General features: G+C 48.9%; 1 protein-coding gene across 1 annotated transcript; it reads right to left on the bottom strand.

Annotated features, from left to right (window-relative positions):
* Window positions 1–41,532: 41,532 nt before the first annotated feature.
* Window positions 41,533–70,983, bottom strand: ASMT (acetylserotonin O-methyltransferase). Its single transcript, XM_053891378.1, has 9 exons — window positions 70,884–70,983; window positions 70,551–70,726; window positions 47,983–48,379; window positions 47,164–47,293; window positions 44,691–44,759; window positions 43,685–43,803; window positions 42,911–43,051; window positions 42,354–42,476; window positions 41,533–41,920 (listed from the first exon to the last, which is right to left on the bottom strand). Exons 1-9 carry the CDS (start codon window positions 70,981–70,983, stop codon window positions 41,688–41,690), a joined length of 1,488 nt encoding a protein of 495 aa, XP_053747353.1. The 3' UTR covers window positions 41,533–41,687.
* Window positions 70,984–71,753: the final 770 nt, after the last annotated feature.

The following is a 71,753-nucleotide window of genomic DNA, read 5'->3' as shown; positions in this document are numbered from 1 at the left end:
AGGAAAGAGCCTTCAGCACCAACACCGGGATGGGTCCCAAGATCTTGGGGCACAGTTCTCAGACAGGGACGATTCTGTCCTCATGTAAATCAGATGCCCGGTCAACCACACCTTTCAGTTTCAGTGGGGTCCCAACCAGGCCCAGCAGGCCCATCACAAACGACGGTGGAAAACACATCACAGCCGTCCACACGCCCTGTCGTGAAACAAACAGCAGAGTCCAGATCCTGCGGTCCCCAGACCCTGCACCAACGTAAAGTCAGGTGCCAGGTGAACCCATAAGGCTGCTTCACGGTGTTTTAAATTTCCAAGACAGGGGCGCCTGGGTAGCTCAGTCGGTTAAGCGTCTGACTTCAGCTCAGGTCATGATTTCACCGTCTGTGAGTCTGAGCCCCGCGTCGGGCTCTGTGCTGACAGCTCGGAGCCTGGAGCCTGCTTCCAATTCTGTGTCTCTCTCTCTCGCTGTCCCTCCCCTGCTCTCTCTCTGTCTCTCAAAAATAAGTAAGAGTGAAAAAAATTAATTAAAAAAATAAAAATGAAAAACTTTTAATTTCCGAGACAAACAGACCAAAATCTGTCAAGCACTCGTATGCCGTGTGGGACCTTTGAAACTCATAAACAGAAATTGGGGTGTTTCTCTTGGGCTCTGGAGGCCGTGGAAGAATGACCAAGGCAGAAAGGGTACCGTGAACCAAGGACTTCGGGAACCTCTGCCCTAATGTGCACACAAGACCGCCTGACTGAGATGTGGTCACGAACGCTAAGAGCCCGTCACAACCCAGAGAGCGACGTCTACAGAGAAACAAAAATGTGTCAAAACCTCCGCGGGGCTCCCGTAAACCTGGAAACATCTCTAGGTTTAAACGTATCAGCTGTAAAACACTCAAAGCCTTTTCCAAGCCCTGCGGGTGAAGTTAGTGGGTGCAATGAAACAATGTTACCTTACTCGGGAATGTTCTAAGGCCGTGGCTCATACCCGGGAGCTGCACCAGATTTCCAGGCAAGAGAGGGTTACTGCCTGGGCCCTGAGGCATCTGCTCTGTTTGATTCAGACAATCTGGTCTGAGTGTCGTAGCAGGCAGCTGGCTCCGGGGCCTTGCTACAGACCAGAACGTGTCAACGTTGGTGATTTTATTCCCTAAAGGACATTTGGTGATACCTGGAGACATTGATCCAACTGGGAACCAGGGTAAGGCAGGCTTCTGGCCTCTGGTGGGTGGAGACCAGAGATGCTTGTCATCACCCTACAGTGCACAGCACGCCCCAATCCCAGACGCCCATGGTTCCGAGGCTGAGAAACCCTGATACAGAAAACGTTTCCCTTTAAAACTGAGCAGCAAGCTATGCATCAGCCCCCACCCCCAGCCTTTCCTTCCTCTTTCTCTGCCCCTCCCCTGCTCGTGCAGTAGACCAGGGAAGCGACCGTGGCCTGAGGGATAAGAAATTCTTCCTCAAGGTTCAGGGAGCAGCAGGGAGGATGGGAAGATGGTTGGCGACCCCGAGAGATGGACCCACCCCAGCAGACGCCCGAAGCTGAGATTCATTCCCACTGCTGATTCCGCTCAGGGAAGGGCTTGGGGCTTGTATCAGTGTCCTGGAACAGCCATAGCAGTGACCGGGAATCGATGGCTTAGGCCAAAGGACATTATTCTCTCCCGGCTCTGGGGACCAGAAGTGTGAGGTCCAGGTGGGGCGTGTGTTATATTCTGCTGCTGCTGTAGCAAATGACCGTAACTGTATATAACATATACAGTAACATATACAGTATACAGTATAACATATATATACAGTATAACATATAACATATACAGTATAACATATACAGTAACAATAGAGCACTATATATAACATATTTAACTACAACTGTATATAACCATATACAACATATGTAACTATGTGTGGAACTATATATAACCATATAGAACTATATGTAGCTATATATATTGCTTTGTATATACCTAAGTATATCACTATATATATATATATATATATATATATATATATATAACTATATAACCCTATATAACTATATATAAATACGGGAGCGCCTGGGTGGCTCAGTCGGCCGAGAGCCCAACTTTGGCCCAGGTCATGATCTCACAGTTCGTGGGTTCAAGCCCCACATGGGGCTCTGTGCAGACAGCTCAGAGCCTGGAGCCTGCTTCCGATTCTGTGTCTCCCTCTCTGTCTGCCCCTCCCCGACTCATGCTCTGTCTCTCTCTCAAAAATAAATAAGCATTTAAGAAAATAAAAAAAAACTATATATAAATGCATAACTATATATAACCATCTAAGTATATACAGGTATATATATATATAACCATATAACATATATATATATATATAACTATGTAACTATATATAAATACATAATTATATATAACTATATAACATATATTTAACTGTAACTATATATAACCATATGTAATATATGTAACTAGATATATCTACACAACTATATATACAACTATATGTTGTATATGTACCTATAAAACTATAAAACTATATATACATACCTATATGTAGTATATGTGTGTATATAACTGTATATACTATAACTATATGTATTATATATTTATATATATCTATATATACTATATATATATACTATATATATACTATATATATACTATAACTATATATATAACTATGTATATACACATATATATACACTATATATATATATATACTATATATATAGTATATAACTATGTATATATATAACTCCATAGAGTATATGTATAGGTTCTCTTTCTCTGGTAAACCCCAGACTGATACAAATCCCAAAAAGAAAAATCCCCACAAGGCCTGTGGACAGCCTGAGTCAACCGTGCACAGCCTCACTCAGTTTCTGGCCCCCCACACAAGTGACATTTGGGACTGCCTCATTCTGCGCTCTACGGGCCATCTTGAACACTGTTTCCCATGGCGACTGACCCCCCCAACAAAGGGCTGTGCCTCACGGCCAGCTCAGTCCTCACGAGGCAGGTGGGGAATATCACTAGATAAGTTTGGTGTAAAAACCATGGAAATGCCTTTATCTTCCAAGAAGATGGAAGAAATTTCACACTTTCCTCTCTCGGTTTAAACCTCTGGGTCCTAAATGTCCCTGGAATCTGGGGCAGGGGGAAAGGAGCAGGGGGAGGTTTTCTGTTAAGTTTCTCAGGATCCACCTAAGAGTGAAAACATATGGTATCTGTCTTTCTCTGTATGGCTTATTTCACTTAGCATAACACTCTCCAGTTCCATTCATGTTGCTACCAAGGGCCATATTTCATTCTTTCTCATTGCCACGTAGTACTCCATTGTGTATATAAACCACAATTTCTTTATCCATTCATCAGTCGATGGACATTTAGGCTCTTTCCACAATTTGGCTATTGTTGAGAGTGCTGCTATAAACATTGGGGTACAAGTGCCCCTATGCATCAGTACTCCTGTACCCCTTGGGTGAATTCCTAGCAGTGCTACTGCTGGGTCATAGGGTAGGTCTATTTTTAATTTTTGGAGGAACCTCCACACGGCTTTCTGGGGCGGCTGCATAGTTTTTATCAAACTAGGCATAGAGAAAACTCGTTCGACCTCACAGAGAGCATCTGCAAAAACGGTCAGCTGTAATACTTAACGGGGGAAAGACTGGGCACGTTCCTCGTAGCAGCAGGATGCAGGAAAGAAAGCCCAGACGCTCATACCCATTTCTGCAACACGGGACAGGGCCGCCCAGCCACACGCTTAGCAGAGAAAATGGAAAAAAAATATATTTATATATTTTTTTTTCAAGGAGGGGAAACAGTCTGTATTTCTTTGTGTTTCTTTTTTTAATGTTTATTAATTGTTGAGAGAGAGAAGGAGTGTGAATGGGGGAGGGGCAGAGAGGGAGGGGAGACAGGAAAATTCCGAGCCGTCAGCACAGAGCCCACGAGCCGTGAGATCATGACCCGAGCCGAAACCAAGAGTCAGATGCTTAACCGACTGAGCCCCCCAGGCGCACAGCGGTAGACATCTGTGGTCCAAAGTCCCACAAACATGTCCCTAAAAAGGGCACTTTACTAACCTTCCATCAACCCAGCTTAAGAAAAAGTAGAAACCCAGAGACGACCCAGACAAGGGGACGTTTTCAGCACACAGACATTTTTGGGGAGTTGGGCGGCCAGCCGGCTGCGGGACCACCTGGCCGTGGCCACAGGAGGTGCAATTGTCTTGAACTCCCCGGGGCTTTTCCGAAGACGGAGTCCCAACGCGTCGCAAGCCAAATGCGCCAGGTGACTCCATGATTCACCCCCAAACTACGGCTAAAAGGGTCGAAATGTACCCGTGACCAACGTCTGTGGATGAAAAGGTTTCCAGAAGCAGCTTTGCAATGACACTAGGCGAGAAGAGTCATGCCTCCAAGCCAGAACCTTCCATACCTGGGCAAGAACCAGAATCATGCCCCCATGTGAATGAGTCAGGTGTGTACGACCGTAAAAGGGCTTTCACCCTACGTTTCCGTTTCTCGCCCAGGTAAACGTTGTAGCTGCAGCATCTGGGCCACTGGTGATGCTGTGGACGAGCCCCTCCGCGGGGAGTGTGTATGTGGATCACATATATTTAGAATTCTGAATCGACGTACGTGTTTATATATTACATGTATCCTTAAAATTCTGAACCCCCTATGCATTGATATATTATGTTAAATATATTATATATATTTAAAACTCTGAATCGACGTACATGTTTTTATATTATATGTATACTTGAAATTCTGAACCCCCATATGCATTTGTATATTATATGTATATTTAAAATTCTGAATCTACGTATGTATTTTTATATTATATGTATACTTAAAATTCTGAACCCCCATATACATTTATATATCATATATATTTACAATTCTGAATCTACATACGTATTTTTATATTATATGTGTGCTTAAAATTCTGAACCCCCATATGCATTTATATATTATATGTATATTTAAAATTCTGAATCTACGTACATATGTTTATATTATATGTATACTTGAAATTCTGAACTCCCATATACATTTATATATCATATATATTTACAATTCTGAATCTACATATGTATTTTTATATTATATGTATACCTGAAATTCTGAACCCCTATATGCATTTATATATCATATATATTTACAATTCTGAATCTACGTATGTATTTTTATATTATATGTATACCTGAAATTCTGAACCCCTATATGCATTTATATATCATATATATTTACAATTCTGAATCTACATATGTATTTTTATATGTATACTTGAAATTCTGAACCCCCATATGCATTTGTATATTATATGTATATTTAAAATTCTGGGGGCACCTGGGTGGCTCAGTCAGTTGGACGGCTGACTACAGCTCAGGTCATGATCCCGTGGTCTGTGAGTTCGAGCCCTGCATTGGGCTCTGTGCTGACAGCTCAGAGCCTGGAGTTGCTTCCGATTCTGTGTCTCTGTCTTTCTCTGCCCCTTCCCTGCTTGCGCTCTCTCTCTCTCTCTCTCTCAAAAATAATAAAACATTTTAAAAATTTTTTTAAATTCTGAACATGTGTATGCATTTATATATTATATATATTTAAAATTCTGAATCTACATGCGTATTTTTATTATATATATATAGACATATATATATACACTTAAAATTCTGAACCCCTATATGCATTTATATATTATATATATATATATATCTAAAATTCTGAATCTCTGTATGTATTGTATATTATTTATGTATTTCAAATTCTGAACCCATATATATTTATCTGCATAATATATATAACAGACATATATAGTGTTGTACTGTTTTCTTTTTTTACTGCTGCTTTTTATTTCTGTTGTTCTAAGTATGTTTCTTTATTTTGAAGGAGGCAGAGAGAGACAGCACAAGCAGGGGAGGGGCCGAGAGAAGGAGAGACAGAATCCCAAGCAGGCTGAACACCATCAGCATAGAGCCCGATGCGGGGCTTGAACTCACGAACTGTGAGATTGTGACCTGAGCTGGGATCAAGAGTCAGATGCCCAACCCAGATATGTTTCAAGAAAGGAAAAGGCAGGCAGGAGAGGGGCACGGCTGACCACCTATGTTCTATACGGACACATTGCCTATTGTATCCACACCGATGTTTTCTATTGCAAAGTGAGGAGGCCCGGCTTCCAGCGGGGACGATGTAGTCAGAGCCCACACTGGGTACAAGCCCAGTACACATAAGTTCCCAGGATTCCCAGACGTCGGAGACACTATCACTGTTTATGGGTATCCGTGCAAACGAGGAAATGCAGTCCTGTGGCTGCATTTTGCACATTGTCTAAGATACGGTTAGAGTCACAGGGGGAGCCCTTTGTCACTTGGGGACAACTCTCGTTTTGCTTAGAAAAAAGTATCGATGCTGAATAGACTAGAAGCAGAAATTTCCAGTTATTTCCGTGTCACTACAGGTGTGTGTCTATATAACCCTCCACACACACACGCACACACACACACACACACACACACACACACACCATCCACTGTGAGACCTCACATTCAGTTTAGAACACACATGGGAAGAAAAGCCATTCGTGCCCCTGAACGCAGACACCGAGAGACTCTTCCAGAAACAGTGTGGATGCTGGCGGAGGGAGCCCCAGACTCGGGTCAGGCCCTGGAGATTCAGACCCTCTGAAATGGGCAGCAGACGGGGTCCAGGCGCCCACCAATTCCGTTAGGAAGCCAGGGTTGCCCAGGTCAGCAAAGAAGCAAATCACCGTCCAGTCCTGGGGATGCCAAGGCCCCGGGGCCTCTGGCGCTGCGTGCAATTGAAGGGAAGCTCGCCCCAGAAGCGTTCTGTAACAGGGACGAGGTGCCAGCACCTCCCGCGAGATGGTGTCCAGCGACATGGGGCAGTCGGGAAAGGTCACATATTGTGTGATCGCATTTATAGAAAGTCTCCAGAATAAAATCTATAAAAATCTATGAAATCTGATAAAATCTAATAAAATCTATAAACTCTAATAAAATCGATAAAAATCTACAAAATGTAAAATAATGTACAAAATCTATAAAAGTCTATAAAATCTAATGAAATCTATAAAAATCTATACAATCTAATAAAATCTATAAAAAGCTACATAAAATCTAATAAAATGCATAAAAATCTGTAAAATATAATAAAATACAAAAATCTACTAAAATCTCTAAACTCTAATAAAATCTAAAAAAGTCTATAAAATCTTAAAAAATCTATAAAAATCTATAGAAAATCTAATAAATAATAAATCTGATAAATGCATAAAAATCTATAAAATATAAAAATATAAAAACCTGATAAAATCTTAAACACTAATAAAATCCATAAAAATCTATAAAATCTAACAAAATCTATAAAAATCTATAAAATCTATAAAAACCTATACAATCTAATGAAATCTAATAAAATCTATAAAAAGCTATATAAAGTCTAATAAAATCTATAAAACTAATAAAATTATAAAAATCTATAAAGTCTACTAAAATGTAATCCAATCTATAAACCCTAATAAAATATAAAAATAAAATGTATAAAAATGTATAAAATCTAATAAAATCTAGAAAAATGTATACAATCTAATAAAATGTATAAAAATCTACGTAACCTAATCGAGTCTATAAAAGTCTATAAAAACCTATAAAATGTAATAAAATCTAATTAAATCTGTAAAAAGCTATATAGAATCTAATAAAATCTGTAAAATCATAGAGACAGCACATTAGGGCTGACAGGGGCCGGCAGGGCAGAGAAGTGGAAATGATTGCTTAATGGGCAAGGGCTTTCCACCTGGGCTGATGGAAACATTTTTGCAAGTAGCTGCTGGTTCCACAGCATTGTGAATGTCCCAGATATCACCGAGTAAATGCTACGTTATGTGTATTTTACCATAATTTACAAATAAACCGAGCCCTAACCCCTTGAGTCAATGTGCCTCAAACTGAGCCACTGAGCATCAAACACCGGCGTCCCATTTAAGAATGCTGCTGCACACGTTGAGCGGGTTTCCAGGAACTTTCCATTCGGGAAATCATGCTCAGTTCTCAGCCCTAAGTACACCTGTTCCTGGCAGGTGAGCCCCAAAGGGCACAGGGCGCCTCCTGGTGCCAGGAGAGCGTAATGGCACGTACACGTACATACTTGTGTTCAGATCAGTACTCCGGGAGGACTGTGCACCCAGCACCCAGCCTTGTAAAATGAGGTCTCTGGTCTGTGCCGGCAGAATTGGGGCAGGAGGAGGGGGGAGCTTGGGAAGAGTGGAACTCCTTGAGCAATTGAAGACGCAGCAAAGCTTTAAACAGGGGTGCAGTTAGGTGTTTGATGCCCTGGCCACCTGAGACCACGGTTCAGGTTCCACTTTGGAAGCCCCCGGGTCTGCTTCGTCCGCTACAAGTGCAGGAAATAATGACATCAAGTCAGACTGCAGGACGTTCCCGCCAGGAATGAGAGGCCCTCGTTATGCATGCGCGCTACGGATCCAGGCTCTTAATCCCGGGCTATCCTCCGGGAGAAGCAGGAGATAAACTTTGCCTGTTTTCAACCAAACACCAAGGAAGAATGAAGACGTCAGGAATTTCAATAAGAACGGGCTGCCTCGCCAGCTCTATTTAAATGAGGATAATGAAGGGTATGATTGTGTTTCCAGAGCAAGAATAGAGTTCTTATCTTACAAAAACAGGTGTTTTCTGGGGGAGTTTTCATGTTAGTTTCTTTTTATAAGACCTCCCCCGCTTTTCTGTTTTCGGCTCTCAGGAAATAACCGAGGCACAGAAAACAGAAACACCTTCACAAAAGCTCCATGCAGATGGGCACCTGGGTGGCTGGGTCAGTCGACCATCAGACTCTTGATTTCTGCTCAGGTCATGATCCCAGGGTCGTGGGATGGAATCCCGGCACGGAGCCTGCTTCCGATTGTCTCTCTCTCTGTCTGCCTCTCTCCCCCCTAATCCCAGGCCCTCTCTGTCCCTCAAAAAAAAAAAAAAAAGAGGTCCCTGCAGAGATGTAGGAAACTTCTGCACACCCTGCTTCCTCTTTGCCCGCTGCAAACAATTATGACTAATTCAGATAAATGGTGGAGTTTGTTTTCAAGCCTCCTCATTATCTGAGATGGATTATGTAAAAGCCCTCCTCCCCCTCGGAATGGACTGAACCCCTAAGAGAAGGCACTTGAAGGCATTTGGAACCTTGGGAGGCATCGACCCACAAGGTGCGTCCGCGGACGTCCTGACTCATGTTGGTAACAGCGTGTCCAAATTGACGATGATGCTCGGCGGCATAAAGAATGCACAGTTAGCACCCCTTGGCGGAGGAAGAAGGGATCATTATCTGTTCCCACTGGACAGGTCAGACATCGAGGCTCAGAGAAAGGTAAGCGTTGACCCCAGGCTCTGATTCAACAGCAGGAAAATCAGAAGGCACCACGGCGCACCCGGCTGGGACCGCGCTTTTTCCGTGGTCCCTGAGCCCCGCGCTGCATGTAGCTTCGTCAGGCTCAGAACCAGGACGCCCTGCTGAAGTCCGCCCGCCTACCAGGTCTCCTGTGTCTCACTTCCTGTTTGGACCCCCCCACCGATGCCGCCCCAGGCAGAGCGCAGGGCAACATCCACACGCACACCACGTCTGTGTCTTGCAAAATTCTCTCTGCTGAAAAGCTCCTGGTGTCTCTGAGGGCCAGCGAAGCTCACAGGTGCTTACGCAGTGACCTTTCCGGGTGTTTACACATCCTTCCCTTCCAGCCGGGCTCTGCGGACCTGGCATTTCACGCGCCCACCTTGCAAGAGCGCCAGGACGGGGCCAGCTTCAGGACGCAGCCCGCGTCTGCGTCCCCTGACACACAATGCTTGGGTGCCATGGGATACGCGATGAGCGCCGTCGGGACACGCTCCCCAGCCCGCAGGCACTCAGATGCCCAGCGCTTCCCTGTGTTTCCTGCCTGAGCGGGAAACGATGCCCCTGGGTGCTCAGACCCCTGCTCCCCGTGTAGGCAGTGCCGCCTGTGTGAAAGCGTGGGCCCACCGATTCAGCAAGCGCCTCGGCATAAATGCAAAGCCGATGCCTGAAGCCTGCGGGTCTTATACAGGGCACCCAGCGTGGGACACCACGGGTATCAATGGTCCAGGGGGCGCCTGGGGGGCTCATTGGGTTAAGCGTCTGACTTCAGCTCAGGTCATGATCTCACAGTTCATGAGTTCGAGCCCCGCATCGGGTTCTGTGCTGACAGCTCGGAGCCTGGAGCCTGCTTCTGATTCTGTGTCTCCCTCTCTCTCTGCCCCTCCCCTGCTTGCACTCTGTCTCTGTCTCAAAATTATCAGATAAACATTTAAAAATGTATAATGAAATATTTCGGGGCTCCCGGGTGGCTCAGTTGGTTAAGCGACTTCGACTCAGGTCAGGATCTCTGAGTTCGTGACTTCAACCCCTGCATCAGGCTCTGCGCGGACAGCTCAGAGCCTGGAGCCTCCTTCCGATTCTGTTTCTCCCTCTTTCTCTGCCCCTCCTCTGCTCACACTCTCTGTCTCTGTGTGTCAAAAATAAACATTACAAAAACTTAAAAAAAAAAAAAGAGTCCAGGATTTCCTCGTCTCCCACAACACTCATGGGTGACTGAGGCTCCTCCTATCTGGGCAGGTGTCTCAAATGTGCCCACCATGGGGACCTCTTTGCACGTGTTTCCCCCACGGCTCCCTCCACAAAGCTGTGCAAAGCACGTGGCTCCCAACAGGACAAGAGATTGGCCCACGGCCCCGGGCACGCTGGATAAACTTGGAGCTGTGACGTCACAGGACCCAGCTCCCGGTCTGGACCCCACTGCCCAGGACGAGCCTGGGACACCCTGCTTCTAGGCATGAGCAGCCCTGAGGATTGTCCAGGCCATGTGGACTGCTGGGCCCTCTGAGGAATGGGCCACAATGAGAACCTCTAAGGCCACAGGTTGGATGTGACGCTGTCGTTCCTGGGGGACACCCCTGAGTGTATGCACAGCTTCTTCCCATCCCTCGGCACGTCTGCACCTCCCGGAGGCTTCCCCAGCCCAGCTGGCATCACCTCTGTCCTTCCTTCTTCCCGGAGCCAAGGCTCAAAGCCACACTCCATCCCTCAGCAGCCCCCTCCCTGCTCTCCCTGCCCCTGTCTTTGGCCTGAAGCCTGGAACCAATCAACAAACCAGCCGGAAGCAGCCTTTCCAAAACACCCATCAGATCACACACGTCTCACACCCACGTGAGAACCACGGCACGGTTCCTACAAAGTCCTACAGAGCACCCCAGGCCTCCTCCCTGCCGGGACCCCCACCACGGCCCCCTCATTCATGGTGCTATAGCCCTGCGGGTCTCCCAGCTCCTCTTCGTGCAGCCCAGATTCGCTCCTGATCTCTGGCCTGGCTGTGCCCGGTGCGTGCAAATCAGTTCCCCCGGGACACCTGCATGAAACCCACACCTCCCCCCTGTATTCCTTCAGGGTTTAAACGGGGCACTTTGAGCTCACTTGTATTGCAAACCGACTGGACCAAATACAAACAAGTAAATAAGGACGCTTGGGAATCTGACACGGGAGCCAGTCCTATCCCCCTAGACTGGGTCAAACAGTATCCCCCCACCCCACCCCCAATTCATCTCCAAAATCAGAATGGGATCTTGTTCGGAGACAGGGTCTTTGCAGATCTCATAAGTAAAGAATCTGAGATGAGCTTGTCCTGGATCAGGAGGGCCCTACAACCAATGGCAGGTGTCCTTGTTAGAGACAGAACAGGGGGGGACACACACAGAAGACAGAGACACAGATGGAAAGGATGTGGCCACCAGCCCAGGGACGCCCGCAGCCTCCAGAAGCTGAAGAGGCAGGAAGGACGCTCCCCGGGAGCCTCCATAGGGAGCACGCAGCCTAGCGTTTAGAAATCACTCTGAACCACAAATATGTTCCTTTGTCTCAGCCCTTAAAGAATTGCAGCCCTTGATCTTCTGGGGGCACAGTCATGTCTGCATTCTCGTTTTCTAACCTGCCTCAAGATCATGTTACCGCCCTGTGTTGGGGGGGCCCCCAAGACCACCCTCAGGCATGATGGGTCACCGGAAGGACCCCTAAGACCCAGAAGCTGTTGGACACGTGGCTGTGGCTTGTCCCAGAGGCAGGTGTGGGCCACGGATGCACGAATCACAACCACCCAAGACCTTGGTTTCCGGGATCCGGTCAAGGGCCAGTCGCGAGAACAGACGCCTCTTGGGAACGTGCAGGGTTCACGCAACACAAGCCTGCAGCCGTGACCCCTTCCCGCACGCATTCAATAAAGTATCACCCATGACGCTTCCCAGCAAACTCACTGTTCCCATCCGCTGGCAAAGTCGAGTCAAATATGCTCCGCTTTGCTTTTCCCTTACTTTTGTTATTCTGCAGTAATTTCGCAAACGAGGGAAGCCAAGCCCACGGATGTTCAATTGCATGAGACCGTTATGATATTGCCGGGGACATGAGCCGTCTCAGAGCTCGGGGTCAAGCAAGGAGACGGGACATGGATGATATGTGGGAAGCAGGAGAAAGTTGTCGTTAGGTCTACAGAGACCGAAATGCCCTCTTTCATCCAATGTCAACTCGGCCATCCCTTTCCTCAGACTGGACCGACGGCGGCCGCTGGTGAGTTCTCCTTTGCCCTACGGTTTATCATCCTCTGGATGGTCCTTGATGACTTCAGGGCTGCAAGTCTATTTAGAGACATGCTTGTCCAAGGATGTTCTGAGGCCGATTCCTCATGTCTCCTGGGTCACCAAACAGGCCAGGGTCCCATGACAGACGGGGCCATTGTAGGCACTCAAATATCAACATCCTAGTTCTAGAACACGGGTAGATTCTGTGGCTGTTGCTGATGTAACAAATGACCACAGACTAGGGGCTCCAAACCACAGGATTCATCCTCCCCCAGCTCTTGAGACCAGAGTCTGAGATCCAGGCAGGGCAGGACTGTGGAGATCCAGGCAGGGCAGGGCCGCTGAGATCCAGGCAGGGCAGGGCCGCTGAGATCCAGGCAGAGCAGGGCCACTGAGATCCAGGCAGGGCAGCACCACTGAGATCCAGGCAGGGCAGGACCACTGAGATCCAGGAGGGGCAGGGCCCCTGAGACCCAGGAGGGCAGGGCTGCTGAGATCCAGGAGGGGCAGGGCCGTTGAGATCCGGGCAGGGCAGGGCCACTGACATCCAGGAGGGGCAGGGCCCCTGAGATCCAGGCAGGGTAAGACCACTGAGATCCAGGAGGAGCAGGACCAGTGAGATCCAGGCAGGGCAGGGCCACTGAGATCCAGGAGGGGCAGGGCCCCTGAGACCCAGGAGGGCAGGGCTGCTGAGATCCAGGAGGGGCAGGGCCGTTGAGATCTGGGCAGGGCAGGGCCACTGACATCCAGGAGGGGCAGGGCCCCTGAGATCCAGGCAGAGTAAGACCACTGAGATCCAGGAGGAGCAGGACCAGTGAGATCCAGGCAGGGCAGGGCCACTGAGATCCAGGTAGGGCAGGGCTACTGAGATCCAGGAGGGCAGGGCCAGTGAGATCCAGGCAGGGCAGGGCCACTGAGATCCAGGCAGGGAAGGGTGACTGAGATCCAGGCAGGGAAGGACCACTGAGATCCAGGCAGGACAGGGCTGCGGAGATCCAGGCAAGGCAGGGCCGCTGAGATCCAGGAGGGGCAGGGCCGCTGAGATCCAGGCAGGGAAGGACCACTGAGATTCAGGCAGGGCAGGGCCACTGAGATCCAGGCAGGGGAGGACCACTGAGATCCAGGCAGGGCAGGGCTGTGGAGATCCAGGCAGGGCAGGATCACTGAGACCCAGGCAGGGCAGGGCCGCTGAGATCCAGGCAGGGCGGGGCTACTGAGATCCAGGCAGGGAAGGGCCACTGAGATCCAGGTGGGACAGGACACTGAAATCTAGCAGGGACAAGACAGCTGAGATCCAGTCAGGGCAGGGCCGCTGAGGTCCAGGCAGGGCAGGGTCACTGAGATGCAGGAGGGACAGGGCCACTGAGATCCAGGAGGGGCAGGACCTCTGAGACCCAGGCAGGGCAGGGCCACTGAGATCCAGGAGGGACAGGGCTGCTGAAATCCAGGCAGGGCTCTGCTCCCTCCAGAGGCTCCAGGGGACGGTCCTTCCTGCCTCTTTCAGCTTCTGAGATTCCAGGCGTCCTTGGGCTTGTGGCCGCGTCCCTCCCATCTCTGCCTCTGTCTTCATGTGGTTTCTGCTCTGTCTCTGTGTCTCCCCTTCTGTCTCACAAGGACACCTGTCATTGGATTCAGGGCCCCCCTCCTCCTGGATGGGCTCATCTCAGGTCCTTCACTTACCCACTTCTGCAAAGACCCTATGAGACCCCAGTCAGACATTCCAGGGGTGAGGAGGTGCACATATCTTTGGGGGGGGGGGGGACAGCACAGTTTCACCCACTACAATGCCCATCTGTGCTCTAGCTGCACGAAAGTTTGTAAAACTGACTTTTGCCACTTTCTGTCTCCATAGGGGAAGGTTCTCCACCTCGTGGGGAGGGTGTCCCCAAATAGAATGGGGTTCAGATAGATGCCGAGCGAAAATTTGGGTTCCCAAATTTCTGAACTACAGCACAGGCGGGTTCTTTCTCCTCCTTCAACGTCAGACACCCTCATGTGTTAAGTCTTGCCGTACACAGACTGACACAGAGCCGGTGGGTTCCTCAGGCGGTCGGCAGGAGGGGGCCCCAGGCCAGCAGACAGATCAGGAACCGTCAACAGAACAGGCAGGCGGCCATCTCCAGACATGCAGGGTCCCCTTTCTGCCCACCCTCCTCCTCCCGACAAGACCTAAGGTGGGGACAGGGGCCCTTGTGATGGGGCCCATGTTGTAGGGAAGGACCACCCCTCTGTCACGTTTCCTCGTGTGGCCACGGGCACCTCAGGGGTCCAGCTAAGGGAACATTTCATCTGCGAAAGACATTCAGAAGCACATCGGTAGATAAAACCAGTGAGAAATGACATATGTCCCTCGAGCATCGGGGACGTGCTTTCTTTCAACAAGTTGAGATTTATTAACCAAAGAGCCGACGGTAAATTCAGTGCATAAAAACAAAAGATGTGGGGACGCCTTGGTGGCTCAGTCGGTTAAGCCTCTGACTTTGGCTCACGTCATGATCTCAGGGTTCATGGGTTCGAGCCCCACGTCGGGCTCTGTGCTGACAGCTCGGAACCTGGAACCTGCTTCGGATTCTGTGTCTCCCTCTCTCTCTGCCCCTCCCCTGCTTGCGCTCTGTCTCTCTCAAAAATAAATAAACATTGCTGGGTCGTAGGGTAGATCTATTTTTAATGATTTGAGGAACCTCCACACTGTTTTCCAGAGCGGCTGCACCAGGTTGCATTCCCACCAACAGTGCAAGAGGGTTCCCGTTTCTCCACATCCTCATCAGCATCTAGAGTCTCCTGATTTGCTCATTTTGGCCACTCTGACCAGCGTGAGGTGATATCTCAGTGTGGTTTTGCTTTGTATTTCCCTGGTGAGGACTGACATTGAGCATCTTTTCATAAAATCAGGCCATTTGTAGCAACATGGCTAGAACTGGAGGGTATTATGCTGAGTGAAATAAGTCAGGCAGAGAAAAACACATACCATATGTTTTCACTCTTATGTGGATCCTGAAAAACTTAACAGAAGACCATGGGGGAGGGGAAGGAAAAAAAAAAGCTAGAGAGGGAAGGAGGCAAACCATAAGAGACTCTTCAAAACTGAGAACAAACTGAGGGTTGATGCGGGGTGGGAAGGAGAGGAGAGTGGGGGATGGGCATGGAGGAGGGCACCTGTTGGGACGAGCACTGGGTGTTGTATGGAAACCAATTTGACAATAAATTTCATATTAAAAAAATAAATAAAAATAAATAATCACTCAATAAATCAATCAATCAATAAACTGCTCCGATATCAATTAGCAAGTGGTATTAGAACTGCTCGCGTCGTCCCAGAAGGAATAATTCACTCAGGGGAGGGATCCTGTTTCAAACACGTCATTAGTAGGTCCTTGGATTGTCTGAGAATCTCGTAAATGAAAAATGAGTCGTAGGACTGCACAGGGGAAAGGCTGTCATTTCTCGCCCGTGTCACACAGACCAGCGCCGTCCGTGCAGATAACGCGAGATGTATGAGCTCCTGTCACACAGAGAATGTCGGGAACACGCCCGTTAATGGTGCCGTCAGCTCCAAGTGGATTGCGGTGAGTTAGCGCATGAAGACCAACACCCGCAAAATACTCCGAAATCTTGTGGTTCTTGTGTAAGAGAAAGAGGACAGAGATTTTCCCAACACTGAAAACAACCCTGGGACAGGTGTGTGACATTACGAAGAAGGCATTAGGACCCTCGAGGAAACACGCCCAAGCCTCAATAAAAAACAAGTGATCACCTGGGAGAGGAAAGATGGCATCGCCTTCCTAGCACCTGTGTAGACAAGATACCTGTGTAGATCAGACGCCTGTATAGATGGGACACTTGTGTAGACGAGACACCTGGGTAGATAAGAAGCCTGTATACATGAGACACGTAAGACTTGAGTAGATCAGACGCCCGTGTAGATGAGACCCCTGTATAGATCAGACGCCTGTATAGAAGGGACACTTGTGTAGACGAGACACCTGGCTAGATAAGAAACCTGTATACATGAGACACGTAAGACACTCGAGTAGATCAGACACCCGTGTAGATGAGACCCCTGTAGAGATCAGACGCCTGTATAGATGGGACACTTGTGTAGATGAGACACCTGGGTAGATAAGAAACCTATATACATGAGACACATAAGACACTCGAGTAGATCAGACGCCCATGTAGATGAGACCCCTGTATAGATGGGACACTTGTGTAGACGAGACACCTGGGTAGATAAGAAACCTGTATACATGAGACACGTAAGACACTCGAGTAGATCAGACGCCCGTGTAGACGAGACCCCTGTATAGATCAGACGCCTGTATAGATGGGACACTTGTGTAGACGAGACACCTGGGTAGATAAGAAACCTGTATACACGAGACACGTAAGACACTCGAGTAGATCAGACGCCTGTGTAGATGAGACACTTGTGTAGACGAGACACCTGGGTAGATAAGAAACCTGTATACATGAGACATGTAAGACACTTGAGTAGATCAGACGCCTGTGTAGACGAGACCCCTGTATAGATCAGACGCCTGTATAGATGGGACACTTACGTAGACGAGACACCTGGGTAGATAAGAAACCTGTATACATGAGACACATAAGACATTCGAGTAGATCAGACACCCGTGTAGATGAGACACTTGTGTAGATGAGACAAATACATGTTCACACGAAGACAAAATCAAAAAGCATAGATCATACAAATTCGCTTTCACGTCAAGGTCAGATCCAAGGGAAAATACAACAGCATCAGGCAGTTAATTAATAAACACGGCATCTTGCTGGATTCTGGGATGCAGGGCGTATTTGTCAGCTTTTGAAATTTGAACTTGGCCGTGCAACTATTCTAAAGAGAAGGAGACGACTTTCGTAAATGCGGATGCATAATTTCCGACTCTTTTTCTAAAAAGGTCCCCGAATGATAGAAGGACCTCACCCCTGAGACTGTTGAACGTGGCGTGAGTCCCGTGCTGGCAGTCACAGTGAAAGGTAGGACATTGTTTTTCAACCTTTCCCGGTTCTTGGCTCTGCACCAAGAATCCCCTTTCCCAAGTGACTCAGGTAGAGTTCGGGGATCGCTCAACTGTTTAGGACGAGGTGGGACCCCCGCCCCCGACCGTCCAGATTCCCATTTTTGGGTCTCATGGACGATGAACTGTATCGTGTTAGCTCGATTCTATTTCTGTTACTTGCCACAAAGAACCAGACCATTAATCGCCACCCTATAAACGCGACTGTGACGTGTTTCCCATGACCTGCAAATAAATACTTTTTCCAGTCGATTCCCCTGACGCATCTTTGTGTGGGTCCGCGTTGAACTACAGGCTAGGGTCCTAGAAAAGGATGTGTGCATGTTGCGTTTCATCGACACAGCGTGGGCTGGGTTTCTGCCGCTTAGTCCCTCTCACGGCACTGTCCCCAGAGCCCAACCCAGGTGCCGTCCCGAAACCTGTCACTGACTGTCCCCCGAGTCCACAACCCCATGAGCTGCTCGGGAGGGATACTGAGGCAGGACCAGTTCCCTGGGAGCAGCGGGACCTGTGACCTTCGGCCCTGGGACCCCCTGGCACGTTGGCTGCTTGTTCTCAGGACAGCAAACAGAGCCGACCTCCCTGCCTTGGCTCCAAGGTCACGATTTCTCATCCGGCCTTTTCTCTCTCAGTGAGACTCCCCGGGGCCAGCGCAGACCCGCATTTCGATGGCACGGCTCCCCCGGGCTCCCCGCTGGCCACTCACTGTCCCCGGAGATGCCCCCTCCCCCAGCACACCTGTGACAACGTTCATCCCAGCTCAGCGCCCGCTTCTAGGGGGGACCCAGACGAACACACTGATTTCTGAAAACGCCCTGGGGCCGATCGGTGCCGTAAACACGAAGTGTGCCAGCGGAACCTGGCCCCAAACCACCACTGTGCGTCCTGGTCCCAGACGCGGCAGCCGCAGCTTCCTCGTCCAGCTCACGCCGCTCCGGGAGCGTCAGGGTCTGCAGGGCGTTGCTGACGGGACCCCCACCGAGGACGTGAGGCCCACGGTGTGCTGGAGACTTCTGTATGTTTTCCAGGCTATTTCCACAAATAAGCTTCTGTGCTTTCAGGGCCGCAGAACTCTTCCTGCAGGTGTGGCCTCTGACAAATGGCGAAGGAGCTCTCTGTGCATCACCACCGACGGGTTACCACGGGTTCGCACGAAAGGAGACACAATGCCTCCAGCTGTGCCTTCTGTATCCGCACCCCCAGAAAGAGGACCTCTGACATCCGTGTTCTCCCGAGAAGAAGGGCCCCCAACCACCACCCTGAGACAGAGCCACTCAAGAGGACTCAGGGAAAAAACCAGATGAGCTGGTCCCACTGGCGGCAGATAAAAACAACAAAGGACCAAAGTTCATTCTCCGCCCCCCACACCCAACCCACTCCATTCACGGTGTCTGCCTTCTGAGATTCTATCTTCTCCCTTCGCACAATAGCATGGATCCCCAGGGCAGATACACACACACACAAACACACACACACACACGCACGCACACACACATGCACCTGGTTCTCGGGGTGGTACATTCTATATTCTTTTTTTAAGGTTTATTTCTAAAAGAGAGAGAGCATGAGCACGGGAGGGGCAGAGAGACGGGGAGAGAGAGAATCCCGAGCGGGCCCTGCCCTGTCAGCACGGAGCCTGACGCGGGGCTCAAACTCATGAACCAGATTGTTGTTTTTCTTTTTCCATTTTTTTTAAGTTTATTTACTTATTTTGAGAGAGACAGAGACAGCACACGTGGGGGAGGGGCAGAGAGAGGGGGGGAGGGACACCCAAGCAGGCTCCATTCTGTCAGCTGAGAGCCTGAAGCGGGGCTCGAACTCACCAAACGTGAGATCGTGACCTGAGCTGAAACCGAGAGTCGGACGCTCAACCGACTGGGTCTCCCCAGGCGCCCCCATTCTATATTCTCACGTACAATATGTTGACACAAGTTGGGGGATTGCCCCTCAAGAGACTGGTGCGGGAGAAGTCGCCCAGTATGGATGGAGTGGCTACACTTACACCTGTCACACGCTTGGACGCGTCGCTTCTTGCCCGAAAGTCGTAATTAAACCATGATCTAGGAGGAAACTGGAGATGTCCATATGTCGTGACCTGAAAATGTGGCCAAGCCCAAATGCTTCCTTCGCAGTGGTGAATTCACACGCGTCTGAAAGCCGGGTCCGTCCCTGACACGGGAAGGCAGCCCGTGTGCGGAAAGTAAGGGGGGCCGATTGCGCAGGGCCTGGCTCTCTGAGGCTTTCGGGAAGGGAGGCGAGGATGGGGCTCTGCCGGCATGACACGCAGCTTCCCCTGCCAGATGCGCTGAACCTCCCAATCTGACATTTGCAGGAGGCAAATAAACCCTCCCGAGCTGCGTGCGCTCCCCAGAGCAGCTCTGAAGGTCTGCGCTGCCTGCCCCGGAGCTGGTGGCTCAGGGCTCCCTCCCACACAACGTATTGCAAGGGCTGCAGAGACACAGCTAAGACGCTGACCCTTTAATGGGTGTTAAAGCCTTGGCCACACGCTGCCTTCATTGCCCCTGAAGACACGGGATCCGGATTCCCATGAAGCCCGGTTTAGGCTCTTCCTGCGGTCCCCGGGACGGCCCTGTGTTTCCTCGGGACGGACAGAGCCCCAGGTGGTGACAGCTCTCAGCCAGACAGACCAAAGGCAATTTGCAGCTGCGTTGTTAACTTCTTCAGGGGCGCACGGCGAGCGATGAGGCTCTCCAGGCCTGTTTGCGAGCTTGCGACTTCGGATCATAATGGCGTTACCGTTATGGGGAGGCTGTAAAATTAAACAAGGCGGTGCACCTAAATTAGACTCGGGAATGGCCCCTTGGGCACTGCAAGCGCTCGGTAAATGGCAACCACCGGGGTTACTGTTTTAGTTATTTATGAGGACCGGTGCTGCCTCCGGGTCCCCCTGCATCTGAGCTGAGCTCACCAGAAAGGCAACTGGCCCCTGACACTGATGCTTCACAGAACCGTGGGGGTGGACACCATCTGGGACTGTCCTTGCCTCACCCTGGTCTGTATGCCATGGCCTCCCTTTCCTCTGGTTCTAAAAACGTCAGTCCCTACCACCAGACCGGTCGCCATGGCGCCCGCCGACGCCTGCCCCCTGGTGGCCGTCGCTGGGAACTTCTCCCATTTGATCATCCTATCCACTCAGCCTTGCGTCAGAAAGTCTCCCCTACAGGGGCGCCTGGGTGGCTCAGTCGGTTACACCCCCGACTTGGGTTCAGCTCATGATCTCGTGGTCTGTGAGTTCGAGCCCTGTGTTGGACTCTTTGTTGAAGCTTGGAGCCTGGAGCCTGCTTTGGATCCTGTCTCCCTCTCTCTCTGCCCCTCCCCTGCTTGCTCTCTATCTCTCTCTCTCAAATATAAATAAATATTAAAAATTTAAGAAACAGAAAGTCTTGCCTACAAACAGGAGGCACAGAAGCATCTTAGAACGAACTGCTTAATCCACTCCCTCCAGAGGAGACGCATTTTAGCTCGTGGGGCAGGACCCTGGCTCCCTTTGTGGCATGTTTTCAAGCTGGAATCACTTGCGGGAGGGGGGGTGGGGGGATCCTCAAATCCTGGCGGTTTTTGGCTCTGGTTTCCCTCCCTCTTTGCTAGACTTAAAGGTGGTCACCTGCCTGCTGCACACCCAGGAAACACATCTTTGAGAACCGTCTCACTGGGACGTGGGCTTCGTTGCGTCCTTTCTGCTTGTAGACGCCCTGAGCAGAATGCTTGAGAAGCAGAGGGATGGGGAACTGTTGCATCGTTTGGTGAATTCCTCGCACGAATACCCTTGAGGCAAAGCAGCAAATGACTCAGCAAATGGAAGCATCCAAGGACCAACTGTACAAAGAACAATGAACCCTAAGGGTCTATATCCTGGGCTAGTATTTCTGCACAAAGGGGACGTTTCCATCCTGTAAAGAGACCGCTCAGCAAGGCGTCACGGGGCAGTGGGAAAGTGGAACCTTCCCCCGTCAGGACAGCAATACTTGTAAACGATTAAAGAAGGAAAAAGCCAAAAAAGGGGAGGGATACTCCACTACCCGCTGAATCCTACCAGCAGAAATAAAAGAGGGGGGGGGGGGTTCCTGGGGAGAATCCGGTAATACAAGAAAAATGCCACCCGAAAATAATGGGCTTTTGATCCACAACTTTCAAGGGCAGCTCTGTGCCAGCAGAGGACTATGAAAATTCAATCTCTAGCTTTTATGGGGTTTGGGGGAATAAAAACATTCCAGTCTCCATATGACATAAAATCATAGTCCCGTGGTAAAAACAACAACAAAAACCCCAGTAAAAGCTGAACTGAACAGATGTCAACAGTATAACGAAACACCCTTCCTCAAAATGCCAGGCCATTAAAAATTTTAATGCCCCATATTTTATTGTTCTTATACCAAAAATGTCAAGGGGATGTGAATTTTTAATTACAGCAGCCTCATAAAAATGTCTAGCACTATATATATATATATATATATATATATATCCCCAGTGGTGAAACGGATCCCAGAGCAGACACGTGTGGAAGAATGATGGCATTCGTTTAAAGGACAGCAGGTTCCCTGCAAATTAGCACAGCCCTTGTCTTCCTTGAAATAGAAATAGATAAGATTTGGGGTCCTGATTTCCACCTGCACCCCCAAAATCTCCAACTGAGAAGGAGCACAGGGCTGTCAAAAGCTGTATTACTTCAACACATTGGCCATAATAAGGCACCACAGATGGGGCGGTGTAAGCAGACGTTTATTCCCTGCTGACCCTGGAGGATGGAAGTCTGAGATCCAGGCAGGGCTGAGGCCAGGAGGCTGAGATCCAGGCAGGGCTGAGGCTGGGGGTCTGAGATCCAGGAGGGGCTGAGGCTGGGGGTCTGAGATCCAGGCAGGGCTGTGGCTGGGAGTCTGAGATTCAGGCAGGGCTGAGGATGGGAGTCTGACAACCAGGCAGGGCTGAGGCTGGGAGTCTGAGATCCAGGCAGGTCTGAGCCTGGGGGTCTGAGATGCAGGCAGGGCCGAGGGTGGGAGTCTGAGATCCATGCAGGGCTGAGGCTGAGGGTCTGAGATCCAGTCAGGGCTGAGGCTGGGGGTCGGAGATCCAGGTAGGACTGAGGCTGGGAATCTGAGATCCAGGCAGGGCCGAGGCTGGGGGTCGGAGGTCTAGGAGGGGCCAAGGCTGGGGGTCTGAGTTCCAGGCAGGGCCAAGGCTGGGGGTCTGAGATCCACGCAGGACTGAGGCTGAGAGTTGAGATCCAGGCAGGGCAGAGGCTGGGACTCTGAGGTCCAGGCAGGGCCGAGTCTGGGAGGCTGAGGTCCAGGCAGGGCGGAGGCTGGGAGTCTGAGGTCCAGGAGGGGCTGCAGCTGGGGTTCTGAGATCCAGGTAGGACTCTGGTTGCGAGTCCGAGGTCCAGAAAGAACCAAGGCTGGGAGTCTGAGATCCAGACAGGGCTGGAGGCTAAGAGTCTGAGATCCAGGCAGGGCCAAGGCTGGGGGTCTGAGGTCCAGGCAGGGCCGAGGCTGGGGGTCTGAGGTCCAGACAGGGCTGAGGCTGGGAGGTGAGTTCCAGGCAGGGCTGTGTCTGGAGGTCTGAAGTCCAGGCAGGGCTGAGGCTGGGGGTCTGAGGTTCAGACAGGGCTGAGGCTGGGGGTCTGAAATCCAGGCAGGGCTGAGGCTGGGGTCTGAGGTCCATGCAGGGCCGAGGCTGGGTTCAGGTCCATGCAGGGCTAAGGCTGGGGGTCTGAGGTCCAGGCAGGCCTGAGGTGGGGGTCTGAGGTCCAGGCAGTCCTGAAGTTGGGGTCTGAGATCCAGTCAGGGCCAAGGCCGGGAGGCTGGGATCCATACAGGGCTGAGGCTAGGGGTCTGAGATCCTGGAGGGGACAAGGCGGGGAGTCTCAGATCCAGGCAAGGCTGAGGCTGGGGGTTTGAGATCCATGCAGGGATACGACTGGGGGTGTGAGGTCCAGGAGGGGCCCAAGGATGGGAGTCTGCTATCCTCGCAGGGGTGAGACTAGGAGGCTGAGGTCCAGGCAGGGCTGAGTCTGGGGGTCTGAGATCTAGGCAGGTTGGACGCTGGGAGTCTGAGGTCCAGGCAGGGCTGGAGGCTGGGAGTCAGAGATCTAGGCAGGGCCAAGGCTGGGAATCTGAGATCCAGGCAGGGTGCAGGCCAGGAGGCTCGGATCTAGGCAGGGTGGAGGCTGTGTGTCTGAAGTCCAAGCAAGGCTGAGGCTGGGGGTCTGAGATTCAGGCAGGGCTGAGGTTGGGAGTCTGATATCCAGGAGGGGCTGAGGCTGGGGTTCTGAGATCCAGGCAGGGATGAGGCTGGGGGGTCTTAGATCCAGGCAGACCTGAGGCTGGGAGTCAGATCCAGGCAGGGCCGAGGCTGGGAGGCTGAGATCCAGGAAGTGCTGAAGCTGGGAGTCTGAGATCCAGGCAGGGCTGAAGCTGGGGGTCTGAGATCCAGGCAAGGCTGAGTCTGAGAGGCTGAGATCCAGGCAGGACCGAGGCTGGGAGGCTGAGATCCAGGAAGTGCTGAAGCTGGGAGTCTGAGATCCAGGCAGGGCTGAGTCTGAGAGGCTGAGATCCAGGCAGGACCGAGGCTGGGAGGCTGAGGTCCAGGCAGGGCTGAGGCCATGAGGCTTAGATATCACCCTGTGTGACTGTGTTATGTCTGTTCCTCGCGCGTTTCCAGCTCCGGCTGGCGGTGGTCAGTGCCCGTCCCCAGCCCGAGGTGTTTGGAGAGGTCCCGGGGTCCCCCTTGAGGCCGCCTCACCCCTGCCAGGTGACCTGTAGTTAAATAGGTTGCTGACATTCACAGGTGCCTTGCGTCTGATGCACAGACTCAGACCATGGTTCTGGGAAACTGTCCCCATTCCCGAGGGGTAGAGTCACTTCGGAGGACAGGGCAGGGAGGTCAGCCGCCGCGGGTGACCCCTGGGCTTCAGACGCTTTGATTCCTCCCGGTCCCCAGATCTCCGGATCCTGCAGCTGGGGCCCCTGTGCTGCCGCTCCCCTCTTTCCCAGCCCCATCGTCACTTTATGCACCTCCTTGGTCTGAAATAAGCTTCCAAATCCCAAACCTCTTGCGAGGCACTCGGCCTCCCTTCACGTTGGGTCATTTACCCAAATGGGCCCCCACACGTCTTAGGAAACTCTGCCAGACCCCTGAGGCCTTTGGGGGGGGGGTGGTGTGTGCTCGGGATCTCCTAAGAAGCAAAACAAACAGAAGGTTTGCAGGGAAAGAGAGGCATTGTGAGGAACCCATGTGATTCTGCAGACTGGAAGGCCCAATATTTGCAGGACAGGCCGGTGGAGGCCCGCGGAAAAGCACACGCTGCCATCTGAGTCCGGACCTTCTGCTGCCAGAATTCCCTCTTCATCCGGTGAGACCAGCCTTTTTCCCGTCTGCGACCTTCAACTGATTGGGTGAGGCCCACCCCCACCGATACCTCCTGCATATGCAATACATTGTATATATATAATATATACACATATATACACATATGTATTATATACACATATATGTGTATATATACTATGTATAATAATGCATAATGATATATAGTATATATAATATATAATATACATATAACTATATATAATATATGTAAATATATACAATGTATACATACAATCCCATACTGTATATATATAGTATGTATATTGTACATATATATATAATAGCACATAATGATATATATATTGTGTGTATATATAATAATAGATAATGATATATAGTATATATAATATATAATATATACAAATATATACAGTATATATACAATTATTGTGTATATACTACATATATAGTATATATAATAACATATATATTGTGTATATATATAATAATGCATAATGATATATAGTATATATAATATATACTATATACTAAATATATATAGTATATATACTATATATAATAACACATAATGATATATATTGTGTATATATATATATATGATAGTAGATAGTGGTACATATAATATATAATATATATACAATTGCATACTGTATATATATGTATATATACTATATGTAATAACAATGATATATATTGTGTGTATATATAATAATACATAATGATATATAGTATATATAATAGATAAATATATACAATGTATATACAATTACACAGTGTATATATGTATGTATACTATATATAATATAATAACATAATGATATATAGTGTGTATATAATATATGATGATATATAGTATATATAATAGATAAATATATACAATATATACATAATATATATACAGTAACAGTGTGTACATATATATTTATCTTGCACATATACCGTATATAATAACACATCATGGTATATGTCGTGTGTATATATAATATGTGTATAACTATATCTTCACTGAACTCAGGGGGGCGATACAGTTCCCATACTGTGACGTAAAGATCCTTCCTTCACTGAGCTGGTTCTGAAACAGCCAGCTTTTAGCTGCCGGTTGACCTTGACAACCGTTAATTAGCGGTAACCTTCATCTACGCACAGCAAACCAAATACTGTGGCAGAAAATACTGTCCCAATGACTCATTATCTCGAACAATAAAACTCCCGCCGCGTAAGCCGTGCCTGCAAAGACACCGTCCATCACAGGGATGAAGGGACAGAACCTTCCATGCCCAGCACTTAGGATTCTAGAAACTGTATAGAGACCTGTTTGAAGGTGTTGTTTCTACACATGGTAAAGCATTCAGATTTGCTCTCTGTCGTGTCTCAGCCGCCTTGGGGACGTGTGTTGTCCTGCTCTGTGAAATGTGAGGGCCCCGAACAGTGGAAAACGGAGACGGCAGACCTGGGTTCGAGGCGCACCTGTCCCTCAATCAACCTTTATCACACAGACCACCCTGGTCACAGGGGGACGGCCCCTGTGGGTGGCACGGGTGCGTAGGGTGCGGACGAAATGACCTGTGAGGTCACCGGGTCATGCACGGACACACGCAGGCTTCCAGACATATAAACGCCCACGGATATGCCTGCACCTGCTGGGCCACGGAGATACACACAGACTCCCAGAAATATAAACACACACAGAAGCATGGCACGCACACACACACACACACACACAAAGATATAAACACATACGGCTGTGTCACAGGAACCCGTCTGTCTTGTTTCCTCGAACCCAGCACGCCATTGAAGTCCTACCCTTGTACCTGTAAACAGGGCCTTATTTGGAAATAGGGTCTTTGTAGGATGTTGTTAAACCTAAGATGAGCCCATCCAGGAAAGACAGTTAGCTAACAGACACGTGACTCACTTACCAGCCCTACAAAGTAATTGCAGGGGAAAAACAAAAACAAAAATATTTCTTCTACCGTCTTATGTTCTGCACCCGAGGTGTGTGAATTAAAGTGAGAAAAAGATTACCCACAGAAAAGCTTCATACATCAGTTAATCAAGTGATGATACATTCGTGGAGGAGTGATGAGACAAAGGAAAAGGGGTTTAGGGGCTTCTAGGAGCATTCAATTATGGAAAGATACGTATTTCACACAGCAGGACAACACACGTCCGCGTGTATATATTACATGATACTATATATTGTATGCTATCTGTTATATATCAAATTGTATCATAATTATATTATATATGTGGTACAAAATATACCATATTATATATCATATTATGTTGTACAACACAGCGTATAATACAGCAATACCAGAATAGGATATAATGTGTATTTTGTATCTTTACTTTTATATAAATTACATGCACGTTATATATGATGCTATGCGTTTTATGTATTATGCACCTTATAATTAGCATATCACAAACCATACAAAGCCAGGAGGGGAACCATAATATTATTTGAGGCCTCTGATGCATATTTTAACCACTCTTACGGAGTTTCAGCAAGCCGTGTGACAGGACCCAAAACCCGGGCGCGAGGGAACAGCTGCCAGGTCCCTACAGAGCTTTCTGGTGCCATGTGTGACGCCTACAGGAAGACGGCCGTGTGTCTGAAGATTCCTGGGCGGGTCCAGGACAGCGGACGCCGGGTGTAACAGTCCAGGTGGCTGTGGATTCCGGGATCTGCGAGCAGACCCTGCAGGTTGGCGTTGGAAGCCGCACTCGCCTCTTCCTGTGCAGGGATCTGCTCCGGGACCCTCCCTTCCCCCTCCTCCTCCGTCCTGCCCACGCCCTGACCGCGGCCTCCTTCCTTCCTCCTACCGAGCCCACACCCCCCAGGCCCGAGTTGCCCTTGTCTTCTCATCCAGGAACCAGCTCCAGGACACCGAGGCTGATGCCCAGCCCTCCACACACACCCCTCTGTGTCCATCCCCCAACCGTATTCTCCAGCTGTATCAGTAGGATTCCCAGAGAAACAGAACCAGTGGGATACGTGGATGGATAGAGACAGATAGATAGATGACAGATGATAGACAGACACATAGAGACATAGATAGAGACATAGATACATAGATATGATAAATAGATGATGGATAGATACATAGATGATAGATAGATGATAGATAGATAGATAGATAGATGATAGATAGATAGATAGATAGATAGATATAGATAGATTATGGACAATAGATATATAGATAGATGATAGATATGTAGATAGATATGATGGATAGATAGACAGACATGATGGATGGATGGATGGGTAGAAGGATGGATGGATAGATAGATAGATAGATAATAGGTATATAGATGCACAGATATGATGGATGAATGATAGATAAATTGGTAGATAGATACAGGGATGGATAGATAGACAAAGGTATATAGATACAGATGATATAGATACACATATGTTCTCCATTCCTCCCCGGTTTTGTTCTATACAGATCTTCAACTGATTAGACAAGACCCACCCACATTGGCAAAGGCCATCTGCTTTACTCAGTGCACTGATTCAAATGCCGGCCTCATCCTACAAAACCCCCCAAACACACCCAGAAACCGTACTCAACCAGGATATTCAGGCACCACCCCACCCCCACATACATAAAATTAAGTTTCCATGGAAAATTAACCATCGCAAGGAGTGAGCGACAGGAACAGCAACATGGGCAGGGAAGCACCGAGTGGACACTCCCGTTGTCTCCCCAGGTGCAGCCCCACAGGACAGCTTGTGGCCCTGGTGCCTCGGAGGTTGTCCCCCAGGAAGCACCCGCGTCCACGGAGACGTCCACACGTGCCCGCACGCTCCTGTCTCCGTGGGATGGTGTCTGGAAACAGCCGACGCAGACACGCCACCACGGGAGCCCGGACCCACAGACGTCGCTGCCCTCCCTGTCCCGGCCACCTGTTCCCAATCCTCGTGTGGAAGAAATCGGAAGGACGGACGCCATTGCCTCTGAGCCCTTTGGAAAAGGCTGGACACGTCCACGTGCAAAATTCAAAAGGAAACATTCTCATCTCAATTCCAGACACACAGCTTGTGAAAACCAACACCCGTGCAGTCAAACCTGTGACTTACCCGCTGCACAAAAATCCTGCGAAATCGCTATAAGGCAGCCACGCAGGGTCTCCTTTGGCGGGTGAGTTAGGAATATGTTGTTTTTTAACATCTATTTATTTTTGAGAGACAGAGAGAGAGAGAGAGCAAGGGAGGGGCAGAGAGAGAGGGAGACACAGAGTCCAAAGCAGGCTCCAGGCTCCGAGCTGTGAGTGCAGAGCCTGATGCAGGGGTTGAAGTCATGAACCGTGAGATCATGTCCTGAGCCAAAGTCGGACGCTTAACCGACTGAGCCCCCCAGGCACCCCCACAGGTGTTTCTAACCTGCATCAAAGACTCAGGGACATTGTATCTCAGGTTTCCCGTCCTACGACCAAGAGACGTGTCTGCTGTTCTGTCTCTTACGAGGACCCCTGTCATTGGATTCAGGGCCACCCCGATCCAGGATGAGCTCACCCTAAGATCCTTCATGCACATCTGCAAAGACCTTTTTTTCCAAATAAAGTCCTGTTCCCAGATTCTGCGGGTTAGGATGTGAACACGTCTTTCTTTGGTGGGGGGCCGGGGGGTGTGGGCGGGAGACACCCTTGTACCGAGTAAACCCGCGCGTATGGCCATGTTTTAACCACAGAAGCAGCCGGTGAATCACAGGGTCCTCACACTGTGTGCACATGAGACGGGAACAGTTTCCCCCCGATGAGTCAGAACACAGACGGATCCCGGCGATGCAAACGCGTGGAAATATTCCTGGAATTCACACCTCACGATTTCACCGCACCTGGGTCTGTGCGCATTTCGGAAACCAGCACAGGTGCAGGAAGAGGCAGTGACCGCAGAATTAGAAGCCGGGGACCCCCTCCTGCACCCCTCAGAGCCTCCCTGACCTGGGGCCCGTCGTCTCGACTATCTGTGGTCCCCACGCCCCCCTCTACGCAAAGTGGGAATCGGGTGGGGGGCTTGGATCCCGCACCCCGAGTCCCCAAACCACCCCCAAGTGTGAAATGCATGTTCCCACACGCCAGCCTTGGGCCAACCTGATCTCACTGTTCCCAAGTTCGAGCCCCGCGCGGGGCTCCCTCTCTCTCTGCCCCTCCCCCGCTCATCCTCTGTTTCTCTCTCTGTCTTTCTCTGAGCTTTCTCTGTCTGTGCATTGGACGATTCATCGTTCGAAACTCTGCCAACCGGTTTCCTTTTTTAAAAACACTTTTTTTTAAGTTTATTTATTTATTTTGAGAGAGACCACGACCTGAGCCGAAGGCAGACGCCCAACCCACTGAGCCACCCAGGTGCCCTTAGCCAACCTGTTTTCTGAAACCGCTTACGTTAACTCTGTCCTGCATGTGTCTGGTCTATGTGAGAATGAATTCTCCACCCCCACCCGTCCGCACGTTGATTTTCAGGCACAGAAGCAGGGCTCAGAGGCAAGACGGTGTCTGTGGGTTAAACACCTCCCTCCCCGAGGGGCGGGCACTCATTCTGCCTCCTTCTGTTTGGGAATTCACAGGAAACCGCTGGCAAAGTGACTGCAGGCAGCCGGCCCTTGTGCTGCGTCCCCTGGGAAGCCAGTGGCCACATCCAGGACTACACTAATTTCCTGGGTCTCCCGTGACAAATGCATGGCACGGGGTGCCTTGGGCAACAGACATTCCTTCTCTTTGTCCTGGAGGCCGGGAGTCTGAGGTCCAGGCAGGGCGGGAACTGGGAGTCTGAGATCCAGGCAACGCTGAGGCTGGGAGTCTGAGATTCAGGCAGGGGTGAGGCTGGGAGTCTGAGATCCAGGCGGGGCTGAGGCTGGGAGTCTGAGATCCAGGCTGGGCCGAGGCGGGGAGGCTGAGAAGGGAGCCTGAGAAGGGAGCCTGAGATCCAGGCAGGGCTGAGGCTGGGGGTCTGAAATCCAGGCATGGCCAAGGCTGGGGGTCTGAAGTCCAGGCAGGGCTGAGGCTGGGGGTCTGAGATCCAGACATGGCCAAGGCTGGGGGTCTGAGTTCCAGGAGGGGTGAGGCTGGGGGTCTGAGGTCCAGGCAGGGTCGAGGCTAGGGGTGTGAGTTCCAGGCAGGGCTGAGGCGGGGAGGCTGAAGAGGGAGCCTGAGATCCAGGCAGGGCTGAGGCTGGGGGTCTGAGGTCCAGGCAGGGTGGAGGCTGGGGGTGTGCGTTCCAGGCAGGGCTGAGGCTGAGAGGCTGAGAGGCTGAGATCCAGGCAGGGCTGAGGCTGGGGGTCTGAGGTCCAGGCAGGGTTGAGGCTGAGGGTCTGAGGTCCAGGCAGGGCTGAGGCAGGGAGGCTGAGGAGGGAGCCTGAGATCCAGGCAGGGCCGAGGCTTGGGGTCTGAGATCCAGGCGGGGCTGAGGCGGGGAGCCTGAGATCCAGGCAGGGTGGAGGCTGTGGGTTTGAGGTCCAGGCAGGGTGGAGGCTGGGGGTGTGCGTTCCAGGCAGGGCTGAGGCTGAGAGGCTGAGAGGCTGAGATCCAGGCAGGGTGGAGGCTGGGGTCTGAGGTCCAGGCAGGGTCGAGGCTGGGGGTCTGAAGTCCAGGCAGGGCTGAGGCAGGGAGGCTGAGGAGGGAGCCTGAGATCCAGGCAGGGCCGAGGCTTGGGGTCTGAGATCCAGGCGGGGCTGAGGCGGGGAGACTGAGATCCAGGCAGGGTGGAGGCTGGGGGTTTGAGGTCCAGGAGGGGTGAGGCTGGGGGTCTGAGGTCCAGGCAGGGTCGAGGCTGGGGGTCTGAGGTCCAGGCAGGGCTGAGGCTGGGAGGCTGAGATCCAGGCAGGGCTGAGGATACGGGTCTGAGATCTGGGTGGGGCTGAGGCTGGGAGGCTGAGATCCAGGCAGGGCTGAGGCTGGGGGTCTGAGCTCCAGGCAGGGCTGTGGCTGGGAGTCTGAGATCCAGGCAGGGCTGAGGCTACAGGTCTGAGATCTGGGCGGGGCCGAGGCTGGGAGGCTGAGATCCAGGCAGGGCCGAGGCTGGGGGTCTGAGGTCCAGGCAGGGTGGAGGTTGGGGTCTGAGGTCCAGGCAGGGTGGAGGCTGGGGTCTGAGGTCCAGGCAGGGTGGAGGCTGGGGTCTGAGGTCCCGGCAGGGTCGAGGCTGGGGGTCTGAGGTCCAGGCAGGGTGGAGGCTGGGGTCTGAGGTCCAGGCAGGGTCGAGGCTGGGGGTCTGAGGTCCAGGCAGGCTGAGGCTGGTTCCTCCTAAGGCCTCTCTTTGGGTGTAGACACCGTCTTCTCCGTTTGTCCTCACCTGGTCGTCCCCCTGTGTCTGTGTCCCAACCTCATCTTCTTATCGGGACCCCAGTCCCATGGGATCAGGGCCACCCTCGTGACCTCATGTTACCTTACAAGACCCCTGCTCCAAATATCGCCCCGCGGTGACATCGTTTTCTTAGGACGTGTGCGTATGGTCTTTGGTGGGGACACATCTCAGCCCACGATCTAGTCCCCAACGTCCACAGCCCAGATTCCCGTCAAGGTTCCCGCCTCAGACCTTCCAGTGCTGGGTCTTGGCTGGCTCAGCGACCACGCTCATGCCCCCGGGGGGCTGCCCGTGCACTGTCAGGGAGACCTTGCAAGGGACACGTGTGCACAGGTGGGGACGTGAGGCGGTGAGAGCCTGGGGACCTGACGGGAGCCAAGATGTGGAAGAACCGAGTGTCCACAGATAGTTGGAAGGAGGAGCAGAGTGTGGGCCATGCCCACAGCGGACTATTAGGCAGCCTTGAAAATTAATAGATCAACATTAAAAAAAAAAGAAAAGACAATTCTGCTTCCGGTCAGAGTGTTGGGCAAGACGTCTCCAAAGCCCTCGACCTCGCACCGTGGGCCACAAACGCTCAGCCAACAGCGGGCAGATGCACAGCTTGGAAGACGGCGTGGCCCAGGGACAGGGTCAGGACACGCGTGGGGTCCCCACGAAGCAAGCGCGTGTTCCCTGCAGGGTCTCTAACGCACGCGTCCCAGAGCCCGGAGCCAGCCGGGCACGGAGCAGCCCGGGTGTCCCCCAGATTGCTCCGTCGCTCCCGCCTTCCCGCCCTGGGGATGTTACCCCTGCAAACCCTTCCGGCCGCCCAGCCGCTGTATCAGCCCGGTCAGCCTGATCCTGTGTCCCAACACCAGGCCCGAGGGCTCCGGGCACGTCTGTCCTGGGCTCAGATAGAGCGTAAAGGGAAGCATTTCCCAGCCGAGGACAGACGGGAAATTATTGGTTGTTTTTTTTCTTTTATAAAAAGAAAGAAACACAGCGTGGAAGCATAAAATAGTGATTTAAATATATCAAACGGGCAAATCCAGAGGGGGCACCGCCCCCCGCCATCAATTGCACACTGAGGGCTGAAAAAAAGAAAGAAAGAACGCACCAAAACTTACGTTTCTGATTCACTTCAGGGAACGGCGTTCTCAACCCAAGCGCGAAGGCAGAAAATAAAAGTGTGATGTCGCGTTTGCTCTGCAGGGAGAAGGGGGCCAGTTGCAAAGCAGATCACGTGCTGTGCCCACCTCGGAACCGGGTTTCCCCGGGTCAAACACAGCCTCCCAGACCATAGAGCAAACGTGCAGAACGGCTGATGGGTTTTCTTATTCTTTACTCGTCTCCATCGATGCGGACGCTGTCCAGCGGGAAGGCTGCTGGCTTCTGCCTTGCGGACCCACCTGTGTTGTGTGACCTCCAGAGTTCTTTGCTTTTTTTATTTTTTTAAGTGTATTTATCTATTTGAGACAGACGGAGACACAGCATGAGCAGGGGAGGGGCAGAGAGAGAGAGGGACACACAGAATCGGAAGCGGGCTCCAGGCTACGAGCTGTCAGCACGAGCCCCACGCGGGGCTGGAACTCACGGACCTCGACATCGTGACCTGAGCCGAAGTCGGACGCTCAACCGACTGAGCCCCCCGGGGCGCCCCAAAACCTACATTGTTCTGATCCGCCTCGGCCCAGATTCTGTTCAGAATTCCTTACCACTGACGGCTCCTAAAACCCGTTTGTTTTTTGTCCTGTCCGTTCTCCACAAACATATTGTCTCTCCTTCTCCAAGATGTATAAAAATGAATGAAAATTGCCTCCGTCGATCATGTCTTTGGGTCTCGATTTCATTATCGGGCTTCTGTGCACATGTAATAAAACTTTGCTTTTTCGGTTGTGTTCATCTCACTCGTATTAATTCCTAAACCAGCCCGGAGATCCCACCGGGGAAGGGGCAGGGCAGGGCATGGGGGAAGAAAATCTCTCTCTCTCCCCCCAACAACGGTCCCCGTGGGAGGGGCCACGGAAAGCCCCAACCCAGACGTGGACATGAGCAAGCCACACACGGGTCACAGAAGAGTCGCAGGAACCAGGCGCGTAAAAGCGTGAGAGGTGAGCGACCGTGCAAATTCTATTATCTGCAACAACACTTTCCAGTCTCCCAAATATATTCGAATGAAGACTCGCCGTCCCTTGTGGACAGAAAAGTGACGTCGGCTTTTATTTCCAAAAGCATAAACCAACGTCGAGCAGCAAAAGCCACAAGGCGTTGAACGCTGGGGGCCACGTGGGTCATTAGATGACACAGATTCACCGTGGGAAGCCAGAGCCAAGAGCGTGAGCTGGACGCTCGCCCGAAGACACTGATCACAGGACACAAACCACGGAATGGAGGGATGCAGGTGGACATCAGCGGGTCGTTTACATCAGCAAAGCGTCAGAAACCAGGCGAAGCCCCTACAAACGCAGAAACGACATATCTCTCCGCAGACACGAAACGTCACACGCGTAGGGCAATATTCACACAGCGGCGACAGCCTCCTGGGAAACAGCAGGTCAAGCAGGGGGGCACGGGCGAGCCCGTCTACACCCGGAATCCCTGGAGAAGCCAGCGTGTCCCCAGGTCCTTCCACGACCGTCTTTGTCCCATGACCGTGACAGGCTGACATTTTATTGCACCTGCTGGGGTGCTGGGGACACCCAGGTGATGAATGTCCCTCCTCACGGCTGTAGGTCCAGGATTGCGGTTCTGTCCTGGGTATGGGTTGCTCTGTGGCCCAAACGGCCCTGTCCCCACACCAGCTCTGCCAGCGGGGTCCTGGGTTTCGTGAAGCCCCACCTGCACGGTGAGTCCCGCCTCGAAGCCCCCGCCAGCACGTTGTGAACTCACCCCGTGTCCCCTGGTCACCCTGTGCCGACGGCCTGCACCTCACCCATCAACAGGCAATGTCGCCTTCTCAGGACCCCACGGGACATTGGGACCTAGACCTCCGGCAAACTCCCTAAAGTGAGCCAAGGACTCCCATTCCCGTCCTCCATGGGACCTCCCGTGTGGCGGCCCCGTGGGCCGCGACTCCACTCTGCCGTACGGATTTCTCTGGAAACCGTCAGGCTTGGAAATGCAGCACAAAAAGGAAGGTCTGTGATAAGGAGACAAAAGGCAGGGAGAGAAATACAGGTGTCCTCTGGGCTAATTGGGGCTGTGAATTCTTAGCACAGACACCTTACAGGGCGGGGAGGGAGGCGGGGAGGCCGCCACGGAGACAGGTCTCATTAAGGCAACATCTGTTTACAGACAGATAATGTACCATTGACTCCCCGGGATGAATTTCTACAGAGCCATCTGGTCGACCACCAGATGGAAAACCAATGAGGCGAGGGCGCCCCCTGCTGTGCACGGTGACACCTGGTCTTTCGCACCTGGTCCCCTGCCATGGACTTGACTTCCTGGAAATGTCCCCCAGCCCCGCCATCCCGCCTGCTGGGGTCTGAGGGGGGTTGGGGACCGGGTATCTGGCAAACGACTTTACTATAAATGACACATTTTTAAAAAGCAATTGGAGGGACGCCTGGGTGGCTCAGTCGGTTAAGTATCCAACCTGATCTCGGCTCAGGTCATCATCTCACAGTTCGCGGGTTCGAGTCCTGTGCTGGGCTCTGTGCTGACAGCCTGGATCCCAGTTGGGATCCTCTCTCTCTCTGCCCCTCCCCTGCTTGCTCTCTCTCACTCCCTCAAAATAAAATTAAAATCAACTTAAAAAAAAAAAAAAAAGCAATTCAAGTTTCTACTTTTCCAAACCTGGCTATTTTTGTAGGCATTTCAACCTACTAACATCTCTTGTTACTAAAAAAACAAAACGAAACAAACACACAAAAACCGAAAAACCTACCGTATGACTTCACGTTTGTTAAGCAATCACACCAGGAAATAAAAAAGAAACCACTTGGGGCTGGCTCCGTCTGTGGAGTGTGCCTCTCTTGATCTCTGGGTTGTGAGTTTGAGTGCCACGTTGGGTGTACGGACTGCTTAAAACCTGTAAAATTACATTACATTACATTACACTAAATTAAATTAAAAATAAAATAAAAACACATGACATTAAATTAAACGAAATTAAATTGAATTAAAAATAAAATAAAAACACATGGCATTAAATTAAACTAAATTTAATTTAATTAAAAATAAAATAAAAATAAAATGTCTAAAATAAAATGTCTAAAAATTAAAAAAAAAAAGAAAAGAAAAAGAAAAAGAAACTGCCAAGCTACGGTCCCGCTGCTGAAGCCAAGTTGTGCTAAGGAGAAAGTAATACCCGTTTGCACAGCTTTGCACTCAGACACCTATGGGATTCCGTTCCGCGTGGTCAATGTCTCAGAAATCTCAGATGAGACAGTCCAGCAAGGTGGGTTCTGTGAAAGGGGATCCCCGAGGGAGGGTGATGCACCCCGAGGCCTCACGCAGCAAAGGAGGGAGCAGGTCTAAGAGGGTCCGGTCAGGGACAAGAACCCAGACACCTGCGAATCCTGAGGAGCCAGCAGCAGGGAGGGGACAAGGAAGAAATCCTCCGGCTCCTCTCTCTGGTCCCGCCCCCTTCCCTCCTGCCGCTGCCTCCCATTGGCTGAGCCCACCCGGAAGTCATTGTGATGCCGGCTGTCAATCATCCAGGGCACAGAGCCGTGCAGCGATGGCTCAGGCAGAATCTGGAAGAAACCTAAGGCATCTCCGCACACGCGCGACCAGTATGTGCGTGAGATCCAGCGCGGGAAGGCTCTGCAAACACAGCAGTATGGTTGGCGCCCTCTACCGCTGCTTCCTTCAATAATGTACTTGTTTCTTCGTGGTGTTTCGTGCAGATTGACGGTTTTCCAGGAGGGGGGAGAGAAAAACAAGAAATGCAATTCATAGCAGAAATGAGCGTCAAGACACCATCGGTGTCCTGATGGGAGCTGGGGGCTGCACGCAACTGTCCCCTGCACGCAAAAGGGTTCTACTGTGTGTGGCACAGGGCCCCAAGGAGAGGCTCTCCAAGGAACATAAACACTTGCTCTGGAAAGTGTTCAGTTCAGCTGACCTTGTCCCATTGTGGAAGCTTCTACTGTCCCAGAATCACAGGGCACGGGGTTCCCGTTTTCTGGGGCAACCTTTTGAAACTCAGTGTTTTTCTTTTAACCCCAAAGCGGCCATGCCCGGCTGTGTTTTTGTGTGACCTTTCTTCTGAACAAGTCTCCAAACAGTACAATCGATCCTTAAGAAATCTATCCTCCGTGAAGTAGCCTAAGGAATACAACCCATCAGGCATTTTTAACAATGTTTTAATTTTTTTTCTTTTAATGTTTTTTCAGGGGCACCTGCGTGGCTCAGTCGGTTGAGCGTCTGACTTTGGCTCACGTCATGATCTCACAGTTTGTGGGTTCGAACCCCAGGTCGGACTCTGCTGACGGCTTGGAGCCTGGAGCTTGCTTCGGATTCTGTGTCTCCCTCTCTCTCTGCCCCTCCCCTGCTCCACTCTGTCTCTCTCTCTCTCTCAATTTCAAAAATAAATAACGAAAAAAATTTTTTAATTAAAAAAATGTTTTTTCAGGCGTTTGGCATTACTATCTTTATATATTTTATTTCCGTCATCCTCTCGTCTTAGGTTGGGTTTAAGACGTATGGCTTCCGTGGCTAGAATTTCTTTTTTTAAGTTTATTTATTTACTTTGTGAGAGAGAGAAAAGATCTCAAGCAGGCTCCAAGCTGTCAGCACAGAGCCTGACACGGGGCTCGAACCCACAAACCGGGAGATCGTGACCTCTGCCAAAATCAAGAGGCAGACACTTAACCAACTCAGCCACCGGGGCGCTCCCTTCTCTGACTAGAATTTAAATAAAAATTTGGAAGGGGGGGAAAAAAAACGACATGGCTTCGCTAAAATCATGATTTCCGGAAACTCCTGGTAAAACCCAAATTGCTTTGAAGCGAATCTGGCTCGCGTTAAACCTGGCGTCCGTGCAAACGAAAAGCAAACGACCTCTCGCAACATGAGGTCATGTTTGGAAGGAACGAAGAAGGGAAGGAAAGAAGGAAGGAAGGAAGGAAGGAAGGAAGGAAGGAAGGAAGGAAGGGAGAGTAAGACCTGGAAGAAATGATGGAAATGGGTTTATTATTCTTGTAGTTTAAGAAACTGACAAATTTTTTTTTTATTTTTTTCACATGTATTTATTATTTCTGAGAGACAGAGCGTGAGCAGGGGAGGGGCAGAGAGAGAGGGAGACACAGAATCCGAAGCAGGCTCCAGGCTCTGAGCTGTCAGCGCAGAGCCTGATGCAGGGGTTCAAGTCACGAACCGTGAGATCATGACTGGAGCCGAAGTCGGACGCTCAACCGACTGACCCCCCAGGTGCCCTGCATCATTTTTTATTTCCTTATGAAGTGTCTCTGAGCGTCCAATTGTCTCGCACAAACCGGGGCAGCTCTCAGTTTGCAAGCACAGCATGAAGGGGTTCTGTGTGGCTGACCAGCTCCCCCTGCCACCCGATGTCACGTTGGCTGCGCCTTGTTCTGTGTCTCCAGCTCCCACATCCCAGCATCAGGGACGCTGCTCGGGAACACGTATGTGCAAAAAGAAACATAGTGAGGGGAGCCCGGGTGGCTCAGTTGGTTGAGCGTCCGACTTTGGCTCAGGTCAGGATCTCACAGTCTGTGAGTTCAACCCCTGCATCAGGCTCTGTGCTGATGGCTCGGAGCCTGGAGCCTGCTTCGGATTCTGTGTCTCCCTCTCTCTCTGCCCCTCCCCTGCTCACGCTCTGTCTCTTTATGGGTCAAAAATAAATAAACACTTAAAAACATTTAAAAAAAAAAAAAAAAGAAACACAGTGAGAAAGTCTCGTTCTGCCGTCTTTGCCCCGGTGGCTCTTTGAAACCCAGATGGGGTCCGAGGGGCGCATCCCAGCCTCCGGTCAAGTGTGCTGGGCATGAGGCAGGGAAGCTGGGCTCAGACAGACACAGCACGCACAGGACGCAGAAAAGGAGATGCGACCCCTGAGCCGCGCGCGTCCCCGCGGGGACTGAGCCGGTCGGCAGCCTCTGGGGCTCAGGTCCCCTGACGAGGACCTGGGAGAAAAGTGTAAGGGAGTAAAGGGGTCACCGCCGCCTTATTTGGGACCTTTGCAGGATGCGCGAACCAGGCCCATCAGCTGCCCCGCAGCGCCACCTGCTGCCGGACGCGCAGGTGGGTCCCGAGAGGTCCGCGCGTCGCCGTGGCAACAGGAGGATGTCCCCCACACGCGCCCCCTCCCTCCCGCGCAGGCTGTCCTGACATGAAACAGGAAAAAGCCCGGGCAAGTGCTTCCTGGCGCCCTGGAGGGTCCCTCCGGCCAAGCCCACCCCCAACCTCCTGCTGGGAGGTCTGCCTGACCCTAAAAGCCAACCTTGTCGCCGTAGCCAAGAGCACCGATGAAGCTCCCATGCGCCCTGTTAACCGAGCATCTCGCGGCCTCGGGGCTGTGGACGTGTGGGGCTGGGGCCCCGTGTGCTGGGGTGTCCCGGGCACGGAGCCGTGTCTGTGGTCTCCACCCACCGTCGACCCCGTCCTCAGAGTGACAGCCCAAGATGCCATTGCCTTGTGTCCCCCCAGGAGGACACAATCACCCCCGTCGAGAACCACTGCTTTGGGAGGTTTAAGATACTCCGGGCATCACGGGTTGTGCAGTCTCTGTCTTCGGTGTGCAGGCTGTGGTCCATCAAGGCAGCTGTCCTGCCCGAGTGCTGAGTGGCCGCGGATGCTGGGATTGGGGGCCCCAGCGCCAGGCTGTCCCCCCACAGCTCACGTCCCCAGGCATGGCCTCCCCCAGGAACAATGTCGGCTTTAACCAGACCGGCTGGACCCCCTCTCCAGCATGGTGCACTTTAATGGGCCACCTTGAAGTCACGGGTCCCCAGGCTTAATTCCCTAAGTCCCAGAGCACTTGCCAGTTTGTGGGCCGGGAATTACTTTGTCTGGGCCACTCAACGCGTAGATTCAAGGCAGAAAACCCTGCACCTGGTCCTGAAGAGGTTACGATTTTGGGGAAACACACACAGAGATACATGCCCATTATTAAAGTGGTGCAGTTTAATCTAGATCAGCCAACTTCATAGATACAGAACGTAAGGTGGCGGGTGGGGGCTGGAGGGACCAGGGACTGGGGACGTGGACGGAGAGTTGGTGTTTCACGGGGACAGAGCTTCAACCTGACGATGAGAAAGTTCTGGACACAAACGGTGGGTCTGCCTGCACGACCAGGCGAATGTCCTCAATGCCAGCTTGCTGTGCACCACAGGAGGCTTAAAATGGCGAATTTCGTGCTCTAGCTTGCCACACGGAGAGAAAAGTTAACATAAATTGCCATGAGGACGCTGAGGGAAGTAACTCCGACAGAGGAAGGCAAACACCATATGGCCTCACTTGGTGGAATCCAGAAGAAAACACAGCAACGACCAAGGTCATGGATGCAGAGGACAGAGCTGTGGTGTGCAGGCGTGGGGGTGGGGTGGGGGAGACGGTGGTCAACGGGCCACAAACTTCCAGGCGTGAGCGGACTGAGTCCTGGGGCTTCGTGTTCAGCGTGGCGATTATGGCGAACGGCACTGTGTCGTATAGTTGAAAGTGGCTAAGACATCAGATCTGAAATGTTCCCAACGACACCAACAAAAAGTAACCGGGGCGAGGCCGGGGTGTGTGTGTGTGTGTGTGTGTGTGTGTGTGAATTAGCTCAGTTCGGTTGTCACTGCACAATGTGTGTGTACATCAAATTAGCACGTTGTACAGCTTAAACGTGTATAATTTTGTCAATTATAGTGTCAGAAAGCTGGAAATGAAATAGAATAGAATAGAATAGAATAGAATAGAAGAGTAGAATTGGATATAACAGAAGAGAGAATAAAATAGAATAGAATAGAATAGAGAACACAATAGAATGAGGTATAACAGAATAGAGAATAGAACAGAACAGAATAGAACAGAATACAGGATATGATAGGATTGAATAGAAAGAACAGAATAGAATAGAATAGAAGAGAGTAGACTTGTATATAACAGAATAGAGACTAGAATAGAACAGAATAGAATAGAATAGAACAGAACAGAATACAGGATAGGATAAGATAGGATAGGACAGAATAGAATTGTATATAACAGAATAGAGACGAGACTAGACTAGACTAGACTAGAATAAAACAGAATCGAACAGAATACAGGATAGGATAGGACAGAATAGAACAACACACAACAAGGCAAAATCCACAGAGCGATGCATATCCCACAACCGTGAGCAGAGACCCCCAGTCCCTTGTCAAGCCCCCCAAACGAGGAAGCCCACGGAGGTCGCCCTTTTCGGGGGTGCTCAGGTCGGGCTGCTAGCTGCAGCCGGCAGGGAGCCCCATCCTGCCTAGAACGGCATCGTACAGGCCCCCGGTCCTCCTGTACTGCACGTCCCGGAAGCCGGCAGGGCCCAGGAGCGCGAGGTACTGGGCAGGGGTCCTCTCCCGGCCCTCTGTCTGCACGAGCATGTTCAGCGAGTACAGCTGTGTGGTCAGAGGGCCCCGGCCGTCCGCGTCCAGGAGGCTTTCAATCACCAGGACAGCGCCCCCTGTCACGGGGACAGGCGGCCGTGAGCAAGGGACAGGGACCGGCCGGCCTGAGGACCGCCCCCCTCCTCCCCGGCTCCTGTCCAAGCCCCCAGCCCTTCTGAGTCCCCTGCCGCCCTGGGTGCCTTATGTCCTCATCGGGGCCCGCACCCGACGCCCCCCGACCGACCCCCCCGGGCACCAGCCAGGTCTCCACCAGGCAGGAGAAGAGCGTGTGCACAAAGTGACCCCCGCCCGGCCACACGGGGGTCCAACCAGGAGAGAGCTGTGCACCACGAGAGCCTTCGACTTCCCGCGGGTTGAGGTGCGATGCGTTACAGGACGGGTATGCACGCCGCGGGGGTTCAATGAGTGGCCTGACCCAAACCAGACCGCGGCAACACGGCTCCTGAACGGGGTCCCCACTCTGTGCGGACACGTGGCCCCACGAGCTACCTGGTTTGCAGGCCCGACGGATCCTTGCCAGCAAACGGGCACATCGCCCGTCACTCCAGTCGTGCAGGACCCTCGCCAGGATGTAGAGCTCTGCCTCCGGAAGGGGGTCTTCGAAGAAATCTCCTGCGGCACGGGCAGGTGGCCTGGGGTCAGCACACGACAGCCCCACCGGACGAAAACAACACCCAGCATGGCAAGGTCACCTGGGCCGTGGCACACGGTCCCCAGGGGTTCCCAGCTGCGACCCCAAAACCCAGCCCTGGTGCAGAAAAGTCGGCAGGGTGTTTGGGGCCCCTCTCTGTCCCTTCGTCCTTCGGACGCGGGACACGGTTTTCATTTCCATCTTCTTTGCGAAGGTCACGAGCACACAGGTCCCTAAGCACGGATTTCAGGACGCCCCAGCCAACCGGTCGGAGACTCCCATCGCGGATGCCCTGGGCCGTAGAGGGTCGACCGCACGGCCGGATCGCGTCCCAAGCCTAAGATTCACAGGTCCCGGGCGGCCTGGGGGCGCGTCTCCGGGTCCCCGTGCACACGCACAGCACAGGCGAACCCACCTTCCCAGAAGCGGATGCGGTCGTCCTCCAGGAATGGGAAGTGCTCCTTGGCCGCGCGTACGACATCGGGGGTGTCGAAGACGGTGACCCGACACCCAGGGTACAGGGCCGTGCACTCCTTGGCCAGAGCCCCGGAGCAGCCTGCAGGTGACCGGAAACAGACGACGGGCCCCTCGATGCATCCGGGACCACACCCCAGGCAGCTCGGCCCAAACTGGCGAGCCTCCAACCTGCCCCCAGAACCTGCGTCTCCCGGGGGGCTGGTGCGCAGTGACGCGGGCTCGGACGCGAACGCAGCGCGCCACGGTGAGGGCAAGAGCGTTTGCTCAAAAGGCACAGAGGGTCGGCAGACCCTCGCTGCTAACGCCTGGACCTCACCTGAGCCCCACCTCCGCACCCTGTGTGGACAGGACAGCCCCCCGGCCAGGCCCCGGACCGTGTTCTGCGTGCACCTGCAGGCACCTGGGAAGCTCGCCCCCTCCACTTTCCGGCAGCCGAGCGCCGGCCGCACCCGCGCCCCGCTGAGCCAGGCAGCGTCTGCACCTGCGTGGCCCGTGCACGGGCGGGATCGGCGTCTCTGGGAGCACAGATTGTGGGTCCCGCCCGCAGGCCCCGGGTCAGAGCCACAGAGGGCAGGTTGTGCTCGGGGAGGAGCTGACGTCCCCACAGGTGCACGTGAACGGGACGCTTCTGCCCCAACCCTCAGTGGGACTCCCACCGTATTGCCTCGCGGGCTCGCAGGGCCCCAGTCCCGCGCGTGGCGCCCCCGCTCACCGCCGACGTCGCAGATGAGCCGGAACGGAGACAGGTCGAAGGCCTGCAGCACCGCTCTCCCGCTGACGCTCCAGACGTCCTGCAGACCGCGCATGAACTGCACACGCTCGCCCTCCGACCTGCACGCAAAACCGGCTGGTCAAGGCCACGCCACAGCCCGTGCGCCCATCGCGGACAAGGCAGGGCTCCGAGCAACCAGCCGTGTGCCACAGGCGGGTCGGGAAGGCGCGCGTGCGGGCATCGACGTGTGCGCCTCCCGGACAGCGCGTGCTGTCGGGAGCCTCTGCTCGGCCGCCCAGCAAACCCACCTGAGGTCACCTGCTGTGGGGCTGAATGTCATGGTCCTTGGTCTCTGGAAGCCACTATGGGGACCCATTGCCACCAGAATCGGGGTTCTTCTGGTTTGAATTCGGGGAGCTCAGGAAGGTGTCCCACACCCCATGTGAGAGGTCATCGGGTCCACACACCCTCGGGCAGTGGCCCAAACAGTGAGAGTCGGGGGACATGGGGACAAGGGTGGCCAAAGAAGCAGGAGTCTTGGAAGGACAGGAGGGGAGCGGAGGCACAGCCCAGAGGACTTCCCAGCCCCTGCCTGTCCTTCTTTCCCAGCCGTTAGCCACCCGGGAACCCTGGAAACAGCCACTGGGGCATCAGCAGCTCAGAACTTCAACACCAGACCCCACGTCCACACCACACCCGTGTCCAGACTGGAGTGAACCCACTACCTGCGTAAGTCTGCCCCAAGTAAAAAGTGTGCCTCAGTTTTGCACATCACTGATGCTGGGCATCGAGCCCTGTGCAGGGACAGACAGATTCCCACCTGCTCAGGAAAGTCACCAGCACAGACATCACAGCAGCAAAGTCGGCTGCTTTTTTTTGCTTTGTTTTGTTTTGTTTTAATTTAAGTATGAACTTGCTTCTGTTTTGCTCTGTTGGAACATGGATTCAACCCCGTGAGGATGTGTGACGTAAACGTCATCCTGTAAGCGGCCACGTGGGGCCTTACCTGTAGATGGCCGTGAAGAGCTCATCGGAGGGAACCCCAAACGCCTCCTGGTACCGGTTCTTGCCGTCCCTGCAAACAGGCAGGACGCGGTCACCCAGGGCCTGACACAGTCGGGGAAACCAGCAGGCACACACAAGGGGTCGAACTTCCCACCTCCCGTCACAGACAGAACGCACAGGGGACAGAACTCAGTGACCAAACGTGGGCACGGACCCCCTTCGGGTGCAGAACACACATATGTCCAGGGCCACAGGCCACACGTGTAGCCTGGCTTTGCCGTGTGAGCGAGGAAGGACAGGATCTAACGACCGCGTAAAGGGAGTAGGAAGTGATGTGCGATTGGGCGATGCTGAGGCCAGAGGACTTGTCGGCCGCCATCTGGGGACAAAGGGCCAATGCTATGCTATTACCAATGCCTATCAGTATCTGTCACATACCTATACCTATTCATCAATATCTGTCTATTAATATCTATCAATATCTATCTACTATTGATCTACCTCCCTATCCATGCATCCATCCATCATATGTATGTATCTATGTATGTATGTATGTGTCTATCATCTATCCATCCATCCATCTACCCATCCATCCATCATGTCTGTCTATCTATCTATCTATCTATCATCTATCTATCTATCGATCTATCCATCCATCCATCTACCCATACATCATATCTATCTATCTATCTATCTATCTATCTATCTATCTATCTATCCATCCATCCATGTATCCATCCATCCATCATGTCTGTCTGTCTATTTATCTACCCATCTATCCATGATGTCTGTCTATCTATCTATCCATCCATCCATCCACCCATATATCATATCTATGTATCTATGTATCTATCTATCTATCCATCCATCCATCCTTCTACCCATCCATCCATCATGTCTATCTATCTATCTATCTATCTATCTATCTATCTATCTATCATCTGTCTATCTATCTATCTATCTATCTATCTATCCATCCATCCATCCACCTATCCATCCATCCATTCACCCATCCATTATATCTATCTATCTATCTATCTATCTATCTATCTATCTATCATCTATCCATCCATCCATCTACCCATCCATCCATCACATCTATCTATCTATCTATCTATCTATCTATCTATCTATCTATCCATCCATCCTTCTACCCATCCATCCATCATGTCTGTCTATCTATCTATCTATCTATCTATCTATCTACCTATCTATCTATCTATCTATCTATCTATCTATCTATCTATCCATCCATCCATGTACCCATCCATCCATCATGTCTCTCTGTCTATCTATCTATCTATCTATCTATCTATCTATCTATCCATCCATCCATGTACCCATTCATCCATCATGTCTGTCTGTCTATCTATCCATCCATCCATCCATCCACCCATACATCATATCTATCTATGTATCTATGTATCTATGTATCTATCTATCTATCTATCTATCTATCTATCTATCCATCCATCCATCCATCCATCCATCCTTCTACCCATCCATCCATCATGTCTGTCTGTCTATCTATCTATCTATCATCTATCTATCTATCTATCTATCTATCTATCTATCTATCCATCATCCATCCATCTACCCATACATCATATCTATCTATCTATCTATCTATCTATCTATCTATCTATCTACCTACCTATCCATCTATCCATCCATCCATCCATCCATCCATCCATCCATCCATCCATTATATCTATCTATCTATCTATCTATCTATCTATCTATCTATCTATCCATCCATCCATCCATTATATCTATCTATCTATCTATCTATCTATCTATCTATCTATCCATCCATCCTTCTACCCATCCATCCATCATGTCTATCTATCTATCTATCTATCTATCTATCTATCTATCCCTATATCTATCCATGATCCATCATATCGATGTATCTAGCTATCCATCCACCCATCTATGTATCTATTATCTACCCACCTACCCACCCATCTGTCTATTTCAGCAGTTTCCACTTGCAGGTGATTCTGTCCCCAAGAGGCACTTGAAATGTCGGGACATTTTTTTTATTATCATAATTGGAATGATTGTACCAACACATGGTGGGAGAAGACCAGGGACGCTGCTCAACTCCCTGCACAGCCCAGGACGCCCCACCTCAGACTCTGGTCCAGCCACAGACGCCCCCAGTGCCAACCCCAAGAATAGTTGTGGGAGCAGTATCTTATTGTACACCCCCTTCCCCACTTTGCTTCCTCAGCCCAAGGCCCTTTCCCTGGGCACCACTGAAAGTCAAGGACTTGTCATCAGGACAGATTAGCACTACGTGAATTACGTCGGTTAGGACCAGGGGGTTTCTCACACCTGCTCTGGACCCCAGACCCAGCAGGGTTGCATTTGATTCTAAGGGAAACCTGGCAGTTCAACTGCACAGATGCCCTGAAACCAGCCTGCAGGGAACCCTGGGGCCCCGTCCATGCCGCCGACCCCTCACTCACCTCACGGCCTGGGCCAGGTGGCCCCAGCACAGGTACGTCGTCCTGGCCAGGTACAGAAGCATGTTGCCCTGGTACTTGGGACTGGCCCTGACCAGGTAGGTGCTGGAGAGCTCTGTGTTTTGATATAAAGCTGCAAAGAAACACAAAGAATAGGTTGGATTCTAAGTCAATGTCATGTGCCCAGAGGCCACCGTGCAGCCTTGAGACAAGTCCCGGCTGCGAGCTACCCCCTCCCTGCACGTCTGTAAAGTGCCAATCCCTGAGCGTGCGTCCTTGTCTCCTGTCCTGGGAACCAGGGTTCACGAATCTAGCATCCTAAAAATGGACAGAACGAGCAACATACAGCTAAAATCTTGAATTTTGCCAAGTAAGGACATTAAAAGCAAAACAGAACCCACCATCACCACATCTCATAAGAGAGAAGCCATCTCAACACCAAAATAAGGATATAATGTCAGATCGAATGGCAACTCTTTAACGGGATAGATATAGTTCGATTGAGAATTACTCCCTTGTGGGCGATTTCCCCCCATTTTTCACTTGCTCACTGGATAACTCGTGAGGGTAGCAATGCATGCACCAGCCCTTGGAGACCCCTAGAATGCGGTCAGCAAAGTACAGCCTGGGCAGTAAATGTGGCCCACTGCTTGTGTGTGTAAATAAAGTTTTATTGAAACCCAGGCACGCCCACTCATTTACATAAAGCCTCCTTGAGCCCAAAGCTGCTTCAACATGTCCTACACGGCTGGAAATACTTATTCTCTGGTTCCTCACGGGAAAACTGTGCCACGTACGTATTGAAATGCCAAGCCGGCTTACCTTTTCCTCTGCTCGTCTCCACCTGAAGCAGCTTCAGGGACACACAGGTGTCCAGCAGGAGCTGTGTCCCATGGGAGCTGGTGCCCAGACGCACAGCCACTGCCGCTGAGCCCAGGGGCTCCAGGGCCTCGGAGAGGAGGTCAAACACACCCAGCTCACAGGCGGCAAACAGAACCTCGGAAACAAGGGGCCAGCGGTGAGCGAGCGTCCTGGGGACCACACTCACAGAAGCGCGGGGAGGCAGGGATGTGATTTCAGAGGACACAGTGCTGCCATGGAAAACGCTATGGCCGTTCCTTAAAAACTCAGACACAATGGTTGTGGAAACCAGGAGTTCTGCTTCTGCGTGTGGACTCCAAGGAATTGTAAGTGGACCTTGGAAAAGGCACTTGTGGATCTGTGCTCACCGGAGCGTTATCCACGGGAGCCAAGATGTGGAAGAACCAAGTGTCCACGGATGGATGGAAGGATGAGCAGACTGTGGTCCATGCAGCCTTGAAAAGGAAGGACGTTCTGCAACAACGTGCATGGACCTTGGGGACGTGATGCTCAGTGACACAAGCCAGACACAGAAGGACAGGTCCTGTGTGATCCCACATATATGGCGTCTCTAAACAAGACACATCCACAGAGACAGAGAGTAGATGGTGGAGACAGGGGCTGGGACGGGGACGGGGAGTCAGTGGTTCATGGGGACACAGCTTCAGTTTGGAAGATGGAAAGTTCTGGAGATGATGGTGATGATAAGTGCAAAACAGTGAATGGGCTCAGAGCCACTGATCTGTGCATGCAAAACAATTAAAACAGTGAACTTTGTGGTATTTCTATTTTAAAACAATAACATTTTCAAAAAAATTAAAAATTAAAAAAAATTTTTTAAATAAAAACAATAACATTGTCAAATTAAATTTTAAATCGAAACCTCCAGTTAATTTTTTAAATTGAAAACAAAAAAGTGTTTAAACAGAACTTAAACAAATGTTTGAATATGTTAAATTAATATTTTAAATACTAAGGTATTTAAATATTTGAGTAGAGTACATAAAACAAATAAAATAAATAAAATTTGAATAAATAAGTATTTTAAACAGAACAGAATCTAGTACGTGAAACAAATAAATAAAATAAAAAATTACACTCAGGCTTTGTCTCCCTCTGTCTCAAAAATAAATAAACGTTAAAAATTTTTTTAGGGGCGCCTGGGTGGCTTGGTCGGTTAAGCATCCGACTTCGGCTCAGGTCATGATCTCGCGGTCCGTGAGTTCAAGCCCCGCGTCGGGCTCTGTGCTGACAGCTCAGAGCCTGGAGCCTGTTTCAGATTCTGTGTCTCCCTCTCTCTCTGCTCCTCCCCTGTTCATGCTCTCTCTCTCTCTGTGTCAAAAATAAATAAACGTTAAAAAAAAAATTAAAAAAAAATTTTTTTTAATTAAAAAAAAAGGGGCGCCTGGGTGGCTCAGTCGGTTAAGCGTCCAACTTTGGCTCAGGTCACAATCTCGCGTTTCGTGAGTTCAAGCCCCGCGTCGGGCTCTGTGCTGACAGCTCAGAGCTTGGAACCTGCTTCAGATTCTGTGTCTCCCTGTCTCTCTGCCCCTCCCTGACTCGCACTGTGTCTCAAAAACAAATAAACATTAAAAAAAATTAAAAATAAATAAATAAAACTCATTAAAATATAAAATAAAGTAAGATGAAATAAGGAAAAGAAAAAATTAAGTTAAATTTAAATACAAAGTAAGGAACAGGAAAAATAAATTAGAATAAAATAAAATAAATAAATAAAATAAAATAAAATAAAATAAAATGAACTAAAGTGTAATAAAATAAAATAAATAAAATAAAACATAAGAAAACAAAATAAAATAAAATGGAACGAAATAAAACAAAACAAAACAAAATAAAGTAAAATAGAATAGAATAAAATGAAATAAAATAAAATGAAATGTAATGAAATAAAATAAAACAAAGCAAAACAAAACAAAATAAAATATAATGAAAGGAAATATAATAAAATAAATAAAATAAAATAAAACATAACAAAACAAAACAAAATAACATAAAATATAATGAAATGAAATATAATAAAATAATATAAATGAAATAAAATAAAACAAAACAAAATACAAGGAAATGAAATAAAGTAAAATGAAATGAAATGAAATAAACAAAACAAAATGAAACAAAATAACATAAACTAAAATGTAATGAAATGAAAAGAAATAAAATAAAATAAATAAAACAAAATAAAACATAGCAAAACGAAACAAAATAAAATAAAACAAAATAAAATAAAACAAAACAAAAGAAAATAAAACAAAAAATAAAACAAAAGAAAATAAAACAAAACAAAACGAAATAAAACAAAAAATAATATAAAACAAAAGGAAATAAAACAATATAAAACAAAAGATAAAACAAAATAAAACAAAAAATAAAGTAAAATAAAACAAAAAATAAAATAAAATAAAATAAAAAAGTAAAATAAAATAGAATAAAACAAGATAAAACAAAAAACGAAACCAAACCAAACCAAATACGAATACGCTTCCACTGTGCACTTGGGGAGCACCTGTTCGTGCCGCTGGTTGGGGCGGGGGGGGGGGGCGCTGTGGGGTCGACCAGCCGTCCAGGGTGTCGCCATCCAGCGGACAGGCTGGTCCTCAGGGCGGGTGAGGGCCAGGGCTGGGCGGAGGGCGGCCCGGAGCAAGCAGGGCGCGACGAGCCCCTCCAGCGGCTGGGCAGCCCGCAAGGGGGCGCCCGAGCGGCTCTGGGGTACCGCCTCCCGCCGTCCCCCCCCCCCCCCCCCCACCCCGTCTGGCTCCACAAGATGCTCAGTAAACCGCCCCCCGCCTGCCCCGCCGTCGGGCCCGGAACAGCATCGCCCCGCAAAGAAACAGCCTGGGACCCGTCCTGGCAAAGACACAGCGTCAGAAGGAAGCTTCACCCTTTGCGTCCCGACTCTCAGCAGCGACCTTCCCTGCAAGGGGGCCTCAGGGCCGCGACGCCTGTCGCTTGTGTTGTGCCCACGGCTCCGTCTGGGGACCTTCACAGCTCGTGCCTGCAAGTGATGCGCAAAGTCTTCCAGGAACCGGCAAATCATCACCGCGTTGTGCTTTCCCTCTTGCACAGTGTTTCGCATGGGTGCAGGGCCGGGGCGACCTCGCTGACAGTGGCCACTCACGTCCCACGTGGGCAGATGGCCCTTGGAGACAGGCGCGACCCACAGCATGGTCACCGCACACGGATGACGAGCGCCGGCTCCACACGTGCCAGGACGCGAATAGCGGTAGGTCCGCCTGCGTCCAACTCGAGCGTCGAGGCTACAGTTTCCTCCCGCACTGAGCTCACTGCACAGCCCCAAAGAGGCCCGCGGCCGAGGGGACCGGGGGCCTGTCGTCATGCTGTGTTACCTCGTACCCTGTGATGAGGGTCCTACCAAGTGTTGTGCGTGAAGCCAGGGCTTCCGGACCTCAGCACGGCGGACATCGGGGGCCGAAGACCCTCTGGGACCGGGCGTGCTGTGCACCGTAGGGCGATGAGCAACGTCTCTGGTCTCCACCTGCCACAGGCCAGGGGCGCCCCCATCCCGGCTGTGACAATCAAAAACGTGCCCAGACACTGCCAAGAGGCTCCTGGGGGTAAAGTTCTATCCATTTATCGACAAGCTCTATCTATAAAATCCCGTTAAAATCATACTAAATCTGCACGAGTTTGTACGGTTAGTGCTCTGTTATAGTCACACCGCCTCTTATTTAAGATTGTATCACCTGTTGTCACCCTTTCATTACTTGGTATTCTACTAAGGTTGTGTTAACTAGTCCTGTACGAAGGTTGTCTTAACTCCCCCTGTACTAAGGTTGTTGTGGTAACTCTCCCTGTACGAACGTTGTGCTAACACTCCATGTACTAAAGTTGTGTTAATTCTCCCTGTACTAAAATTGTGTACTAAAATTGTACAAAGGTTGTGGTAACTCTCCCTGTACAAAGGTTGTTGTATTAACTCTCCCTGTACTCAGGTTGTGTGAACTCTCTGTACTAAGGTTGTGTTAACTCTCCCGGTACGAAGGTTGTGTTAACACTCCCTGTACTAAAATTGTGTTAACTCTCCCTATACTAAGGTTATGTTAACTCTCCTTGTACTAAGGTTGTTGTGTTAACTCTCCCTGTATGAACCTTATTGTCTTTAACTCTCCCTGTACGAAGGTTGTGCTAGCTCCTTCTGTACTAAACTTGTTGTGTTAACTCTCCATGTACTAGATTGTGTTAACTATCCCTGTACAAATGTGTTAACTCTCCCTGTGCTAAGGTTGTGTTAACTCTCCCTGTACTAAGATTGTTGTGTGAAGTCTACCTATACAAATGTTTTGTTAACTCTCTCATTGCTTAGGTTGTATTAAATCTCTCTGTGCTAAGTTTGTGTTAAATCTCTGTGTGCTAAGGTTGTTTTAACTCTCCCTGTACTAAGTTTGTTGTGTTAACTCACACTGTACTAAGGTGGTATTAACGCTCCCTGTAAGAAGGTTGTTGTGTTAACTCTCCCTGTACGAAGGTTGTGCTAACACTCCATGTACTAAAGTTGTGTTAATTCTCCCTGTACTAAAATTGTGTACTAAAATTGTACAAAGGTTGTGGTAACTCTCCCTGTACAAAGGTTGTTGTATTAACTCTCCCTGTACTAAGGTTGTGTGAACTCTCTGTACTAAGGTTGTGTTAACTCTCCCTATACTAAGGTTATCTTAACTCTCCTTGTACTAAAATTGTGTTAACTCTCCCTATACTAAGGTTATGTTAACTCTTCCTGTAAGAAGGTTGTTGTGTTAACTCTCCCTGTACGAAGGTTGTGTTAACACTCCATGTACTAAGGTTGTGTTAATTCTCCCTGTACTAAAATTGTGTACTAAAATTGTACAAAGGTTGTGGTAACTCTCCCTGTACAAAGGTTGTTGTGTTAACTCTCTGTACTAAGGTTGTGTTAACTCTCCCCCTACAAGATTGTGTTAACTCTCCCTGCACTAACATTGTGTTAACCCTCCCTGTACTAAGATTATGTTAACTCTCCCTGTACGAAGGATGTATTAACACTCCCTGTACTAAAATTGTGTTAACTCTCCCTATACTAAGGTTATGTTAACTCTCCTTCTACTAAGGTTGTTGTGTTAACTCTCCCTGTATGAACCTTACTGTCTTAACTCTCCCTGTACGAAGGCTGTGTTAGCTCTTGCTGTACTAAGGTTGTTGTGTTAGCTCTCCATGTACAAAGGTTGTGTTGAATCACCCTGTATGAAGCTTGTTGTCTTACCTCTCCCTGTACGAAGGTTGTGTTAACTCTCCCTGTACGAAGGTTGCCATGTTAAGTCTCCACATACAAAGCTTGTCTTAACTCTCTCTGAGCTAAGGTTGTGTTAATTCTCTTTGTGCTAAGGTTGTGTTAACTCTCCCTGAACTAATGTTGTCGTGTTAACTCTCCCTGTACTAAAGTGATGTTAACTCTTCCTGTTTGAAGGTTGTTGTGTTAAGTCTCCCTCTACGAAGGTTGCTGTGTTAACTCTCCCTGTAAAATGGTTGTGTTAACTCTCCCTGTAAAATGGTTGTGTTAACTCTCCCTGTAAAAAGGTTGTTGTGTTAACTCTCCCTGTATGAGATTGTGTTAACTCTCCCTTTACTAAGATTGCTGTGTTAACTCTCACTGTACTAAGGTGCTGTTAACTCTCCCTGGACTAACGTTGTGTTAACTCTCCCTATATGAATCTTGTTGTCTTAACTCTCCCTATAAAAAGGATGTGTTAAGTCTCCCTGTACGAATGTTGTTGTGTTAACTCCCCCTGTACTAAGATTTTGTTAACTCTCCCTGTACAAAGATTGTTGTGCTAACTCTCCCTGTACAAAGGTGGTTGTATTAACTCTCCCTGTATGAAGGTTGTTGTGCTAACTCTCCCTGTACTAAGGTTGCGTTAACTCTCCCTGTACGAAGGTTGTTGTGTTAAGTCTCCCTGTACAAATGTGTTAACTCTCTCATTGCTTAGGTTGTGTTAACTCCCTCTGTGCTAGGTTTGTTTTAACTCTCCCTGTGCTAGGGTTGTTTTAACTCTCCCCGTACTACAGTTGTTGTGTTAACTCTCCCTGTACTAAGGTTGTGTAAAATCTCCCTGTACTAATCTTGTGTTAATACTCCCTATATGAAGGATGTTGTGTTAAGTCTCCCTGTACTAAGGTTGTGTTATTTCCCCCTGTACTAAGGTGGCCTTAACTCTCCCTGTACTAAGGTTGTTGTGTTAACTCTCCCTGTACTAAGATTTTGTTAACTCCTTCTACTAAGGTTGTGTTAACTATCCCTGTGCTAAGGTTGTTGCGTTAAATCTCGCTGTACTAAGGTTGTGTTAACTCTCCCTGTACTAAGGTTGTTGTGTTAACTCTCCCTGGACTAGATTGTGTTAACTATCCCTGTACAAATGTTGTGTTAACTCTCCCTGTGCTAAGGTTGTGTTAACTCTCCCTGTACTAAGATTGTTGTGTTAAGTCTACCTATACAAATGTTGTGTTAACTCTCTCATTGCTTAGGTTGTATTAAATCTCTCTGTGCTAAGTTTGTGTTAACTCTCCCTGTGCTAAGGTTGTGTTAACTCTCTCTGTGCTAAGATTGTGTGAATTCTCCCTGAAATAAGGTTGTTGTGTTAACTCTCCCTGTACTAAGGTTCTATTAACTCTCCCGGTACTAAGGTGCTGTTAACTCTCCCTGTATTAAGGTTGTGTTAACTCTCCCCATCTAATGTTCTATTAACTCTCCCTGTATGAAGCTTGATGCCTTAACTCTCCCTATACGAAGGTTGTTGTGTAAAGTCTCCAGATACAAAGGTTGTGTTAACTATCCCTGTACTAAGATTGTTGTGTTAATTCTCCCTTTACTAAGGTTGGTGTGTTAACTCGCCCTGTACTAAGTTTGTTGTGTTAACTCACACTGTACTAAGGTGGTGTTAATGCTCCCTGTATGAAGGTTGTGTTAACTCTCCCTGTACTAAGATTGTGTTAATTCTCCCTGTACTTATGTTAACTCTCCCTGTACTAAAGTTGTTAACTCCCTGTACGAAAGTTGTGTTAACTCTCCCTGTATGAAGGTTGTTGTGTTAAGTCTACCTGTACAAAGGTTATGTTAACTCTTCCTGTACCAAGGTTGTGTTAACTCTCCCTGTCTAGGGTTGTGTTAACTCACCCTGTACGAAGGTGTTGTGTTAACTCTCACTGTACTAAGCTTGTTGTGTTAATTCTCCCTGTATGAAGAATGTTGTGTTAAGTCTCCCTGTACAAAGATTGTGTTAACTCTCCCTGTACTAAGGTTGTGTTAAATCACCCTGTATGAAGCTTGTTGTCTTAACTCTCCCTGTATGAAGGTTGTGTTAACTCTCCCTGTATGAAGGTTGTTGTGTTAAGTCCCAGTACAAAGGTTGTGTTAACTCTCTCTGTGCTAAGATTGTGTGAATTCTCCCTGAAATAAGGTTGTTGTGTTAACTCTCCCTGTATTAAGGTTGTTTTATTAAGTCTCCCTGTAAGAGTGTTGCTGTGTTAACTCTCCCTGTAAAAAGGTTGTGTTAACTCTCCCCATAAAATGGTTGTTTTTTTAACTCCACCTGTACTAAGGTTGTGTTAAATCTCCCTGTACTAAGGTTGCATTAACTCTCCCTATACTAAGGTTGCTGTGTTAACTCTCCCCATACTAAGGTTCTGTTAACTCTCCCGGTACTAATTTTCTGTTAACTCTCCCTGTACTAATGTTGTATTAACTCTCCCCATCTAATGTTCTGTTAACTCTTCCTGTATGAAGCTTGATCCCTTAACTCTCCCTGTATGAAGGTTGTGCTAACACTCCATGTACTAAAGTTGTGTTAATTCTCCCTGTACTAAAATTGTGTGCTAAAATTGTACAAAGGTTGTGGTAATTCTCCCTGTACAAAGGTTGTTGTATTAACTCTCCCTGTACTCAGGTTGTGTGAACTCTCTGTACTAAGGTTGTGTTAACTCTCCCGGTACGAAGGTTGTGTTAACACTCCCTGTACTAAAATTGTGTTAACTCTCCCTATACTAAGGTTATGTTAACTCTCCTTGTACTAAGGTTGTTGTGTTAACTCTCCCTGTATGAACCTTATTGTCTTTAACTCTCCCTGTACGAAGGTTGTGTTAGCTCTTTCTGTACTAAAGTTGTTGTGTTAGCTCTCCATGTACTAGATTGTGTTAACTATCCCTGTACAAATGTTGTGTTAACTCTCCCTGTGCTAAGGTTGTGTTAACTCTCCCTGTACTAAGATTGTTGTGTTAACTCTACCTATACAAATGTTTTGTTAACTCTCTCATTGCTTAGGTTGTATTAAATCTCTCTGTGCTAAGTTTGTGTTAAATCTCTGTGTGCTAAGGTTGTTTTAACTCTCCCTGTACTAAGATTGTTGTGTTAATTCTCCGTTTACTAAGGTTGGTGTGTTAACTCTCCCTGTACTAAGTTTGTTGTGTTAACTCACACTGTACTAAGGTGGTGTTAACGCTCCCTGTAAGAAGGTTGTTGTGTTAACTCTCCCTGTACTAAGATTGTGTTAATTCTCCCTGTACTTATGTTAACTCTCCCTGTACTAAGGTTGTTGTGTTAACTCCCTGTATGAAAGTTGTGTTAACTCTCCCTGTACGAAGGTTGTTGTGTTAAGTCTACCTGTACAAAGGTTATGTTAACTCTTCCTGTACCAAGGTTGTGTTAACTCCCCGTCTAGGGTTGTGTTAAATCACCCTGTATGAAGGTGTTGTGTTAACTCTCACTGTACTAAGCTTGTTGTGTTAATTCTCCCTGTATGAAGAATGTTAAGTCTCCCTGTACAAAGATTGTGTTTACTCTCCCTGTACTAAGGTTGTGTTAACTCTCCCTGTACTAAGGTTGTGTTAAATCACCCTGTATGAAGCTTGTTGTCTTAACTCTCCCTGTCTGAAGGTTGTGTTAACTCTCCCTGTATGAAGGTTGTTGTGTTAAGTCCCAGTACAAAGGTTGTGTTAACTCTCTCTGTGCTAAGGTTGTGTTAACTCTCCCTGTATTAAGTTGTTTTGTTAAGTCTCCCTGTAAAAAGGTTGTGTTAACTCTCCCTGTACTAAGGTTATGTTAACTCTCCCCATAAAATTGTTGTTTTTTAACTCCACCAGTACTAAGTTTGTGTTAAATCTCCCTGTACTAAGGTTGCGTTAACTCTCGCTATAGTAAGGTTGTTGTGTTAATTCTCCCTGTACTAAGGTTCTATTAACTCTCCCAGTACTAAGGTGCTGTTAACTCTCCCTGTACTAAGGTTGTGTTAACTCTCCCTGTCTTAAGTTGTTTTGTTAAGTCTCCCTGTAAAAAGGTTGTGTTAACTCTCCCTGTACTAAGGTTATGTTAACTCTCCCCATAAAATTGTTTTTTTTAACTCCACCTGTACTAAGGTTGTGCTAACTCCACCAGTACTAAGTTTGTGTTAAATCTCCCTGTACTAAGGTTGCGTTAACTCTCCCTATAGTAAGGTTGTGTTAATTCTCCCTGTGCTAAGGTTCTATTAACTCTCCCAGTACTAAGGTGCTGTTAACTCTCCCTGTACTAAGGTTGTGTTAACTCTCCCTGTCTAATGTTCTGTTAACTCTCCCTGTATGAGGCTTGATGCCTTAACTCTCCCTGTACGAAGGTTGTTGTGTAAAGTCTCCGGGTACAAAGGTTGTGTTAACTATCCCTGTACTAAGGTTGTTGTGTTTGTTTCCCTGTACTAACCATGTGTTAACTCCCCCAGGACTCAGGTTGTGTTAAGTCTCCCTTTATGAAGGTTGTTGTGTTATATCTTCCTGTACAAAGGTTGTGGTAAGTCTCCCTGTATGAAGGTTGTTGCGTTAACTCTACCTGTACAAATGTTGTGTTAACTCTTTCATTGCATAGGTTGTGTTAACACTCTCTGTGCTAAGTTTGTGTTAACTTTCCCTGTGCTAAAGTTGTTGTGTACTAAGGTTGTGTTAACTCTCCATCTATGAAGCTTCTTGTCTTAACCCTCCCTGTATGGAGGTTGTGTTAAGTTTCCCTGTTAGAAGGTTGTTGTGTTAATTCTCCCTGTACAAAGGTTGTGTTAACACTCTCTGTGCTAAGGTTGTGTTAATTCTATCTGTGCTAAGGATGTGTTAACTCTCCCTGAACTAAAGTTGTTGTGTTAACTCTCCCTGTACTAAGGTAGTGTTAACTCTCTCTGTATGAAGGTTGTTGTGCTAAGTCTCCCTATACAAAGGTTGTTGTGTTAAGTCTCCCAGAACAAGGGTTGTGTTAACTCTCCATGTACTAAAGTTGTATTAACACTCCCTGTACTAAGTTTGTTGTGTTGACTCTCCCTGTACTAAGGTTGTGTTAACCCTCCTGGTACTAAGGTTGTGTTAGCTCTCCCTGTGTTAAGGTTATGTGTTAACTCTCCCTGTACTAGATTGTGTTAACTATCCCTGTACAAATGTTGTGTTAACTCTCCCTGGAATAAGGTTTTTGTGTTAACTCTCCCTGTACTAAGGTTGTTGTGTTAACTCTCCCTGTACTAAGATTGTGTTAACTCTCCTTGTATGAAGCTTGATGTCTTAACTCTCCCTGTACGAAGGTTGTTGTGTAAAGTATCCCTGCACAAAGGTTGTGTTAACTCTCCCTGTATTAGGTTGTGTTAACTATCCCTGTACTAAGGTTGTTGTGTTAAGTGTCCCTGTACTAACCATGTGTTAACTCTCCCTGTACTAAGGTTGTGTTAACTCATTCCTGTATGAAGCTTGTTGTCTTAACTCTCCCTGTACGAAAGTTATGTTACCTCTCCCTATGCAAAGCATGTTGTGTTAGATCTCCATGTACAAATGTTGTCTTCACTCCCTCATTGTTTAGTTTTGTTAACTCCCTCTGTGCTAAGTTTCTTTTAACTCTCCTTGTGCTAAGGTGTTTTAACTCTCCCTGTACTAAGGTTGTTGTGTTAACTCTCCCTGTACTAAGGTTGTGTTAATTCTCCCTGTACTCAGGTTGTGTTAACTCTCCCTTTACAAAAGTTGTTCTGTTAACTCTCCCTGTACTAAGGTTGTGTTAACTCTCCCTGGACTAAGGTTGTTGTCTTAACTCTCCCTGTACTAAAGTTGTGTTAACTCACCCTGTACTTAGGTTGTTGTGTTAACTCCCTGTACTAAGGTTGTGTTGACTCTCCTTGAACTAAGATTCTGTTAACTCTCCGTCTGAAGTTGTTGCATTAACTCTCCCTGTACGAAGGTTGTTGTGTTAAGTCTTCTTGCACAAATGTTGTGCTAACTCTCTTTGCTAACGTTGTGTTAAGTCTCTTTGTGCTAACTTTGTGTTAACCCTCACTGCGAAGGATGTGTTAACTCTCCCTGTGCTAGGTTGTTGTGTTAACTCTCCCTGTACTAAGGTTCTGTTAACTCTCCCTGTACCCAGGTTGTGTTAACCACCCCTGTACTAGGTTGTTGTACTAAGTTTGTATTAACTCTCCCTATACTAAGGCGGTGTTAACTCTTCCTGTACTAAGGTTATTGTGTCAACTCTCCCTGTGCTCAGACTGTGATAAATCTCCCTGTATTAATATTGTGTTAACTCTCCCTGTACTAATGTTGTGTTAACTCTTCCTGTACGAAGGTTGTGTTAACTCCCTCTGTGCTAAGGGTGTGTTAACTCTCCCTGTACTAAGGTTGTTGTGTTTACTTTCCTTGTACTAAGATAGTTCTGTTTGCTCCCCCGTACTAAGGTTGTGTTAACTCTCCCTCTACTAAGTTTGTGTTACCCCTGCCTGTACTAAGACTGTGTTAAATCTCCCTGTACTAATGTTGTGTTAACTCTCCCTGTATGAAGGTTTTTGTGTTAACTCTCCCTGTACGAAGGTTGTTGTGTTAACTCTCCCTGTACGAAGGTTGTTGTGTTAACTCTCCCTGGACAAACGTTGTGTTAACTCTCTCTGCACGAAGGTTGTGTTAACTCTCCCTGTTCTAGGGTTTGTTAACTCTCCTGTTCTAAGGTTGTTGTGTTAACTGTCCCTGTACTAAGATTGTGTTAACTCTCCTGTACTAAGGCTGTTGTGATACCTCTTCCTATACTCAGTTTGTGTTAACTCTCCCTGTACTAAGGTTGTTGTCTTAGCTATCCCTGTACTAAGGTTGTGTTTACTCTCTCTGTATGAAGCTCGTTGTCTTAACTCTCCCTATACGAATGATCTGTTAACTCTCCTGTACGAAGGTTGTTAAGTCTACTTGTACAAAGGTTGTGCTAACTCTCTCTGTGCTAAAGTTGTGTTAACTCTCTCTGTGCTAAAGTTGTGTTAACTCTCTCTGTGCTAAGGTTGTGTTAACTCTCCCTGTACTAAAGTTGCGTTAACTCTCCCCGTACTAAGGTTGTGTTAACTCTCCTTGTACTAAGGTTGTGTTTACTCTCCCTTTACTAAGATTGTTGTATTAGCTATCCCTGTACTAATGTTTTTGTGTTAAGTCTCCCTGTACATAGGTTGTGTTACATCTCTGTATACTAGGTTGTTGTGTTACTCTCCCTGTATGAACGTTGTTGCGTTAAGTCTCCTTGCACAAATTTTGTGCTGACTCTCTCTTTGCTAAGGTTGTGTTAACTCTCTGTGTGCTAACCCTGTGTTAACCGTCACTGGGCTAAGGATGTGTTAACTATCCCTGTCCTAAGATGTTATGTTAACACGCCCTGTATTAAGGTTGTGTTAACTCTCCCTGTACTCAGGTTGTGTTAACTACCCCTGTATTAAGGTTGTTGTTTTAACTCTCCCAGTACTAAGGTTGTGTTAACTCTCCCAGTACTAAGGTTGTTGTGTTAACTCTCCCTGTACTAAGACTGTGTTAAATCCCCGTGTACTGATATTGTGTTAACTCTCCCTGTACCAAGGTGGTGTTAACTCACCCTGTACTAAGGTGGTGTTAACCCTCCCAGTGCAAAAGGTGTGTTAACTCTCCTTGTACTAAGGTTGCTGTGCTAACTCTCCCTGTACTAAGGTTGTGTTAACTCTCCCCATACTACGGTTGTTGTGTTAACTCTACCTATACGACAGATGTGTTAACTCTCCCTGTACTACGGTTGTGGTAATTCTCTCTCTACTACGGCTGTGTTAAATCTCCCTCTACTAATGTTGTGTTAACTCTCCCTGTGTTATGGTTGTGTTAACTCTCCCTGTACTAAGGTTGTTGTGTTAACTCTCCCTGTACTAAGACTGTATTAAATCCCATGTACTGATATTGTGTTAACTCTCCCTGTACCAAGGTGGTGTTAACTCTCCCTGTACTAAGGTGGTGTTAACTCTCCCAGTGCAAAAGGTGTGTTAACTCTCCTTGTACTAAGGTTGTTGTGCTAACTCTCCCTGTACTAAGGTTGTGTTAATTCTCCCCGTACTATGGTTGTTGTGTTAACTCTACCTATACTATAGATGTGTTAACTCTCCCTGTACTATGGCTGTGGTAATTCTCTCTCTACTACGACTGTGTTAAATCTCCCTGTACTAATGTTGTATTAACTCTCCCTGTGCTGAGGTAGGGTTAACTCTCCCTGTACTAAGGTTGTTGTGTTAGCTCTCCCTGTACTAAGGTGGTGTTAACTCTCTCTATATGAAGCTTTTTGTCTTAATGCTCCCTGTACTAAACTTGTTGTGTTAACTCTCCCTGTACTAAGGTTTTGTTAACTCTCCCTGTTGTAACGTTGTTGCGTTAACTCTTCCTGTTGTAAGGTTGTGTTCACTCTCCCTGTTGTAAAGTTGTGTTCACTCTCCCTGTTGTAAACTTGTGTTCACTCTCCCTGAACGAAGGTTGTTGTGTTAACTCTCCCTGTATGAAGGTTTTGTTAACTCTCCCTGTACGAAGGTTGTTGTGTTAACTCTTCCTGTTGTAAGGTTGTGTTCACTCTCCCTGTATGAAGGTTGTTGTGTTAACTCTCCCTGTACTAAGGTTGTGTTTACTCACCCCATACTACAGTTGTTGTATGAACTCTCCCTATACTAAGGTTGTGTTAACTCTACCTGTACTAAGACTGTGTTAAATCTCCCTGTACTAATGTTGTGTTAAGTCTCCCAGTACTAAGGTTGTGTTACCTCTCCTTGTGCTAAGGTTGTGTTAACTCTCCTTGTACTAACATTGTGCTTACTCTCCCTGTAATAGGTTATGTTAACTATCCCTGTACTAAGGTGGTTGTGTTAAGTCTCCGTGTACTAAGGATGTGTTAACTCTCCCTGTATTAAGGTTGTGTTTACTCTCCCAGTACTCAGGTTGTGTTAACTCTCCCTTTACTACAGTAGTTGTGGTAGCTCTCCCTGCACTAAAGTTTTTGTATTAACTGTCCCTGTCCTAAGGTTGTGTTAACTCTCCCTGTACTAAGGTTGTGTTAACTCTCTCTGTATGAAGCTTTTTGTCTTAATGCTCCCTGTAGAAATGTTGTGTTAACTCTCCCTGTACAAAGGTTGTTGTGTTAAACCTCCCTGTAAAAATGATGTGCTAACTCTCTCATTGCTTAGGTTGTGTTAACTCTCTGTGCTAAATTTGTGTTAACTCTCCCTGTGCTAAGACTGTTTAAATTCTCCTTGTACTAAGGTTGTTATATTAACTCTCCCTGTGCTAAGGTTGTTGTGTTAACTCTCCCTGTACTAATATTGTGTTAACTCTCCCTGTGCTAATGTTGTGTTAACTCTCCCTGTACGCAGGTTGTGTTAACTCTCCCTGTACTAAGGTTGTGTTATATCTCCCTGTACTAAGGTTGTGTTAACTCACCACGTACTAAGGTTGTGTTAACTCTCCCTGTACTAAGGTTGTGGTAACTCTCCCAGTACTCAGGTAGTGTTAACTCTCCCTTTACTAAAGTTGTTGTGTTAGCTATCCCTGTACTAAGGTTTTGTGTTAAGTCTCCCTGTATGAAGGTTGTGGTGTTAAGTCTCCCTCTACATAGTTTGTGTTACGTCTCCCTGTACTAAGGTTGTTGTGTTAACTCTCCCTGTACTAAGGTTGTCTTACCTCTCCCTGTACGAAGGTTGTGTTAAGTCTCCTTGCACAAATTTTGTGCTAACTCTGTCTTTGCTAACGTTGGGTTAACTGTGTGCTAACTTTGTGTTAAACCTCACTGTGCTAAGGATGTATTAACTCTCCCTGTCCTAAGGGTGTTGTGTTACCACTCCCTGTACTAAGGTTGTGTTAACTCACCCCGTACTATGGTTTTTGTGTAAACTCTCCCTGTACTAAGGTTGTGTTATATCTCCCTGTACTAAGGTTGTTTGGTAACTCTCGCTGTACTAAGGTTGTGTTAACTCACCCTGTACTAAGGTTGTGTTAACTCTCCCTGTACTAAGACTTTGTTAAATCTCCCTTTACTAATTATGTGTTAACTCTCCCTGTACTAAGGTTGTTGTGTTAACTCTCCACGTACTAAGGTTGTGTTAACTCTCCCTGTACTAAGTCTTTGTTAATCTCCCTTTACTAATTATGTGTTAACTCTCCCTGTACTAAGGTTGTTGTGTTAACTCTCCACGTACTAAGGTTGTGTTAACTCTCCCTGTACTAAGACTTTGTTAAATCTCCCTTTACTAATTATGTGTTAACTCTCACTGTACTAAGGTTGTTGTGTTAACTCTCCATGTACTAAGGTTGTGTTAACTCTCCCCATACAAATGTTGTTGTGTTAACTCTCTCTGTATTACGGTTGTGTTAACTCTTCCTGTACTAAATTTGTGTTAACTCTACCTGTACTAAGAATGTGTTAAATCCCCCTGTACTAATGTTGTGTTACTGTCCCTATACTAAGGTTGTGCTAACTCTCCCTGTAGAAAGGTTGTGTTAACTCTCCCTGTATGAAGGTTGTTGTGTTAAGTCTCCCTGTACGAAGGTTGTTGTGCTATGTCTCACTGTTCAAAGGTTGTGTTAAGCCTCCCTGTACTAAGGTTGTGTTACCTCTCCCTGTGGTAACGTTGTGTTAACTCTCCATGTACTAAGGTTGTTGTGTTAACTCTCCCTGTACTAAGGTTGTGTTAACTCTCCCTGTATGAAGCTTTTTGTCTTAACGCTCCCTGTACAAAGGTTGTTGTGTTAAGTCTCCCTGTAAAAATGTTGTGTTAACTCTCTCATTGCTTAGGCTGTGTCAACTCTCTCTGTTCTAAATTTGTGTTAACTCTTCATGTGCTAAGGTTATTATTACTCTCTCTGTACTAAGGTGGTTGTGATAACTCTCCCTGTACAAAGGTTGTGTTAACTCTCCCAGTACTAACGTTGTTGTGTTAAGTCTCCCTGTACTAAGGTTGTGTTAACCCTCCCTGTACTAAGAGTGTTGTGTTAACTCTCCCGGTACTAAGGTTGTCTTAACTCTCCTTGTACTAACATTTTTGTGTTAACTGTCCCCGTACTAAGGTTGTGTTAACATTGTTGTGTTAACTGTCCCTGTACTAAGGTTGTGTTAACTCTCTCTTTGCTAAGGTTATATTAACTCTCCCTGTACTAAGGTTGTGTTTACTCTCCCTGTACTACGGATGTGTTAACTCTCTTTGCTCAGGTTGTCTTAACTCTCCCTGTAGTAAGAATGTTAACTCCCCCTGTACTAAGGTTGTGTTAACTGTCCCGGTACTAAGGTTGTTTTACCTCTCCCTATACTAAGATTGTGTTAAGTCTCCCTGTACTAAGGTTGTGTTAACTCTCCCTGTGTTACAGTTGTTTTACCTCTCCCTATACTAAGATTGTGTTAAGTATCCCTGTACTCGGGTTGTGTTAACTCTCCGTGTACTAAGGTTGTGTTAACCCTCCCTGTACTAAGGTTGTGTTATCTCTCCCTGTAATAAGGTTGTTTTGGTAACTCTCCCTGTACTAAGTTTGTGTTAACTCACCCTGTACTAAGGTTGTGTTAACTCTCCCTGTACTAAGTTTTTGTTAACTCTCCCTGTACTAAGGCTGCATTAACTCTCCCTATACTAAGGTTGTTGTGTTAAGTCTCCCTGTACTAAGGTTATGTTAACTCTCCCTGTACTAATGTTGTGTTAACTCTCCATACACTAAGGTTGTGCTAACTCTCCCTGTAGAAAGGTTGTGTTGACTCTCCCTGTATGAAGGTTGTTGTGTTAAGTCTCCCTGTAGTAAGGTTGTGTTAACTCTTCCTATACTAAGGTTGTTGTGTTAACTCTCCGTGTATGAATGTTGTTGTGTTAACTCTCCCTGTACTAATGTTGTGTTGCTCTCCCTGTACTAAGGTTGTGTTAACTCTCCCTGTGCTAAGGTTGTTTTAATTTTCCTTGTACGAAGGTTGTTGTTTTAACTCTCCCTGTACTAAGATAGTTTGTTATCTCTCCTTGTAGTAAGATTGTGTTAACTCTCCCTGTACCAAGACTGTGGTAACTCTCCCTGTACTAAGGTTGTGTTACCCCTCCCTGTTCCAAGACTGTGTTAAGTCTCCCTGTACTAATGTTGTGTTAACTCTCCCTGTACAAAGGTTGTTGTGTTAAGTCTCCTGGGACAAATGTTGTGTTAACTCTCTCTGTATATAGGTTGTGTTAACTCTCTCTTTGTACTAGGGTTGTGTTAACTCTCCCTGTACTATGGTTGTGTTAACTTTCCCTGTACTAAAGTTGTTGTATTAAGTGTCCCTGTACTAAGGTTGTTGTGTTAGCCATCTCTGTACTAAGGTTGTGTTAACTTTCCCTGTACTAAGGTTTTGTTATCTCTCCATGTACTAAGTTTGTGTTAACTCTCACTATACTCAGGTTGTGTTAGCTCGGTCTTTACTAACATTGTTGTGTTGTTGTGTCAATTCTCCCTGTATGAAGATTGTTGTGTTATGTCTCCCTGTACAAACGTTGTGTTAGGTCTCCCTGTACTAAGGTGTGTTTACTTTCCCTCTACTAAGGTTGTATTCATTCTCCATGTACTACGATTGTGTTAAGTCTCCCTGTACTAAGGTTGTTGTGTTAACTCTCCCCTTACTAAGGTTATGTTAACTCTCCCTGTACGAAGGTTGTTGTGTTAAGTCTCCCTGTACTAATGTTGTGTTACCTCTCCCTGTGCTAAGCTTGTGTTAACCCTCTCTTTGCTAAAGCTGTGTTAACTCTCCCTGTAACAAGGTTGTGTTAACTCTCCCTGTACTAAGGTTGTGTTAACTCTCTTTGTACTAAGGTTGTGTTAACTCTCCCTGTACTAACGTTGTTGTGTTAACTGTCCCTGTGCTAAGGTTGTGTTAACTCTCTCTCTGCTAAGGTTGTGTTAACTGTCCCTGTACTAAGGTTGTGTTAACTGTCCCTGTACTAAGGTTGTGTTAACTGTCCCTGTACTAAGGTTGTGTCAACTTGTGTTAACTTGTGTGTACTAAAGTTGTGTTAACCCTCCCTGTACTAAGGGTGTTATGTTAACTCTCCCTGTACTAAGGTTGTCTTAACTCTCCCTGTGCTAATATTGTATTAACTGTCCCTGTGCTAACGTTGTGTTAACTCTGTCTTTCCTAAGGTTGTGTTAATGTCCCTGTACTAAGGTTGTGTTAACTGTCCCTGTACTAAGGTTGTGTTAACCCTCCCTGTACTAAGGGTGTTGTGTTTACTCTCCCTGTACTAAGGTTGCCTTAACTCTCCCTGTACTAATATTGTGTTAACTGTCCGTGTGCTAAGGTTGTGTTAACTCTTTCTTTGATGAGGTTGTGTTAACTCTCCCTGTACTAAGGTTGTGTTATCTCTCCCTGTAATAAGGTTGTTTTGGTACCTCTCCCTGTACTAAGGTTGTGTTAGCTCACCCTGTACGAAGGTTGTGGTAACTCTCTATGTACTAAGGTTGTTGTGTTAACTCTCCGTGTACTAAGGTTGTCCTAACTCTCCCCGTACAAATGTTGTTGTGTTAACTCTCTCTGTATTATGGTTGTGTTAACTCTTCCTGTACTAAATTTGTGTTAACTCTACCTGTACCCAGAATTTGTTAAATATCTCTGTACTAATGTTGTGTTAACTCTCCCTACACTAAGGTTGTGCTAACTCTCCCTGTAGAAAGGTTGTGTTAACTCTCCCTGTATGAAGGTTGTTGTGTTAAGTCTCCCTGTACGAAGGTTGTTGTGCTATGTCTCACTGTTCAAAGGTTGCGTTAAGCCTCCCTGTACTAAGGTTGTGTTACCTCTCTCTGTGGTAACATTGTGTTAACTCTCCATGTACTAAGGTTGTTGTGTTAACTCTCCCTGTAGTAAGGTTGTGTATACTCTCCCTGTACTAAAGTTGTGTTAACTCTCCCTGTATGAAGCTCTTTGCCTTAACGCTCCCTGTACGAAGGTTGTTGTGTTAAGTCTCCCTGTAAAAATGTTGTGTTAACTCTCTCATTGCTTAGGCTGTGTTAACTCTCTCTGTGCTAAATTTGTGTTAACTCTTCATGTGCTAAGGTTATTATCCCTCTCTCTGTACTATGGTTGTTGTGTTAACTCTCCCTGTACAAAGGTTGTGTTAACTCTCCTGGTACTAACGTTGTTGTGTTACCTCTCCCTGTACTATGGTTGTGTTAACCCTCCCTGTACTAAGGGTGTTGTGTTAAGTCTCCCTGTACTAAGGTTGTGTTAAGTGTCCCTGTACTAACATTGTTGTGTTATCTGTCCCTGTAGTAAGATTGTGTTAACTGTCCCTGTACTAAGGTTGTGTTAACTCTCCCGGTACTAATGTTGTTTTACCTCTCTGTACACTAAGATTGTGTTAAGTCTCCCTGTACTAAGGTTGTGTTAACTGTCCATGTACTAAGGTTGTATTAACCCTCCCTGCACTAAGGGTGTTGTGTTAACTCTCCCTATACTAAGGTTGTGTTAACTATCCCTGTACTAATATTGTGTTAACTCTCCCTGTACTAAGGTTGTGTTAACTCTCCCTGTACTAATATTGTGTTAACTTTCCCTGTACTAATATTGTGTTCATTCTCTGTATACTAAGGTTGTGTTAACTCTCCCTGTACTGAGGTTGTGTTAACTCTCCCTGTAGTAAGGTTGTGTTAACTCTCCCTGTACTAATATTGTGTTAATTCTCTGTATACTAAGGTTGTGTTAACTCTCCCTGTACTAATATTGTGTTAACTCTCCCTGTAGTAAGGTTGTGTTAACTCTCCCTGTACTGATATTGTGTTAACTCTCCCTATACTAAGGTTGTGTTAACTCTCCCTGTACTAAGGTTGTGTTAACTCTCCCTGTACTAATATTGTGTTAACCCTCCCTGTACTAAGGTTGTCTTAACTCTCCCTGTGCTAATATTGTGTTAACTCTCCCTATACTAAAGTTGTGTTAACTCTCCCTGTACTAAGGGTGTTGTGTTAACTCTCCCTGTACTAATATTGTGTTAATTCTCTGTATACTAAGGTTGTGTTAACTCTCCCTATACTAAAGTTGTGTTAACTGTCCCTGTAGTAAGGGTGTTGTGTTAACTCTCCCTGTACTAAGGTTGTCTTAACTCTCCCTGTACTAATATTGTGTTAACTCTCCCTATACTAAGGTTGTGTTAACTCTCCCTGTGCTAAGGTGTTTGTGTTAAGTCTCCCTGTATGAAGTTTGTGGGAACTCATCCTATGCGGCTTGGATTAGTTCTTCTTCCGTTAACGGTGCACCAACTCCTTCCCTCTGGCTGCGTCCAGCTTTACTCCAACCACACGGTATTAGGTCCTCTTTGGTGAAAGGTGTATTGACCGGTATTCTGATCATGTGGCACTAAGTCCTATTAGGACTCGGTTAGATCGTGTGCTGAGCCTGTGTGACCTAGCCTATTTGGGTTTCACTAAGTCATTTGGTCGAGGTCGCGGTGAGTGCTAGTCTTTCAGGGTCATGGGAAGCATCGCTCCATCACGGTCTTTGGGGGTCGTGTTACGTATGATCGCATCACGGCCGCCTTCAGGGTCCGTCCACCGGGTCGTGTGGGGAACAGACGCCGGTCCCCAGACGTGGGACGCGCCCGCCACCCCTGGGACCACGAGTCACACGTTCAAGCCCCAGGAAACCAGCCCCTCGTTGCGGCTGTCTTCCGGCAGGATGCGCCTTCTCACTACCCGCGAGGCTCTCCCCGAGGCGTCCTTAACCCTTGGGGGCCGAAGACCGACTCCGGGGGGCCCTCGAGCCCACTCGGGGTGCAGGGGACGGCGTTCCGCTTCAACTCGCGGTGCCCAGCAGGCGCGTCAGGCATCCAGCACGTGCAACGACGACCGCGTTACGATCCCCGCGAGTCTGTGACCCGGGAGGGCCACGAACACATCCCCGTGTCTCAGGACCCCCCCCCCCCCCCCCCCCCGCTCAGGGCCCTCCAAGTCACGCACACGGTACCCCTGGCTTGGACCCCACTGGGTGCACACACACCTGCCCAGTCGTGCTCCCCCCGACCCTGCATCCCTGGCCATCTGTCTGCAAAAACCCTGGGACAAGCGCATCGTCTCCGGAGACGCGCCCACATGGGGGGAGGGCGTTCCTACCTTCTGCACCGACACCCCCCGCCCCTGCACGCGCACGTGCTCAGCGCCCGGACCCCAAGACATTTCCAGCAAAGCCTGTGGGCGTCCTGCCAGAGACCCCTCCCCTCGGCCCAGGTCCTCCTCTGGGCACAGGCTTGAGGCCGCTGGGGCTTGGAAATACCGCACCGAGGGGGCCCCTGGGGCGCTCAGTCGGTTGAGCGTGGGACTTGGGCTCAGCTCATGGTCTCACGATTCGCGGGTTCGAGCCTCGCGACCGGGTCTGTGCTGAGAGCTCAGAGCCTGGAGCTGCTTGGGATTCTGTGTCTCCCTCTCTCTCTGTCTCTTTCTATCTCTCTCTCAAGAATAAACATTAAAACAAACAAATAAATAAATAAATAAATAAATAAATAAATAAATAAATAAAACACACAAAAATAAACCAGGAAAACACAAAACCCGAGTGTAACCGGCCTCTACTCTCCTACGGAAGGAAAATGCACGCAGCACAAGGCTCAGGCCTCACCGTCTTAAATGAAACGACTCAGGGGCGACCGGTACGTTCGCGGTGCTGTCCCATCCCACGCCACCCACCTCTGTCCGGGTCCAGAACATTCTCCCCCACCCCCGGGAAGGACAGCCCGTCCCCCTGAGCGGTCGCTGCCCAGCCCCCGCCCCAGGGCCTGGCAAAGCGCAGCCTGGTTCCCGTTTCTACGCATGTGCTCCTTCTGGATGTTTCGCAGAAATGCCACCATTTCTGCGAATGGGGGGGTGGGGGGGAGGCTGTGTGTCCTGATCTCCCACGGGATCGTCCGAGCTCAGACCCCAGCGGGGACGAGAGTGACGCGCGCTGCGCTGTGCACGGACCCCCGGACTCGCGTGTTCCAGCCGCGTCCCCCGCGTCCCGAGCGTGTTAACGGGGAGCCCTCTATGACCCCAATCACAGCCTGTCTCAACTATTTCCATCACCGCCCTTCAGGGAAGGCTCCCAGGCGCCCCGCCGGCCTCGCCTGTGTCCAGACACCCGCCGGTACCTCCGCGACCTCCCCGCCTCCCCCAGGAAGTCCTCCTTCCCATCCCATCAAGCTCTCAGTCCCCGCTGCCCACACGCAGCTCCCGCCCCCGGGAGGCCAGGCAGGCGAGCTGGAATGTTCTCCGCACCCCATTCCTACCTGGGACAGCATGAAACCATTCGTGTACTCGGTCAGGAGCCGGAAGCCCTGTTCCTGCGGGGAGCTCATTTTGGGCCTCCGTCCAAACCGGGCCCCGGGCCGTCCCAGCTGTGCGGAGTGTGGGTCTGTCAGCACGCTGGGGGCGGCCAGCCGCTCACTGCCGCTCCCAGGAGCTCCTTGCGGGAGGCCCCGGGTGAGCCCAGGCCGATCACCGCACAAAATCCCATTAGCCTTATTAAGGGGACGACCAGGCTTCAGGGTACTCGCGGCACTCGTGCTCAGTCCTTCTGTCCCTGCTGTGCACACAGCCCTAAACCAGCCTGCCCCTCTCACCTCCCTCCCCCACACCACCAGCTGTGGAAGTGACCCAAAACCAGTATGCTGCATAATCAGTAGCCTTGATGACGCATGTTATGCATTGACGAGGCTCCATGGTCCTTCACACGGGGAGGCAAGGGCTCTACTCCACCTTCTACGGCCGCCTGAACAAATGACCCCAAGATCATCAGCCTAAAACCAAAGAAGCTGTCCTTCCCCAGCTCTGCACACAAGAAGTCAGATCCAGGCAGGGCAGAACCGCTGAGATCCAGATGGGGCAGCACCCCTGGGATCCAGGAGGGGCAGGACCCCTGAGATCCAGGCAGGGCAGGGCCCCTGAGACCCAGGCAGGGGAGGACCACTGAGATCCAGGAGGGGCAGGACCCCTGAGATCCAGGAGGGGCAGGACCACTGAGATCCAGGAGGGGCAGGACCACTGAGATCCAGGCAGGGCAGGACCCCTGAGATCCAGGCAGGGCAGGGCCACTGAGATCCAGGAGGGGCAGGGCCACTGAGATCCAGGAGGGGCAGGGCCACTGAGACCCAGGCAGGGGAGGACCCCTGAGATCCAGGAGGGGCAGAATCACTGAGATCCACCCAGGGAAGGGTCGCTGAGATCCAAGCAGGGCAGGGCCACTGAGACCCAGGCAGGGAAGGGCCACTGAGATCCAGGAGGGACAGGGCCGCTGAGACCCAGGCAGGGCAGGGCCACTGAGATCGAGGCAGGGCAGGGCCACTGAGATCCAGATGGGACAGAGCTGTGCTCCCTCCCGAGGCTCCAGAGGAGGGTCCTTCCGCCGTCTTCCAGCTTCTGGGGCTCCAGGCGCCCCTGGGCTCGTGGCCGCGTCCCTCCCGTCTCTGCCTCGGCGTCACGGGGCTTCTCCT

The sequence above is a fragment of the Panthera pardus genome, unplaced genomic scaffold (genome assembly GCF_024362965.1).
Source record: "Panthera pardus isolate Hobbes unplaced genomic scaffold, ASM2436296v1 HiC_scaffold_27, whole genome shotgun sequence".
In the NCBI taxonomy this organism is placed as follows: Eukaryota; Metazoa; Chordata; class Mammalia; order Carnivora; family Felidae; genus Panthera; species Panthera pardus.
The sequence above is the reverse complement of the archived record's forward strand: the minus strand, read 5'-3'. Positions and strand labels throughout refer to the sequence as shown.

Excerpts from the sequence above, each read along its gene's own strand:
- ASMT (XM_053891378.1), bottom strand. The coding sequence starts at position 70,983 with ATGGAGCCTCGTCAATGCATAACATGCGTCATCAAGGCTACTGATTAT. Across the intron at positions 44,760-47,163 it reads CACCTGGCCCAGGCCGTGAG|GGACGGCAAGAACCGGTACC; the intron begins GTGAGTGAGGGG and ends GCCTGTTTGCAG. Across the intron at positions 43,052-43,684 it reads GCTCATCTGCGACGTCGGCG|GCTGCTCCGGGGCTCTGGCC; the intron begins GTGAGCGGGGGC and ends GGTCACCTGCAG.